At 39.0% G+C, this 69,147-nt stretch overlaps 6 protein-coding genes across 10 annotated transcripts in view; 4 read left to right on the top strand and 2 right to left on the bottom strand.

The window, feature by feature from the left end:
• The window catches only part of odad1 (outer dynein arm docking complex subunit 1), a 5,358-nt gene extending 310 nt beyond the window's left edge, over positions 1–5,048 (top strand). Inside the window, exons 1-15 of the mRNA XM_029276407.2 lie at positions 1–8; positions 443–510; positions 631–727; positions 812–1,001; positions 1,119–1,244; positions 1,366–1,479; positions 1,571–1,638; positions 1,725–1,912; positions 2,532–2,666; positions 2,874–2,956; positions 3,269–3,437; positions 3,614–3,777; positions 3,878–3,981; positions 4,098–4,188; positions 4,284–5,048. The exon at positions 1–8 is cut by the window's left edge and continues 310 nt beyond it. Of these exons, the coding sequence (XP_029132240.2) occupies positions 450–510; positions 631–727; positions 812–1,001; positions 1,119–1,244; positions 1,366–1,479; positions 1,571–1,638; positions 1,725–1,912; positions 2,532–2,666; positions 2,874–2,956; positions 3,269–3,437; positions 3,614–3,777; positions 3,878–3,981; positions 4,098–4,188; positions 4,284–4,340 (1,647 nt within the window). The 5' untranslated portion in view covers positions 1–8; positions 443–449 and the 3' untranslated portion in view covers positions 4,341–5,048. The remainder of the gene's footprint in view (positions 9–442; positions 511–630; positions 728–811; positions 1,002–1,118; positions 1,245–1,365; positions 1,480–1,570; positions 1,639–1,724; positions 1,913–2,531; positions 2,667–2,873; positions 2,957–3,268; positions 3,438–3,613; positions 3,778–3,877; positions 3,982–4,097; positions 4,189–4,283) is intronic.
• Positions 5,049–14,549: 9,501 nt separating this feature from the next.
• si:ch211-222l21.1 (parathymosin) lies at positions 14,550–17,233 on the top strand. Its single transcript, XM_020628977.3, has 5 exons — positions 14,550–14,750; positions 15,367–15,471; positions 15,913–15,976; positions 16,131–16,219; positions 16,339–17,233. The coding sequence occupies exons 1-5, from the start codon at positions 14,700–14,702 to the stop codon at positions 16,408–16,410; spliced, it is 381 nt and encodes a 126-aa protein (XP_020484633.1). The 5' UTR covers positions 14,550–14,699; the 3' UTR covers positions 16,411–17,233.
• A 319-nt stretch (positions 17,234–17,552) lies between these two features.
• slc45a1 (solute carrier family 45 member 1) lies at positions 17,553–26,054 on the bottom strand. Of its 3 annotated transcripts, none has more exons than XM_020628976.2 (10): positions 25,871–26,054; positions 24,851–25,291; positions 24,664–24,756; positions 23,573–23,797; positions 22,602–23,488; positions 22,356–22,509; positions 22,068–22,244; positions 21,719–21,924; positions 19,595–19,717; positions 17,553–18,313 (listed from the first exon to the last, which is right to left on the bottom strand). In XM_020628976.2, exons 2-10 carry the CDS (start codon positions 25,269–25,271, stop codon positions 18,221–18,223), a joined length of 2,379 nt encoding a protein of 792 aa, XP_020484632.1. In that variant the 5' UTR covers positions 25,272–25,291; positions 25,871–26,054; the 3' UTR covers positions 17,553–18,220. The 3 variants fall into 3 exon arrangements, with proteins under 3 accessions (XP_020484632.1, XP_020484631.1, XP_020484629.1); XM_020628975.2 differs by having other exon boundaries at positions 19,492–19,717; positions 25,871–26,053; XM_020628973.2 differs by having other exon boundaries at positions 17,553–19,717.
• A 1,660-nt stretch (positions 26,055–27,714) lies between these two features.
• prxl2b (peroxiredoxin like 2B) lies at positions 27,715–37,240 on the top strand. The gene is made up of 7 exons (XM_020629029.3): positions 27,715–27,898; positions 28,323–28,527; positions 29,217–29,268; positions 29,533–29,596; positions 29,715–29,790; positions 32,203–32,321; positions 36,914–37,240. Exons 1-7 carry the CDS (start codon positions 27,836–27,838, stop codon positions 36,938–36,940), a joined length of 606 nt encoding a protein of 201 aa, XP_020484685.1. The 5' UTR covers positions 27,715–27,835; the 3' UTR covers positions 36,941–37,240.
• Positions 37,241–37,863: 623 nt separating this feature from the next.
• Positions 37,864–55,307, bottom strand: mmel1 (membrane metallo-endopeptidase-like 1). Of its 2 annotated transcripts, XM_065954721.1 has the most exons (25): positions 55,117–55,307; positions 52,271–52,536; positions 51,455–51,631; positions 50,959–51,003; positions 50,584–50,643; positions 50,288–50,449; positions 50,082–50,162; positions 49,705–49,800; positions 49,032–49,150; positions 48,217–48,282; positions 47,658–47,792; positions 47,283–47,372; positions 45,744–45,880; positions 45,541–45,634; positions 45,314–45,442; positions 44,511–44,609; positions 44,286–44,369; positions 44,101–44,204; positions 43,704–43,762; positions 43,425–43,544; positions 42,993–43,126; positions 42,793–42,858; positions 42,570–42,665; positions 41,921–41,997; positions 37,864–41,108 (listed from the first exon to the last, which is right to left on the bottom strand). In XM_065954721.1, exons 3-25 carry the CDS (start codon positions 51,609–51,611, stop codon positions 41,009–41,011), a joined length of 2,310 nt encoding a protein of 769 aa, XP_065810793.1. In that variant the 5' UTR covers positions 51,612–51,631; positions 52,271–52,536; positions 55,117–55,307; the 3' UTR covers positions 37,864–41,008. The 2 variants fall into 2 exon arrangements, with proteins under 2 accessions (XP_065810793.1, XP_020484682.1); XM_020629026.3 differs by lacking the exon at positions 52,271–52,536.
• An 11,644-nt stretch (positions 55,308–66,951) lies between these two features.
• Positions 66,952–69,147, top strand: part of miip (migration and invasion inhibitory protein) — a 6,027-nt gene continuing 3,831 nt past the window's right edge. Inside the window, exons 1-3 of one of the 2 annotated variants that reach the window (XM_065954722.1) lie at positions 66,952–67,427; positions 67,464–67,666; positions 68,227–68,435. In XM_065954722.1, the coding sequence (XP_065810794.1) occupies positions 67,078–67,427; positions 67,464–67,666; positions 68,227–68,435 (762 nt within the window). In that variant the 5' untranslated portion in view covers positions 66,952–67,077. Of the gene's footprint in view, positions 67,667–68,226; positions 68,436–69,147 lie in introns of both variants that reach the window. The other variant, XM_029276394.2, reaches the window with a different exon arrangement.

Raw genomic sequence — 69,147 nt, forward strand, 5'->3', positions numbered from 1 at the left:
TTAAGCTGGTGAGTTGTTCCAATTATCAATACTATCGTAACTACATTAACCTTCAGAATGAAAGTTAAATGTGGATTCTCCAACGAAAAAAATATTGGGAGAACGTTGTTTTCTATGTTGTTCTGTAAGATGACATTTTTACTGAAACAACCGGAAAGGAAAAGGAATTACTTTAGAAGGTCATTATCAAGCAAATGATTTGGGCCTTGGAGACAAATGTGTAGTTTTTTCTTAACATAAACAACCACTTAAAAAAACGATTAAAAAAAAACAACAATCTCTTACTATTCTCAGGGTTTAAAGCTAAATATAAGACTAAAGATCAAGGCTTTATTAAACATATTGGTGAGAAGAGTTGACAAGGATATGCTGCTAATCCAAGCTCAGTTTGTATCTGTAAACAACATCTATTTTCTTGTTATTCTTGTCCATTAACGCCCAGTGGAGCCATGCCTCAAGGAAGATCTGCTGCAAGTGCACGGTCAGACACCAGTGAAATGGATATTGATGGTACAGTCTATGTTGGTTTTGATGCAATTATAAACAACAAGGTCTTGATGTGTGCTAGGTAATCTAGCCAGTCTCAAGTGTTATACAACTACAATGTCTAAATGCCAATTTTCCAAGCAGAATCTGAGATGGCCAAACTACAGAGACAGTTCAAGATTATGGAAGGAGATCGGCAAGCGTACAACCTACAGGCCAGGGAGCAGATCCGCAAGCAAGAGTGAGTTCGCACTACACCAGCATCACACAGTCATTAGTGTTCTCAATTGCCTGAATGGCTTTTTTTTATGTGGTGTGGATGAAGGCGGGAGATAAATAAGCTGCAGAAAGAGCGTGAGGAGTTGCATCGGAATCTTAATGCATGTAAGAGCTCATCCCGCCAACAACAGGACAGTGATGACACCCAGAGTCTACGAGCTCTGCTGGAGCAAAAAGACATGCTGGCCAAGGAGCTGGAGAGGGAAAAGCAAAGTCAAAAAGATATAAATAAAGAGGTGAGTTAAGTCCTTTCCCCTCTGTTTGATACTTATTCAAGTTTATCCTTGTGTTTACCTGTATTTCTTGTTACACAAACCAGTTAATTTCATGTTTTGTGAATGTAATATGGGCAGATAGCAAACATAGAGTTAAAGATGGCAGAGCTGCGAAAACAAAAGGTCAACACTAGTGATGCACAGAGGTCTGAGGTTCAACAGTCACAAAAGGCCATACGCTCTTTGGAATACAAACTGGACAGAGTGAGTGCTGAAATTCATTACAACAAAAACCACAGAAAAGACGGATTTGGAAATTAACCCATGTAAAAGTTGGACTTTGTGATTTTACATCTAAAGTTTGTGTTGTTTCTATCCTGTCCAGGCCTTAACCCGCTTCAATGAGCAGCTAAGCAACAACAGCCACCTGAGAGAGGAGTTGCAGACTCTTCAAATTGAGCGTGTCCGTTTCCAGCAACTAAAGAAGAGGCTGGAAAAGGTCAGAAGTTATGCTATAGATGTCTCTCTTTTTTGTTTTTGCAATGTTTTACAGTGGTTTTACTTGTCTGTGCATTTGCTTTTTGTTGTAGGAACTGTACGATATCCGCAAGAGGATCGGGGAAATTGTCACCATGTCCACTGCTGCTTATGATGCCAGGTCAGATTTTTGTCTGTTGTGAAGAGTGATATTCACCTTGTGGTCTTTGTTGTTGAGTATCTTAAGTACAAAGCTCTCTACTTCAGGGTGGAGGCTCAGTCTAAGATGACCATGATGAAAGAGAAGGCAGAGAAGGAGCTTACCCAGTACAATGCAGAGATGAAGGAACTGGAAAGGGTTATCGCACACGAGTGTAGCCTGAAAGAGTTTATGTCCACTAAGTGCAGCGAGAAGAGCGGACAGGATGACGGCCATGAGATGGGACACAGACAAGGTTTTTGTTTTTTGTTTTTTTACTGCTGTTGTTGCCTACTTCATTTCACAATCATGGCAAAATTGTTACCGGCCCTACCTTGGTTGATAATACATTATCTGTTAAATCTAACAAAAAATAAAAAATAAAAATCCATTATTCTTATTAATTGCTTGGAAGAATATCCTACAATATAACCCGTTGGCACAGGCTACATAAAAGTGTCCCATTATGGTGTACATGTAGCACAAAAGTGAAGGTCTTTTATTAAATGATTTTGATAAAATAACTACTGGACTTAAATTGAAGTGGTTTTGGGGATTCTGTTTTATTTTCTGCTTCTGTGGCCTGTTGCACCAGCTATGTAAATATTCGGTTTTAAACATAGAAACCCATCAGATTGTAATGGTACGGTCAGTGGGTCCTTGAACATTGAAATAGAATTCAAAAAATCATTATCACCGTGTTTGCTATCTTGTTTTGGAAACTCATAGCAATATAGACAAATGTGAAAAATATTTTTTTCAGTATAAAACTCTCAGTTTTTCAGGTATGTTAAACTAAAGAGGGATGAATGAAGAAGGAAAACCCCTGGTTCAGATGATACTGATATGATTGTTATTGTACTTGTTTGCCTCAGTGTCAGAGCTGAAGGAGCAGAGGAGGATGGACTCAGGGGAAGAGTCTCTGGACACTCTGGAGGAGGTTTTTGAGAAGATCCAGACTGTGACAGGCGAGGACAACCTGGACCTGCTGGTCACCAGGTTCATTCAGGGTGAGACTTCCAACACAAAGTGATTATTTCATACTCATCAAAATGAACATTACACACAAAAAAAATATTTTCTTATTCATTACTCAAGTGTCTGTTAAAGCATGTGAAATAAATAATAAATAATTTTAGTTATTGATTGAAAAAATGAAAAATCAGTTAAGAAGAAATCAGTGTGTATCACTTGTGTTTTTCTGTTTTTCTGTGTAGACGAAGACCGGAACTTTGCACTCTTCAATTTTGTCAATGAGCAAAACAATGAAGCTGAATCTCTGAGGGATCAAATCAGTCAGGTCATTTTGTTTTCTCTATTTAACTTTCCACACTGGACATTAAAGTCTTCCAATTGTAACTTTACACATTTGCTTTTACTCCTACTCAGTGAGAGTAGTATCTATTGATTTCTGTCAATAAGATCATAAACAATCAGTAATAAAACATTTCATGTGAAAGAGTTCACATGAATTGGGATTATGTTCAATTTGCATTATGTTCATTAGATAGAAGTGTTTTTACAGAAGTTAAAGTGAGTTAGACGCTAGTATCTATTAAGGATAAATTATCTATACACTGGTTTGTTAACACTGTAACATGTCAATCCGCAGATACAATCAGAGATCGAGCAGTATGGAGAATCAAGTTTGCAAAAGGAGCGAGATCATCGCTCTCTGCTGAGAGGCTTTGATGAGAAACAAAAGGAAATTGAATACCAAGCTGAGGACTACGAAAACCGAGCCAGCATCATAAGCAAAATCCTGGATGAGACAAAGACAGGTCTTGCTGTGATTTTGTATCAAAATACATTTTCAAGAAAATGACAAACAATAATAGACTAGTGAAAGAATTCTTTTTTTATAAATAACGTGCAAATCTACAAATACAGAAGGGATTTCATAAAAAATAAAACACTGCAGCCAATTCACTGTACTCCTGACTCTCATCCCTCACAGGAGTGAACAGCATCTTCTCTAAAACAGAGTGTGACCGCTCAGTGATCGAGGATAAACTCGGCTCCTCTGCAGGGATCAGTGAGAACAACATCATGTCCTACCTGGGTCTGGTGGAGCAGAAGACCAATGAGCTGCTCACAATACAAGCTTTCCAAAACTCTAAAGTAACACGTGCTTCTCTCCTTTCTTTACTTACATATGTTCCTGTTATTCTTTTGTTTCTGTATTCTTAAAATAATATTTATTTGTATTTGTAACTTTTAGGATCTGGAAAAGGACTACAATCCTAAAGACCTGCCCAAATTTCTTTTGGGTCAAAATCCTGAACTGCTTCAGCACAAAATTAGCATCCAACCTGCGATCAACAGGTGGGTCTTCTATCTGTTCATTTTGATAGCCATGTTTGTAACTTGAATCCATACATACAGTAAACTATTTAACCAACATGGTAATGAGGTGTTTGTGTGCTGTTCGGACTCGCTAGTTTGGATTATGATGCAGAAGACTCTCCCGTCACTGATGAGGAAGAACGGCCACTCTCACAGGGGGAACTTCGCAGAAGAATAATGAAAGGGGTAAGAGCAGTTAGTCCTACATTCAAGCCATTATTTATGGTTTACATGATGAGCAGCTTTTGAAACATAACTCTTTATCTGGATATGATTTATAGGTTCAGAAGAGAGAGAGTTCAGGTCGACAGGCAGCAACTAAAGCCTCAAAGATTTGAGGCTCCCTCGAAGACCCACTGTTGCAGAAAATTCACCTGAACCTGGTGTAGTTCATACTCACACTGAATACTCATCTGCAGCTGAAGGACCTGTTTACATCATAATATTGAGGCTATGACAGCAACCATGTTGATCAGTCATTTTTAAATTGTTCCAGCTTAAACATATGATTCATTAAAATGTTTTAATGTCAACTTTAACAAAGAATCATTGGCCTGCCCTGTGTATAACATGTTTCATTACTTTAGTTTGAACTAATTTGATTTAGAGCTATAAAATGCTTTTCTCAGACTCCAGTAACCAGCTGTCCTTTTGAAGTGTCACTTGCCATCTGGCTTTGACTCTACAATCTGCTCCGAGTACAGCCGCCCCTCGCTGCCAGCACTTCTTCACATGATACTTGCTGCTATGCTCTAAAAGGAAAGGTTGGGGGCAGCAGAACCTTTTGTAATCGTAATTGGCATGCCGAGTCCTTGATTCTGTGTTCCAAAAAAAAAAAAAGGAGGTGCTTTAGTGTTTTACTGTAACCTCAGATGTTTGGCTAATTGTTGTTGGTGTTTTTTTTTTGTTTTTTTTTAAAGATGTAGTTTTGAATCAAATGCACTTTAAGATTAATTGTCACAACATTTGTATTCATACGAACTATCCTCTAAATCAGTGGTTAAAAACTGGTCTTGCCTCAGGACCCACCACAATAAAAAAATGAGACCCAAAGTTTGGCTATTTTTCAACCAATGAGATTTGTTTGAAGAAAAATGTTGCAGTTCTTTGGACCATATGACAGAACACAAGACAGGAAACCAAACAAACATGTTTCAAAAGTGTTTTTTTTTTAGACTTTCGCAACTCCTAGACTTAATTTTGGGTCCCTGCCCACCACTGCTCTAAATGACCCGTCAAAATACGTCTCTTTTCTTGTGCTCCTCATGTAAACCCATGTCACAGTTAGAGAACAAAAAACAGGAAGGACCAAACTGCAAAACCAACAGAAAAATGCTTTATTTAAACAAAAGAGTAAAATGAAAGAAAATTACTTACTTTCTCAAAAGTACAAAGTACAACTTAAAACTCCATGAGGAGAAAGAAAAGAGCCAGAAGAAAGCACTGGAAACTCTGGAAGGTAAAGATGTATGAACTGAAAGCAGAGGGAAGCTACACAGAAACTAAATACACAGGAGCAAATCAAAACCAGGTGTGAGAAACAAGACACAGGTGAAACTAATTGGGGCAATCAAAGCAGAGGGAAAAACAGACAAAGGGAGGAAGTAAAACAAGACAAGAAACACTGGGGGAAAAAACTACAAAATAAAACAGGAAACAATTAAGACAGATAACTCAAGAACATAACAGTAACAATTCACAACAAAACCAGGCAAAGCAAACTAAACAGGAGTAAATCATGACAGTCAATCTGTTTCCTTTTTCATACTATTGCATTGATGCACATCACCATATTATATCAGCATGCACAAGTTACTACAGCAGCTTCTGTAGCTTATAAATTATAGGGATACAAACTTATTTTTAAATCAACATCCTGGAGTGAGCTTGTGTCAGGGTAAGATGGCAGACAATGCTAGAGTAGCTTCCTCTGCACAAAGGAGAACTTGAGGGAGGGGAACTTATTTTAAGAAACATATTTTTACTCAGTGAAACAATGAAAAAAGGGTGTTTCTATATTTAGGCTTTAAAGGTCACACTGATGCCATCATTATTTTTTTTTTTTAGTCTTGAGTTGTAGCCTACAAGAAAAAGGGCTGATTTAACCGAGTGTACCTGTCTTGACAAGAAAGAGACACATTTAGGTCATTATGGTAATTATGCAGCTTGAGGTGTGTTATTTTAATAAGCCTGGCTTGTAAAGGTTCTGACAGCCGCAATTTCAGGAAGCCAAATAAAACTGCTACTCTGTAAACATTTACGAGTGATCGACCAGCGGATCACTCTGCTCAGGATAATCCCCTCTGCAGTCTCAACTGTGCGGCAATGAAAACAGATTATCCGAGATAAAAGGGCGCTGTGGAAATGCAAAGGGGTGGCAGTGGAGGGAGATGAGATGGAGGAGGCTACTTTCTTTGAAATTCTACTCTCACTTAGCCCCCTCCACTCCTGACAAATTCTCTGTGCACACGGCTCTCTGCATTGCCATAGTAACCCTCCTTTTAATCACAACACAAACCTCATTTCCTACTCTTGACAAAGAGTCCTCATTGCCTGCAGAGACCGCCCGCATCAGCCATATCCAAGGCCCACCTCTTTCTGCTGGCTGCACCTACCCTTCCAACCTGGTTCTTATTTACCCCTCCTCTCCATATAAGGCCATTTCCCCCTCCTTTTGCTCAACAGCTTCCTCAATTCCAAGTCCACCTTTCGCTTTATGCTTCATAATCTCTTTCAGTATTGTCATTTAGCTTATCTCTTAATCAAAAAGTAAATAATACAAACAGTTGCTTGGAAACACCAAGCCAGCTTCCCAAGCAGAAACATTCAGGCACAGGTAGTTCTTCTACTTCTTCTTCTCTTATTGAAAGCACATGTTTGTTTGACGCCTTTTAGTCTGTCCCTCATCAAACAGTTAGGCCTTTATAATTCCCACAATGAAGGTCATGTCTTTGATCATTTTCATTAAGTTTAAGTTCAGTTGCCCCCCCAAAAAACTAATGCAAGAGTTGATTACAAGTTAGTTACAAGCACGTGTTGCAAAAGTCCTGTAGACTTTCCCACTGAAATTATCTCATGCTTCCTGTCTGCTGTCTGGTTCTGCTTTGGGGAAAACTGTGTTCGCACTTGTTCGCCTTGCTCCCTTTATCTCAACACAAGTCTGTTATCTGGAAAATACTCCCCCCCCCTCTCTCTCTCTCTTTCTCTCTCTCCCTCTGTCTCTGTCTTTCTTGTTTGTTTATTTGGGAATGGTGCCAGGTATTTCCCCATTCAGTGTGCCTGCATCCAGAATGCTCCATCCCCTTGACGAGGTGCCCTACCTCCCCCGACACTCATACCCTCCCACCCACATCCAACTTTCCCTCCCATGAGTGTTGCTAAGCAACCGCCTGCCATGAGAGCTGGTGCATTTTGCATCCAATCAAATTACTAGACATTTTTTCAAACAGGGTTGAGACCAAAAAGATTATGATTTAGTCCCTCTTTATATCAGGGTTTACACCTTGTAGCTTACTCTGGATAATTAATCTTGCAGCACACACGTGCTTTAGAACCTTTAATTATTTTCATTGCTTGGTTTAATCTCTATTTTGTTCTCGCAGTCCACCACATGGTGGCAGCAGGAGCTGTTCCTCTGTTACCACACAAGGCTGCAAGAATTTTTTTTTAGCGGCTGTTGCTAAGCAATCCTGACTCTCACTTCTTACCTGTGAAACATTTGTGATTTTTACAGATGTCCCTGACACCATTTTGTCTTTGTTTTCACCATATTGGAATGCACCATATTGCTTGTGGAAAGTAAAAAAGAATTTGTTTTCACCCATTCACTTTAACCTATAAAACCAGATTATGAATACAGTTCAGATCAATGAAGAAACAGATCATACATGTTTTTACTGGCTGAATGTTACCCGCCATGTTTGAGATCCAGAGTTAAACATTAGCCTTGAACAGCTCCGGTTAGCTTCATCTCCCTATGCAGGAGGCAGGAAATGTGCTCTGGAGTGATTAGGCCTGCAGCTCTTGTCTTCCACTTAACCAGCACTGGATCCACATATAGCACAACTTCTTGTTTTCTTTGTGCACAGACCTCTGAGATATTCCCACTAACTGCTCCAGTGTGTCAGACATGATCCAGTCGACAAAGTACCATTTACATTTTTCTTTATCATATATTTATTGACTTTTTTAACACTCTCCAGGCCCCTGTGTCCCTCCCCCCTTGGCCCCCCCTGTATGTTAGTCCCTCATCTCAGCTGTGGTTGCTGTGCAGATGGCTCTTTGTTGGTGCTTCACAATGAGTCTAAGGTCAGTGTGCCTCACGCACACTCAAACTTCTCCTCTCCAGCTGTCTTGTGGCTTTATTTGTACTTGTCTATCTAGCATGAGGGCTGCTCATGTGCACATGGTTATATTGTGCTCTTAAATTAAAGGAAGTTATAAAACCACAGATGCAGCGGAGAGATAGTCTGGACATCTAAGGCTGTAAACATGATAACTGATATCATATTGTTTTTATATCTGAGCCACACCTAAGCCTTCTTTATAATCTCAATAAGCTCTTTCACTTGTTATTTTTTTTAATTCTCTGATGTGTCAGTTGTAGAACAGCTTTGATATCTCCGAAACCAACCCCACACCAGAATATCAGATCAGCCAAATAAATAGAAATGCAAATCCACCATCTGCTCTGTGATCCCAAACCAACGCTTGTTCATCATTCAGGAGCTCATGTAATAGCTACACATAGCTTAACCCTTAATGTGGATTTTGAGCTTTCAAAGCGAAAAACAAAGAAACAACTGGTAGAGCAGTATGAAGATTTTTTCAAATTCAATTTGAAAATTGTTCTTTTAATTAATAATCTGACTGTGCTCCAAATGAAGCAGAGATTAAACACCTCAAGCTTTAACAAAAACAAAGATTCTAGTCCAGGGACATTATACATGGATTAATTGTCTAATATTGATGCCATGCACATATCTGCATGCCTTCTAATTTAAATATGTAAAAATATTCCGCAGAAACACAAAATTCAACAGCAGAGGGCCATGAGGTCTTAAGGACTGTTTTCTGCAGCAGCAGCAGCAGCAGCAGCAGCAGAGACAGAGAGAAAGAGAGAGCAGGTAGAGTGAAAGGCGGGAAACTAGAAGGAGGAGGAGCACTTCTCGCATAGGAGTAGGGATTAATGGAAATTTCCACTTTTCTCTGGCAAAGCAGAAACAAGGGTGGCGCCAAGAGGTGAAGTGTATGTAGGTAGTACAGCTGACACCCTACCTGTGCATTGCAGAGGCTTAACTTTTTGTTAATTATTAGGTCTAAAAAAAAGTCTCAGAGAACACTTTTATGTTTGACTTACCATAAAAAAATTCCATACATTGTTTTTGGCCTATTACCAATTTATCACTGACCCTTGTATTTCAGTCATGTACCATGTCTATTCCAAAATGCACACTTACAGTGCTATACATTGACAAAGACAGAGTAATACTTCTACCTATACTTCTTGTACGTATATGATTTTCTGAACGACATCTTGTAAAATCATATAGCGAACACAAACCTTTTCCCAGTTCCTGTGTGTTTATGTGGCTGTAAAAAACAGCATTATTTGTTTTCACTTTTATTATCAAACAGAACTAATGCTAGAAAGACAAGCAGATACTTGACATAGATGGGAAGAGAAGAGGGGTTGGGATTTCATATGGTCAAAATATGTGTTTAATTTATTGTAGTATTTCTTGATAGTAGGATCATATTTCTTGATATAGAATATGTTTTCCACTTCCACTCACAGTTAGACACTGTTTTGAATCAAGGATCCAACAAATGGTTTTGAGCTATTGCTGTGTAACAGTTAATACAAACCTGAATACTTCTATGCATACAGTTTGCATTTGATTACATCTAAACATTCACTGAGTCTTAAGCCATGTCAGCGTCCACAAGTGTTACATTTTGTATAGCTGGATTATGTGATATCCATGTGTCCATCCATTCAGTAACGAGTCAAAGTCGCTGTGGCAACCCAGTCAGTATCCAAGGTGACCTTTCTTTCTCAGCAGTTTCCTTCAACACCTCCAACATGAGCTGCTATACCAGCTGGGAGTTACAGTCCTTGCAGCCCCAACTTTGCTCTGGGTTTTTTTTCCATCACCTTCAGGTGAATGTATACATGCCCAGCCAAAAGGCCCAGTTTAGAGTGCAGCTTCTGAAACGGCTACTTGACTGCAGTAGATCTCTTTATTCTCATCCATCTTATAATCAATGCCTCCCACATTCATCCACCATCAGTCCCTAAAATGACTGAACAACTAGTTCTCCTTTCCACTCACCTGGATGAGATAAAACACCATTTAATGAGTCGTCCCTACACCCAGCAGCAGTTATCTCCTGCACATCCGAAACAAAGCCAGAAACAGCCGAGTCAACCCAAAACCCCAAATTACAAGAACCAACATTCCCCAGATTACTCCCGTCCTAAAATCCGTACACTGACTACCTTTAACTCACAGAATTTGTTTCTTTTATCACTTTTGTGATTGTAAATCAATGTCATTTATTATGTTTTATACCTGTGTGTAAAGACTCCTATTAACTGTGGGATTTTTGTATTCTTATAAGGTTATTGCAAGCCAAACTGTTTGACAAGGATCTCATAATGTTGGGTACGACATGCATGCACACTGTACAATGAGGTACCTGTGAATCGTAGGCTGCGAGGCAAGTCAACACAGGGTCATTAGCGTCATCAGTGTGCAGCTGAGTTGCCATGACGGTCAGCAGAAAGAAAACTTTTTAAAATCCAGTATTCTGGCTGTTTGCAACAGGCTGCTGTTAGTTTGCTTCATGTGTGAATGTATTAACTTTATTTCAGTTGTAAATAAATTCTTTGCATACTTTGCTCTGTCCATAAGAATTACCAAGCAAAACACTGTCAAACATGCAATGAACTTGCCAAGCGAACAAGAGTTGACATTCAATTTTCTAAGTACTTTAATTTGTGACTTTGCACACATTTGTTTTTGAGTCCCTAAAGAATCAAAGATTATATTTTGCCAAATTCTGTTACTTCCAAGCTGCAATCAATTGCAATATTTTTTTTTTTGGGATAGAAAGGGTACACGAAAAATGTATTAAAATTGTGTCAAATTTCATTCCACTCTAGCATAAGTCAGTGCCCCAGGTGGGCCACGCCAGTCAAAAAAAGTGTGGACACACCCCTGCTTATAAGGCTATATTTGTATCATAATGCAGATTGACATATTTAAGGGAAAAAATAATGCTGATCTTGTAAATAAAGACAGAAATCTTTCAAGGCAAGATTGATTGATGTTTCACGAAAACATAAGCGTCTGGAGTGGCTGTGGAGTGCTTTCATTGTTGTCAATAATGACTTCCCTTAATTGTGTTAATTAAAAATCAATAATATGATTGCACTTTCGCCCTCACTGTTCATTCGACTGTAGAATCTCAGTGAGAAGTCAACTTACTGTTGTCCTTTTCCTCTGCAGGATTTGTCTGAGCAGCAGAGAAAGCCAGGTGGAGCATGTAGGACACTGCTGTTCAAAACAAAAGAGCTAAGTTTGCTCCCATCGATTCCTCCAATTATCGGGACCCTTCCCCCCGCCTAATCCTGACCTCTGCTCTTTGGGCCCCACTTTGCTCTCCCCCGCCCCACCTCCAGCCCTGACATTCCTCAAGTCAGGTCAGTCCTTTGTCCTCATGAAATTAAGGTGCAATTAAGGTGCTTTACTTCCTATCCTATACCCTCTGAGCTGAGAAGTTTGAGGAAATGTTGTCCCCTAGGCTATTGCTGATGCAAATATTTAATTAACTTTTAAACACAAAGAGGCTTTTCTTTTAAACGGTAATGCTTTCTGTGGCCCTAAAACTTAGTATAAAGTATAACAAATGTTTTCCACTTTATACATGTGGAAAGTGTGGTAAACACTCCAGTTGTTGGCATCTAAGAGATTTTATTCAAAAAAGATCCCTACACAAACTCTATCCCTGTTTCAACTTTCCCCTGACTGCCCTACTTACTTTGCTACCTGCAGAATGAACAGGCAGTCCATGCATATAGTTTTCTTTCTTTGTAACAGATTGGTGGCGCATGGAAACATGTTGAGGTCGGTAAGTAAGGGGAAAAAAAGACAGGAAATGATATCACAAACACTCCCCCTCCTCTCCGATTGCTCCCATTTTCCAGTTAAAGAAACAGAGTGAGTAATGCTTTCTGCTGCTCTTTATGCTCTTCTGTTCCACCCCTGGAATAGGTTACACACACACTGACAACATAACACAGCTTTGTGGATGTCTGCTTCAATGCCCTGCAGGGCAGGCTCCACATGGTCTTCTCCTCTATTTATTAAATGGTACCACACTTTATGCAATAGCAAAATGTTCCTCATTGTTGCCTTTTTGAATTACTTTTACCACAAAACATAAAGATAAACTGCTGTTTTAACTGCTGTCATGTGACAACAGAAGCTTTGGAATATTCTGATAGGCTCTATACAAGGTAATGGTGCAACAACAGTCTTAGCTTAAATGAAAAACACCCTTGTATGGGACAGAAAATAAATCACAAAATAACCAGTTAGCACACTGGCACACAGCCCTTTGATCTCTGCATGTAATTACAGTCTTTATAATTATATTTCAGCTGAATGTGAGTTGAATGAGGAAATAGTGCCTGTAGGCTTCTTCAAATCTTTGCCTTGAATACACAGGCATGGTAGGGAGAAGATAACTGAGGCGGTTTGGGATTAACTCCCAGGACGCCCTAAAATTAGAGGATGAAGAAATACCTCATGTCTAGATATCTTCTATGGGTGTTCAGGCAAGTTCAGGGCACAAACATTATTAAGACTCTAAAGAGCATTTGAAATCCAGGTCAAAGCGGTGTCATAGTATGTAAAGTATATGCAAATGTGTGTTGTAAGCAAGTGGAAGTTACTCAGCTGCTTTGACAGTTTATAACTGCAGGTAAATGTTGTTTGAAAATGAGTTACAGCTATGTGCCGGCGGGAACAATAACAGGTGTGGCATATTAGGTTGTTTAAGGGTTAGATGTTTTTTATGCGTAGCAATAAACAAGTAGTTTACCCATAATATAATCAATATTTTGGAATGTTCTTAACAAACAGTGAGGCACTGATCATAGGCCTTAGGTTAATGCAGAGCACACAACACTGTTTCTTACCACGTCTTTTGGTTTCACAGTTGGATAAGAAAGTGGAAGGATGCAAAAAAAAGTTCACCTGAAAGAACTTCTGCAGGAGCAGAAAAAAGACAGCCAGTTTGGCATATCACACAACCCTCTTTTAACAAGACCAAAAGGCTCCCAAATGACAGGAAATACGGTCACTTTTGGAGGCATATGACATTTAAACCATTATACAGTTACACTTGGAGTATCAATTAACAATACTGTTGTTGAGGTGGCAAAATGTGGCAAATACCACCAGACACTTTTGAATGTATTGCTGTTGCATGCATTATTTTTTTTTAGCATGGTTACTTTTTTGCAGGGCAATTTAAACTCCATCTCAGTCCAGCTTTTGATCCGCCTTGGAAAATGTATTTTATAGGAAATTAAAAATCTGTTTAACCTTTAACAACAGCTGTAATTGAATGCTGTACAGGGTTTCACACAGTACAGTAGATGTACACCCCATTACTTTCATTGACTCATAACTCTCAAAGCAACACATTGATTTCTAAGTTTCTGCTGTGTGGAGATCAAATATAAAGAAAGAGACCGCTTGTTTTCCTGTTCTCCAACAAATATTATAACACAGCAAGTAATATATAACTTAGTTATTGAAATTTTCACTTTGTATACCTTAAACCAAATAATGTAGGCGTAAATCAGTTACACAAATATCAATATATTTTCAATTTGTAAAACTGATTTAAAGCTTTTGTGTGTTCAGATATAGATTTGTTCAAAATAGTTTAATTAAATGCATAGATCTGTGTGTTTAATATCAAAATAGTGCTGTTAATGGTTTGCCTCCTTTTGTGTGGAGTCTGAAGAACTTGAAAGGGTAAGCTCACCAAAGCAGGAACCCATTTCGTTACAAGTGTTAAATATAGAAAGGAGGAGTGGCTGCATGGTTTTCACATCGTCACATTTTTTTTCTTTTTGCATGTAATTTGACACCACCATCACTCCGGAGTATAGGCGCTAAGACAAAAGATACCGTCTGGGTGCACAGTTTTTAACTTTTACAACACAAATACTTAAACAATTATTTTTCATTGTACTCTAGTGAATTGTAAAAACTTCAACAGTGGGCCTCTTAAATCTATTGTTCACATTTTAGGTGACAAATCAAACACAAAACTGATGGGTAGTAGAAAAGAAAACTCTGGCGTCTACAGCGCTTTAAAACAATCGACCAATCAAAGAAGAGTTAGACAGTAGGCGGGATGTCTTGTGATGATTGACAGGATATTCCTCCAATGGAAACCCCCGGTGGTCGACATGGTCCAATCCGGTATGGCTTTGATCCGCTGTATCCAACGAGAGTAGAGTTTCACCGAGCTCGAGAGAAAAGCGGAGAAGAGTGGACATCATTTCTCTTTCAGCGTCTCTTTGGACTATCCACACGGAGGCAAAGAGCCAAGAAATAAAATCTTTTTCTGAAAGGGAATATAATTTATACTTTAACTCACCTAAATAAACCATGGCCGACACCGCTGTTGACAAGACCGCACCTGCAGAGGTTACAGCCAAGGTGGGTTTCATTCAAATTGTCTTCGGTTAAATAGTCGAGTGAAAAGATTTTGGTAACTACTTTTCTTTTATAAGTTGCACTGTTCGTGTTCATTGAGTTATCTTAACCTTCATTTTTAATTCCAACCTTAGTGATAACTATACTTCAGTTGAAATAGTAGTTCAGATAAATGGCAGAGACATTTACAATATGTTTAAATATCATTTTTTCGACAACCAAATACCACAGAGGTGACTAATTATTTTATTTCCAGCGTCGTCGTCCTGATATATTGTCTGGAAAATGTAAAAAAAATAAAAATGGATGTGATTTGGCTAAAGTATGATTTTAAAAAGTGTTGTTGAGCAGACAAAGCGGTACAGCTGGTGAAAGCTGCTGTGGGCGGGAATCCACAGCAGCTTTCACGTTACATTGACGTTTTGTTTAAAAAAAAAGAAAAGAAAAAAAAGGTTCAATGTTGCTTCCAATGAGTTATTTACATCGACTACCTTTGATTTGACTTTATCAGAGCCATGGGAAACTATTCTCTTTCAATCAAAACCAGACGTGAAAGGAGCGTGTGCCACTTCAGAATAAACTGTTGGCTGATTGAGTCACTCGGGCTTTTATTTTGTAGGAGCTGAAAGAGAAGAAAGAAGTAGAAGTGGAGGAGAAGGAGAAGGAAAAGGAGAAGGAGAAGGAGAAAAAGACCGACAACGGGGACGCACCTGCCAATGGCACAGTGAGTTGCAGACGAGGACCAGTCTCATGGCCTTTTGTCTTAACACCCCTCATCATGCAGGTGTCGCTGCGCCTGCCTCCCCCTCCTGTTCAGCTGCTCTCCACACAGCGCTTTGTTTGGGTTGTGAAATGGCACAGATGTTAGTAAGCAAGTCTGAGGACGTCTCCATTCGTTCTCTTGTTTAGCGTGGTAGCTAATCCTCTTGGGAATAGTGATGGCTTCATTCACATGCCTTTTTTTTTTTTTTTATCATCCCCTGAGGAGTCTAAACATGCAAGACTGTGGGAGGATTATGTGAAATATGCTTGGGATTTCATATTTGTTTTTGTTTGCTTTTTTCTAACTTCTTTTGCAACATTGTCCATTGCTTTTTTTTAAAATAAATTAACAATTACTGAATATGGTGTGTTATTAGACTAACATTTCCCTCTCTTCTAACAGAATGGTGCTGATCACAGTGACAAAGTAGAGAAAAATGGAGAAGAGAAACACAAGAATGGAGATGGTATGTGCACATACAGCAGTGTTGTTAGAAAAAGGGCAACTACCGTACTTTGTGAAACTGATGCTATTTCATGAGTGGCCCTTAATTTAAAATACTACCTATCTACACCAAAATGAAACTATGTTTCATCTGAAGTGACAAACTGTTCTTGCAGAGAATGCAGAGGAGGAGGAGGAGGAGGAGGCGCCCCCTGCTGAGGAGACTGATGCACAGCCAGTGAAGCGTGCAGCTGAAGAGGAGGAGGTAAGTTGTCACCAGGGCAAGATGCACAACCATTATCAACTGTTTTGAATTTGTTGACCCACCTGAAATTACATATAAGCTAACCCTTGAAATATGTCCCCTTTTTTTTTTTTTAATAGGAGAAGGTTGAGACAAAAAAGCAGAAGACAGAGAAAAATGGAGATTCAAAAGAGGCGAAGGTGGAAGCTTAAGTCTCTGCCTTGCTACCTGTTTGCAGCACTGTCCAACCAGCCTGGTCAACATCTTGTTATAGAGCTTGTGCTTTCTGTACCTTTTGAGAAAATCTTTCTTTTTGTTTGCTCCCATGTTATCACATTGCACTGGAGTCCTGAAACAGAGTGGCCTGCATCCTTTTTTTATGAAATGTTATTTATTGGTCTTTAAAATGAGCTTTTTTTTATTTGTACAAGAGGGCCACATCATGAGATCAGTTTGATTTTCAGTTCTTGAGGTTTTATATCAGTATGTTCAAAGCACAATCTCTATTGTCAGTGCTGACCAGATGATTCATTCATACGGGCAGCTGCTCACTCCCTTCAAGGCTCATGTTGACCTCTCAGATTCACTTAAGGACCAAAGATAAGTTTTAAGCAGGGGCTAATGGACAGTTGCTAGCATTATTAGTTGGGCAAAAATGATTTGTGTTAAGCTGCTACTTAATCCTTGGCTTGCCTGCCCTGTTAACATAACAGATGGTGCAAATGAATAAAGGGGCTCTGTCTTCAGCCTCCATGACAAGATAACTTGATCTTTAATGGAAGCTGTATTTTGCCACGTTAATTAACCCCTCTTAAATCTTAAAGCTTTGGTCATTTGTTCTGTATGCATTCCACGCAAGTTTGTACCATTTATACTTTGTTTTTCTTATGTTTTCAATGAGTTTCATGTTATGGCTGGGTAGCCCAGTTTTGTGTCCAAAACTGCCTTTTTCAGAAACAGAATGACATTCGGTTACTTCAGCCACTGCTTTGTATATTCTGACTAAAAAAAATAAATTGTCTTTTTACTTAAGTACATCTTTTTTGTGTATCATATCATTACTGCCTTCTAAAACCATGTTTTAATAAGCAGATGATGTCAGTTTACCCCATTTTTCTTGACATGGAAAATGGCTAGCTGAGATGCAGGAAGGAACAGGAACAATCTTATTCATTTAGTAATGGAAAAGTGAACCGAATCAATTAATGCTTGTCTCCTAGCTCCCTCCTGTGGTGAATTTGAATATTGCCTTTTCCTTTTGCTCAAGTCAACTTGGGTGGCAACTAGAGGAGTCTTAAATGGTTATTAGTATAAAAAAAAGGGAAAAAAGAATGATTGACACAGGAGTCCAAAATGGCAAAATTATCATTTTAGTTGAACGGAACCCTGAATAAAAGTAGCTTTTACAGTCACACTGCTGAAATTGAGCAATAGGTGGAAACAACACAAACCAATCTGTTTTATCTGAAGCAAGCTGCAAAAGCATGATCCATACAATACATGTTTCCTCAGAAACATTAGCATGGCATGCTCAGGTCAGTTCAGGATGCTTTAACAGTAGGTGATATTGACATTCTGCTGAGGCAGCAATTAAAACCGCCTCTGTAATGTTGGATATTCACTTTGTTGGCTAGTCAATGAAACCATCAAACAATATGTACGGAAATTAACCTCATGTTCAGGCCCAGAAGTCAGGACGTTGGCCTGTAATGAAGGCAAACAGATAAAGTATGCTGTTTGCCATGAGACAACCGATTTAAAACATATATCACATGTACTGTTCTGCTGATGAAAATGGCTTCTTCAGGATGGAAAATTAATCAGTTTTGAATGCCCTGTGAGCAACTTGGCTAACAAATGTAAGGTCATCACTATATTGACTTGATGGGCTGAGAGCATGGTGGAGGCAAAGCCTACTTCTTTAAGCATGCGCCCTAAAGATCAAAATCAGCACTCCCTGCTGGCTCTATGAACCCCCAGTCTTTTCTGTCAGTGTTGTCCACCCCCAGGGTTACCCACAGTTCACATGAGTCTTCTCCCTGTTTGCTGTTCTTCTGTTTTGTTCGGTTTCCGACTGAATGCTGATTCACACCCCAGTTTCAACTTCTCCTCTTCCTGATAATGACAAGAATCACTGTCATTATTACAATCGCATGGCCAGGAGTAGGATGACAGCTCACAGCTGTCCGTGGCTTAATGAGGGACCAGACGCAATAAGTGGCCAGTATAACTTTTTGTTTTGTTTTTTAAGTTAGCCAGTGTTGGTGTGCATGGTGTGTACAAGCATGTGTAAAGTAGAACTAGATCTATGCTAATTACTTGCTTAGTTTGCATTTTTCCCATACTTAAGATTCCCCAAGCACCAAACTGAGATAAACGGGGATAGCAGGACAGTCTTATAATTAATGGACTGTCTGGAGAGTGTGTATTCTATAAGCTTAAAAAAATGTGAGCAATATGAAGCCCTTCAAGATTGTAAGTGTGATTAAGCTTTATTCTGCTTAATGTGAATATGAAGTAGGTGTCTGCTAAATTATGTCAGAAGAGCTCTTCAGTAAATGGAGTGAGTCAGTGTGTGAGGTCAGTGGTAGCACATTCGTCTAGTCAGAAAAATCCCACCTAAGGTGTGATGCTACTATGCTAGCTCAGAGAAACAGGCAGGTAGACATTCCCTTGGCCATTAGACCGAAACAAAACATTAACACAAGGCTTTTGAGAGATTACATTGCAGCTCATGCAGACGTTAGGCAACTGACAAAAGGAAGAAAAAGAGAGGGAAAGCTGTGGTTAGCCTGCACACAGAGATCAACATTTCTAAACTAGACATCAACAAGCAAGAAAAGAAGCAAAGGATTGGACATAAGAATGGCTGAGGCGTACCTATACTCAAATAGGTCAGACAGAGTATCACACACACAAATCCATTTGTCACAGCCTGTTCATTCAAAACTTCACACACATTCGCTAAGGAAAAATGCATGGGTGACACGCGCACTCTCACACACACACTGTATGAACACACTGGTATACACATATTTGATTGGTGGCCAATGTCTGTCTGTCTGTCTGTCTAGCTCTGAGGAAAACAGTGAGGAAAAGTGTAACACAATATGTGTCATTGTGCTGTACAGTGTATTTGTCCTGTATGTTTTAAAGGGCAACACACTCAGACACTAAGCAACAGCGTGATAGCGTGTTTGCTGTTATAGTATGTGTACGGGAGGTTAGCTAAGTTCATAGGCTACTCTAAGTGTTCACTAATAGTGGCTGGGTCTCGCTTTCGGGGTGCTCACCCTCAGGGGGGGGCAGATGGTACACCACGCAGAGAGAGGAGTACACGCAGCCAACGAATGACATCAGGCTTGAAAAGTACATCACTCCCTGGGCCCCACCCACCAGTGAGGTCAGAGGTCCCATCGCCACAGAGACCAGGATCTGAGCCAGGAAGTACTGGCAGCTAAGCAGAGAGATGTCCACCCCCATCCCTCGTTTGGTCCCTTCCTCTGATGAGCCACAAAACTGAGAAAAATAATCAGATGAATCAGTTATTTGTTTAATGTATGAAAATACATACACCTTATATATAAGAAGTGGATGTAGCCTCTTGGTTTAAGATGATGACAATGCAAAATGTCTTAAACCTGCATTCGTTTTAAGAGCAAGGAGAGGGAACTGTGTTTGCAAAAATAATTCAGTGCATGATGACAGAATTACTCTTTTTTTTCTCAGCTGATTTATCGCCTCAGTACACATTTTTCTAATAACTTTATGGTCTCAATAGCAAGTTTCAAGTTATCTTCATGTCACATGGCAGCAATTTTCTTCGGATGTATACTCAGGGTGAGGAACTCAGATTCTGTGATAACGTTATTCTGCTGTGTTCCAGTTTGTGAGTCTTGAAAATGTAGAAGCTGAGAATCATTAATATCTCATTAATATCTTCTTTACTAATGCTCGAACTTAAAGAAAATGAACAGTGAAAAGTTAAACCAACACATTAGACAGCTGCTAACATTAGCATCCAACATCTTTGTATCTTACATTATGTAAGCTGTGAAGTAAAATTTAACATTTGAATCTAATGTTAGCCAAGCATTTGCACCTAGGAGAACATTTTCACACAACATTGAGAATCTAGAGGGAAATCTGGGCATATTTGAAGTTAAAACAACACAGTTGATTACCAATAAGATACAAAAAGGCAATACCTAACGTTAGCATTTAATCACTTCATACTCTACGTTAGCTTTGAAGTAAGTTTCAATCTTTTAGTGTTATATTAGCTAGGAATTTATACCTATTCTATTGCAGTGTGTTAACACTTACTAACCTCAGTATTCGCTTTGTGGCACTTCCTGGCTAACAGTATTATAATTTGTTAGGCGGCTGATAGGTAACTTTAACAGTAATTGTGCTCATTGATTATTAAGAAGGTTTGTTTTTCAGATGAAATATGGCCAGTTTCCCCACTAGATTTTCACTGTTCCTTCTTTTCAGTTGCTGATGAAATGATAACACTTTGTCGGATACTCTTGATTTATTTGATTTACGGCCTGGATCACAGCAGTTTGACATTATAACAGCATGTGAGCTTCCCCTACCTGAGGATGGCGTCAGAGGAAATTGGCTGCTGTTGAAAACATGGTAATGCAGTGTGATTACCATGGTAGAGTAAAGATAATAACAAGGCAGGGTTTGCTTTAGGGCTGTGCAGCCCATGAGTGACGTATTGCCATCACTCAAACCTGTCAACTACGACAGAGTTTAAGCTACGGGTATTTTTCCTGGTGACCAGACGTCAGTATGCAGAAATCTCAAACTCAAGGCATAAAAAAATTGTAGTTTACAAACCAATCAATGAAGACACAGTGCTACCTCCACTTCTTAAGTACAGTCTTGTGTGTAAAGGTATACTTCAACATTTTTGGTAAATGCCCAGTTTGCTTCATATATAAACTATACTGACTGTTTTCGATTACAGAGGCATCTGTCTAATCTAGCAAAAACACTTCAAAATCGGATACCCGCTAGAAAACTTACATTTGAAATCATTTTATAAATGTTTTTTGTTGAAAATCCAACTAACAGAGTTTGAGAAAGACTACAAACTTTGAAAAAACTTGCCTGCTATTCGAAGTATATTTGTTTCAACACCTCTAAAGCTCGTAAAATAGTCTGGCATATAAGCCCTTTAAAGCCACAAAGTATTTTTTTTTTTTTACTTCTCTTTACAATATGAATAAACTTGAGATAACTTGCTAATTAGTGGAATTAGGAGGTGGGGATTTTGTGGATTATGTTAACCTATGCCAGTCTCTTGGCAAAGGTATCCAGCTGTTGGCCGGGGCTTCAAATTTAGTGTGCAGACATTGGATTTGGAATCAATTCTTAATCTAACTTTTAAGAAAAAAAAATAATTTTCCAAAATGTTTCTCTATTAATTTGGGTTATTCCTGGTAAAATAGAATTTAGAAAAAAACAAGACTGCAAATATAAAAACGTGCATATCTAGGTACTCACCTGAGGGCTCTGGTAGTATTCACACAGCAGAGAGTAAGGCAGCGTGCATAGAGAGGAGAAGAGCACCCCGTAGGTGACACACAGAGAAAGTACCACATAGAGGTTGGTGGATAGTGTTGTTAGGCCTGTCCCCAAACCAAATGCCAGGTAGGCAAAAAAATACAGTGTGCGAAGAGAGAAACGCTCCTCAAGTTTCTCCAATATGGCTGGAGGAAGAGGAAGAAACCCCAAGAGAAACAAAGGAAACAGATGAGAAGCTTGCCAAAATTCAGAAGGCAAATTCTTTGTGAAATGACTCTGCCCTGACCAGAACATTTTCAAATACATTGTGATTATGATTGTAGCGTACCTGAGTAGAAAGCAGCACTAAATGCATAGATGCACATGCCCCAGCAGCCCATGCTAACACCAGCGTTGTAGCGTTCATAAGCCTCAGAGTCGTGAGGAGCCTTGGGGTCTCCTTCAAACACAACTTCCCCCATGAAGTCAGTGTAGAAGAGCAGCATTCCTTCAAAGGACAGCCAGCCTATAAAGTAACAATACGCACATCATTAACTATCAAATACATTATAATACTGTTTTAATGGTGTTGCAAGATTTTTGTCGCAGAGCAAATGTACACACGGATTAATCTCACCCAAAAAGTGATTTGTGCATAAACTCCGCAGAGAGGGCGGCATCCTGTAGATGGCTATACACAGAAGCTTTAATGACATTTGGCATTCTCCTGTCTCCACACTCTCACTCAGATCACTCTCATATCGCACCCCATTCAGCAGAATGTTTGCAACCTTCATTAGGGGGAAAAAAAGACATTGTGTTCAAACATATTGTGGTTGATACTGGTAAACACATTTAGAAATTTCCTGAAAAAGGGTCCAACCTGCTGGCTGAATGTCACTGTTCTCCTCTGTCCATCCTCAGAGGCAACAAGCTGACTTGCCATGGAATCGTCTATCAGTGCAAGGCTCTGGGGTCGCTTTAGGATACCAGAAGAAGAGCGCCGATGTGACCCTGAAAAGGATTGAACTCCAGATGTGACCTGAGATGCTTCAATGGATTGTGCATCTCCCTCAGGCAGTAGCTCTTCTGGATCTTGAGCTTCCCCTGATTGATGAGACATCACATCGGCCAGGGTCTGTCCTGCAGAATGACTCCCTGACCCCTGTGTAGACTCGTGTGGAGGAGGGGAATCACCTGGAGGCAGGGGAACAGTGGTCGAGTTGGGGGCTAGGCCCTGTGGTGTTTGTGGGCCTGTGTAGCAGTTTATGAGAACACTGTCTATATAGGAGGTTCCTAATGATGAGGCAAACTCGTTGATGCCATTGATCGAGCTGTCCCTGCTTATAAAGCTGCCATATTTTGGAGTGAGGGGGCTCAGGGGCGATATTGGGCTTGTGAGGCCAGCACAAAGGCGTGCACTGGCACTGCAAGAATGGCCCATGGGGTCAGTGTTACATGACTTTGAGAAATCATAGTTGTAAAGACCTTCCTCATCGTCATCATCAAGTCCAAAACATGGAGGAACAGGAGGAGATGGAGGAAGAGGGAGGTTGGGGCTTTTTAGATGAGCTTTGCTGGAGTTCTTGTTTGGGTGGCTCATTGGTAGGGGCCTTTCAGGGATACTGAACAGAGTCATGACTGTGGCAAATACCAAAGTGACACTCGTGAACATAAATATGACCCGCAGTTGACCTCCGACTGACTGTCCAAATTTTGTCTGGTCCCAGTTGATGCCACCTACAATATAGCCAAATCCACCTCCCAATCCTGTAGTGAAACAAACAAAAGTGCCTTTCTGAATGAGTGAAACTGTCATAAAGCTTAATTTCAGATCCGCACCTGTTCTCTTACCTGCCAACAGCGCATGTATGTTCAGCCCCCGATCTTGGTCTTCTGGGCAGCACACATCCATCATGTAGGCATGGCTTGGGTTGTCAGCTGAATCAGCACTGAAGTCCATCAGTACCACACCACAAATTGTCAGAAAAATGCCCCACCTGTGATTTGATGCTGTGTCAGCCATCGCAACTCCAATGTCCCGCCCATTCAGCACCAAGGTCAGACCAACTAAAGCTCCTTCAGAGATAAGCAGCAGAGTTTTCTAATGTTAAAACAGGAGTTAAACAGACATGCTTCTAAGTGTTAAAAAAAAACATACAGAAAATCATGAGTGCTGACAAGAGATGGACAGACTGTGAAATATACAGATATTCATAATTACAATTTAGCCTAATGCAGATTCCAATACAATGTTTTTTCATGACCTCTTTGGAATTATTTTTGTCTTCTTTTAAATTAGCTTTTTGATTGGGTGTATATGATTTTTTTTTAAGTCCATCCTCTTGAAATGTCACTGGAACATGTCTCACAAACTGCATGTTGATTATCTTTCTCACAGACCGTGTAAAGACTTCCAAACTGCAGACATTTTTCTCCTATTACACAATGAAAACAAATCAGTTTGTCCAACAAGCAACTTCTTCTGCCCAAAGAAAAACCTCTTCTCTGAGTCCGTAGTTGTGCTAACTAGCCAATATTGAATTGGCACCAAAGTTCACATCAGACTGACATCTAACATCGGTGCCACATTATAAGTTGATAGCACTATATTTGTCAACAGCTGATGTTTCAGCCGATACGAGCCAAGTTGTGGAACTATTGGCGTTGGCAAATCAAAATTAATGATTTATTCAAAAATAATAATGATCTGTTGTTGCGTATTACAGTTTACTATTATGAGATCTGTAGTATAAAAGCAATATCACACTCAAGGGTTGTGCTGTTGTACTGAATAGCAACATGGCTGTCACCCTGTGGCCTTGTGCTATCTTTGTTGCATCATGTTTGCCATTCTATTTAAATTGTCTATGGAAGTGACAGGCAGATAAAAAGTTACACCAAGTAATGTATCTAAGTACAAACTGATAGCATCCATTGCTTACCTATAGCCAAAGCTAAAATAAAGGGTCTCCTTCGCCCAAACCGGGATGTACAAGTATCACTCCACGCTCCAATGAGAGGCTGAACGAGAAATCCTGAAAGCCAAAGACAGGAGTCAACATTAATACTCAATGAAGCTAGACCTTTACACAACATTGCTACTCAAATCTTACCATACGATTCACTTACCCAGTATAGGACTTATAAACCACACCAAGCTGTAGAACTGATCAGGCAAGCCCATCTGTAGGAGCACAGGAGTAACATAAGCCGTCTCCATGGCATAGCTAAACTCAATACCAAACAGTATGCTGCCATTGAAGAGCAACTCTCCGAAGGTGCGTCTTGGGGGAAGCTCACTAAGGTCCAGCTGGTCCAGGGGACAGGGTGTATTTGGTGGGGGAGGTGGTGAAGGTCTTATTTGCTTCTGACGCTTTGGCTGTCTCTGAAAGTTGTTGGCTCGGTGACTGAGGTGCCGAATACTGGACGTTGGGAAGCTAGCAGTTTTGGGTAGTGAGTTCCTCCAGGATCTTTCCTGAGATGTAGATGACCCCTCCCCTGAACTGTAGAGAAGGGGGTCACTGGGGGTACCCATACCCGGAGATGACATCTCTCTCAAGCCAGCTTACACTGCAGAAAAAGAAAGGGTGAAACATGCTTAAACCTGTTCTTGGTAGAGTTTTTCATATATTAATTAGTGTTCCGAGATCATCTCAATGAAGCATGGTAGTCATGTGAGTAACTTAATGATTACGTTGTGTTACTAAGAGGACACTGCAGTGATCGGCAGTGATGGGCACGACGCACTGCAACCAATGCGCATGTTAGTGTTGTGCGCAAAGCCCATGTGCTCGGCGTGGCTGACTACAGCAGTGTGGGATGCGGCATCGCTCTCATGAAGGCTGTTTCCATTTTAATTTTTTATGGAGGATGCTCAAATCGGACACAATGGGGCCTCGGGAGGTGGTGATGATGGCTTTCGATATTGACAAGGACAATGTATCAATGTCGTTCAAATTTAGACGTTACATTTGCTCCTTTATGTAGCCAAATAGACAATCGATTGCTTTTGTAAAAGTCTACTCGACATATCATGCTTATTTTCGATATTTTCCCTTAATTTTTATTCTGATTTTTCAAGGTGAAGACCACACAATCGACTTAAGGCGATGAAGGCGTGCAAACTGAAACGTGAAATATGATAATTACCTTATCGCTGATGCTCGTCATTTATTTCGGCAAACTGTGACGGTAAACTGACCGAGTGTTATAATTCATTTGTATAAATATAAACGGTGAATGTATTACTCGAGTCATGATTGTTGTTTAGTTTTTCCTTTCCTGCAGTCATCCCCCCGCTCTCTCCTCCGTCCCTTCTCCTTCCCCCTCTTCTCCTACCCCCCTTCGCCTCTTCCTCCCGGTCTCTACCGTGACGTCACGCCCCACCCTGCAACATCAGCACCGCGGTCTGTTGCCTATAGGCCCACCTACATACACTGTACATCCTCTACTCCAATACAAAACAGTATTCTTGAGGTCAGAGATGCACTTAAGAGGACAATAGTCAGCCAATGGTTTGTAAAGCGACTATTAACATTGTTTAAAGCGTAGTCAGTGGCTGCACCGAACACTCTTTCAAACATCTTTTTAGAGCCCCTTAACTAAGCTGGTCAATGTAAACATTTTTTTTTGCTTTGACCACCAAAGAAGACATGTTGGATTAATTAAAAGCCTATCATATAAGAAATGAAGACATTTAAATGATGACACTGGAGACTGTAAGGTTCCAGTGTCTTGTTGCTGTATTAAAAGATGTTGGTGATGTGTGTTTTTTGCAATATACCTATAATGTCAATTCAGATCCTTTACTCAATCAGAGAAAGTGAAAACTGGTGTGCACATGGGTTATAAGCAGTTTGAGACAGCACAGTATGGACCGAGGGTCCTATTGAATCTTTTTTTCACAGCAGACTTTTAGACTTGTCACAGCAGGAAAAATGTAAACCAATATGGATGGCTCAGTTTTCCAGTGAAAACGTTTACCAGTAGATTAATACAATGTTCAAGTAGAGGTCTACAGGTATGCAATTATAGGCATATGAGAAAGTTTATTACATATACTGTACATTGGTCACACGAAAAACAGATTTATTTAAGGTAACTGCAGAAAATAGATTCATCAGATATTTTTATTCTAATAAGAATTTGAATACAACGTCGTGGAAACAACCTGTTTCTATTCATTTTCACAATCCACAGCTTTTGTGTTTCTGAAACATAATTATATCAGTTTCATGAAATGGACGCAAATGGAAATGGGCAGTCACCAATAGGCCTATGGGCTATATTATTGATCCTATATACATGATGGATAAAACATATAATGTTTCTAAATCTAAACTGCAGGAATATTGCTATTATCATGGCTTACATTTCTATTTTCTCTTCTATTTTATTTTAATTTGTAAAGCACTAACTCTGTTTTGAAAAGTACTATATTACATACAATAATAGTGTATCATTTTTTTCTTTTACTAAAGTACAATGGTTGGATACACTTCAACCCTTGCTGCCAAACAGGATAAGGAGGGTTTTCCAGGGGTTCACAGAAAACAGACAAATTGGACTAAGCAAACAGCTTGGCCTATAAGAAGCAAATCAAAGCGACCTATGAAAGCAAACAAAAGCATGGTAATAAATCGCATTACCTTTGAGCCCTGCTGTTACACAACTTGTGTAACTCTTGTGCAATGTAAAGTTTTATCAGAACTTAATATTTCCTAATCTTCAGTCCTGAGTTCTTGTTAACTATAGAAGACATTTTTAAGGTGCAGTATAAGTAAAAAAAAAATAAACTCATGAATATTGAATCAAAAACAATGGTCAATTGTTTTAGTGAGGTCATTTACTACAGTCTATGAGTAAGGTGCACGTGCTTGAAGTGGCCCTTATTTTGCAAAGCCCCGCCTCCGTTCAAAATATCGGCGCTGTGATTGGCTCATTTTCCAGCACCAACAAAACCTGAATGCTCTCCGGCGTTCAATGGGCGTATCAGGATGTACTTGTTTTGCAACTTTTAGTGCAGGCGTTACTCAAACATCATATTTGTATAAGAACATATACCGTTGAATTTAACCTTCACAGGTTAAAGTCAGTGCAGCTCCGTCGCTGAAAATGGCAAACGTCGACCTCGCCCAAGTTGGAAAGAATTTGTTGAAGAGTGGTGAAACTGGAGAGGTAACTAAAGAAATACATCTGGGTGACTGTTTACCCAGAAGTCTGGATGCATATGTTTTACCTTTCCTATCTGTGTAGTACGAATTTGGGTTGTTATTTAAGCTGCTCTGGTCTGATACTACAACCTGCTGAGAGGTAGACACATCCACCTTCAGAGTCGTGTGTTCCCTGCTGAGAGCTAAACAATCTAGGCTATTTAACCTGCAATTACATCACAGCCTTGCTTTAAGTGCTGTTAAATGAAGTCTCCAGGGTGACATAAGGACGATCCGAAGGGAATACATGTGAATATATATCATAATAATGTTGTCGTTTTTTACTATTTGATCACAGATAACATTTACATTTTGGAACAAGTCTACCTACAAGCATGTCCCATATGTTACCTGTCTTATGTTCTCATGGTGAGTGTTTCCTTTTGAAGAATGTGGAGCTGCAGTCTCTGTGGCAGGACCAGCCGGTGGTCTTGTTCTTCCTGCGCAGGTTTGGCTGTCAGGTGTGTCGGTGGACGGCATCAGAGGTCAGCAAACTGGAGCCGGAGTTGAGAGCCAGTGGTGTAGCGCTGGTAGGCGTTGGACCTGAAGAGTTTGGGTTGAAGGAGTTTAAGGAAGGAGGGCTTTTCAAAGGATGTAAGCTCTCTCTCACTCATCTAATGCAGTTATGGGTATTTTCCTTTATTTGAGTTCACTGACAGAATTCTCTGAACTGAACAATATGTACTGCTTTAACAATAATGAGCCAAATAAAGGGAAAACAGTCTTCACACAGGGCTTATTTGCAAAAGTCTTTAATCGGATAAACAAAACCTATTGTTACTCTACAGCCTTAATTGGTAATTTTTCATTATTTTTATCACAGAAAATTACCAAAGTGCTTATAAACAACAGAAGACCAGCGTTTCCCAAAGTGTGATGTGTTTAATGGACTGTGTCTCAGAAAACAAACAAACAAACAAAATAACTAATCCAGTAAAATAGATTTGAGACAGTGCAACTCAGATGCTGTCTTCTGGTCAAATAAGCCAGGTCTTGGAATAATAATATCAGAAACCTTTATTTTCTTTTTTTGTGAACTTTGGAAAGAAGTTAATTTATGTTACATCGGAAATAAAACACAAATGACAGTGCATAATCTCTGATGCACAGCCGTCAATTGTGACCTTTCACAAGGTTCTTTGTCATCCTTTTACAAGTTAAAGTGTACTACAGAACAGTACTACAGGGTGTGAACGAATCAGACATGCTTACTGAAATCATCACTGGCATTGTCTTGTCTTTTTATAAGAATGTAAATAATCCACAATCACCTTCTCTTCTAGCCCTTTATGTTGACGAACAAAAGAGAACCTACAAGGATTTGGGCTTTAAAAGGTGAGCCCAGTAAATCCAAACAAATGACTTTTTTTGCTTTAAAATGAAGATACGTTGATTAATTTATTTTTCAAGGAACTTAATCCGCAATAAATCTTAGCACTATATATGCCGCCCTTTTGTTAATAGATGAATTGTTTTCATTTAATTAATTTTAAAGCAAGTGAGGCAGAATCATATTGAAATAAATCAAGAAATCCAAAATACCTGCCTTTATATGTTATATAAATGTCTAATTGAGAAACTGTGTCTTTTCAAACCCAGGTACACAGCCATTAGTGTGGTTCCTGCTGCTATGGGGAAGAGAGTGCGAGAAGCGGCTTCAAAGGTAGACAACTTCATGATTTTTCTTTGTTTTTTTTAATGCTTTAATAAGTCATAAGAGCAGGGGGAGATGCACACTGACATCCTAAATTCTGACTTCATGTTTCCTTTACTGTTTGCAGGCCAAAGCTGCTGGCATCCAGGGAAACTTCTCAGGAGATCTGCTCCAGAGTGGAGGCATGCTCATTGTAGCTAAAGGTACGTTCGCCACACAATAGAAGATGATATTAGGATGGTTCTCTCTTTTGAAAGTGTATGTGTGAATGAAAAGAACAATAGCTTAAAACATATATACACCAGGGGGAGTCCAACATGTTAATGACCTTGCATTGGCATTAAAGGGGCTATATGTGACTTTCAAAAATACTGCGTTTGTAGCGATACCGCATGGCCGTTAGTCGAAATGCACCAGTAACCTGTTGCTTGCTCTCCCTCACGTGCTCATCATATGTGCTCGTACGTACACAAGCGAGCATCATCATCGGCCGAGAAACACTGGATATTTACCGGCATAATGTTTACAGAGGTCATACACATGTGAAAGTCTGTGAAGGAGTCTGTGTGTCTGTATTCATTCTCCATCCTACAAACGACAGCCTCGACAGGCACTGCCTGAGAGCAGGAGTGTGTGATGAGTTTGTTCTGTTGATCTCTGTAAGCGGAGCAGAGTGAGGAGGACGTTGAGAACGTGCATAAAATGTCACTTCCTGGAGCTTTTGCGGAAAATACGACCCGGGGAAACTTTTTATACAGGCAACACAGACAGACAGTGAACATCTCTTCAACTCTTTCACATCAGTTAACCATTCGCTTATTAATGGGCGATAAAAAAGGATTTATACATGTAAAAAGTTACATATAGCTCCTTTAATAAGGCAGACATTTGTCTGATCATTTGAATGGAAATAAAGTGCAGATTGCAGTTCATTCTCTAGAGGGCACTGCTGTATCACATTACTGAAGTGAAGCTTGAAGTTCACAGTAAGCTTTACAAAGTGTGCACTAAGTGACAGCATTTTGTAGTGTTTCTGACTCCTGTTACTCATACTCTATTATCTTTTCTAAAAAAACATCTTCTTGGAAATGTGTATGCACAAAGTCAAAACACACCAAATTACAGAACTAAAAACTCAATCAACATTTTTAGGAGAGCTTTCCATAGACCCTCGAGTATCATATTATTTGCACTTGCAGGTGAGGCAGAGACTCATCTAAGAGATGTAAAAATGCACAACATTTGGCCCATCCAAGAGATTTTAAGCGGAGTTGTTTTTGTGTGTGTGTGTGTGTGTGTCCAAACCTTAGAGTGAGGGAGGTTCACTCTCCGTTAGTTTGCAGGTACTGTCTTGTATGGTGTGGTTTGATTATATTGTATGTTATGGAAGGAAATCGGCTTGAGAAGGTATATTTATAACCAGTGGCGAATGTGATTCTAGAGTCTTTCGGGGCCCTAGTCAAAAATTCACAGGGGGTCCCCAACCAGCATTCATCAACATGTTATTTGTTTATTTGTTAGAATATGAGTATAAGTATACCTGAGAGCTCAGCTATTCTTCCTGGGGTCCACAGTAAAAAAACAACAGGAATATGAAGTATATATGTTATAATCTTACACCAACAAAAAACAAAACAACATTTTAGCATATTTCTATTTCTATTTCCAAAGTACACATTAGTATAATTTTCAATATGTAAATATAAAGAACATAAACAACTTTCTAATTTTAAAATACAGGTAGGAAGAACAATAAAAACCAGAACAACAAACTTAGTTAAGTTGATTCAAGTCAAAAAATCTTTGAAATGTGGGCCTTACTGAAAAGGAGCCAGTGTTCACATTATGTAAATTGTATTTATCTTCAAACAAAAAAAGTAACCCAATGCATGTATACACCTCTCTTTATTGGGCTTGATGAAACATTAAAATTCAAAAACCATACTGATATCCTCATCAGCAAACTAACTTCCCTGTTAATTATTGGAAAAGTGTAATTGCTCCCTCAGTTCTAGATTATGGTGATTTCTCGTTAGACATGCTGCTGCTTCCACCTTTAAATCCCTAGACTCAGTTTCACTTCATAAACTCAAAACCGGAGATCCCAAGAGCACTCATCATTGTATCCTGTATAAGAAAGTTGGCTGGTCTTCTCTGGCTCAAAGGCATGATCAACACTTGTTGCTTTTTATTTATAAATCCCTTACATGGCATTCACCATCTTACATAAAATCCATGCTGAACTGGACCACTGGACCCTTCCAAACACACTTCACTGACTGTCTAATGCTTCAAGTCCTGTGTATCCACCCTGATCTAAATCTGCCTTTAGGTTTTTGTGCCCCAAATACTGATTCAATATTTTATTTTACAACATGATCTTAAGAACGACGTTTCTCTTGGAGGAATCTGTCAGTTCTCAGTTAGCAGTCAAAGTCAATTATCTTTAATATTTTAATATCTTGACGTCTTTGTAAATGACGGAGACCGCAATGATTTTTTTTAGCTTAAATAAATGTTGATGATTTTTTAACCAAAGAACATTAAAAAATAAATCTGTGATTGAAATGGATAAAGTTATCAAGTTTATAACTCAATGATTCCTCTCTTTAAAGGTGGAGAAAAGGTCCTGCTACACTTTGTCCAGGATTCACCAGGAGATTACGTACCACTGAAGGATATCGCCAAGGTGTTGGGTATCGCAGCTGAAGTAAAAGAAGGACAAAGGCCAGTGGTAAGTCCCCTCAGAGAAGACAGAAACCCCTACATGTTTACCTCCTCTTCTCATCACCCTTTTCGCATTATTCCCCTTTTCCACTTAATTTTTTTATTTAATTTAATTTATTATACAGGAAAAGATTAAAAGGAACATAACAAAGGTTATAGTTAAACGGGCCTGACTCAGTTCAAACTGGTTTACAGCAGGTTCCTGTTCTGCAGCAAACAAAAACAAAGATCAAATCAGACAAAAGACACAACCAACATCAGACTAAACAGCAACACAGGTACCCTGTCACTGAACGATTTAAAGTGTTGGATCAAATAGAAGGAAAAGGTATCACTGGGTTAACTAACACACCAGGCTGATGTTCTTCCTGTAGGCTCTGATTTACGTCAGTAGCAACACACACACACACAGCCCCTTCAAAGACAATTTCACACTTATTACTCCATCTTCAGGGTCTGTTAGTGTCCATGTCACAGCCCCCAAAACACGTTTTACTCGAGCAGTGGTCTCAGTCTGTAAATAATTGTGTTTTAAAAATGCTCAGCAAACACAAACAGAAAAGGTAGGAGAGACGGTACTCAACAAATACTGTGCAATTCCCCTGAGGCAAATTTGGATTTGGGATTTACATCTATATGTATAAAGTTTGACTCACTTTGGTGTCACCTGGAAACATACTGGGAATCTTTACCAAAATGTATGAAAGACTTCAATTTAATAATAAATCAAGCTAATTCTGTATCTAGTAAATGAATAAAATATGTATAAATTAAGTAAGTGATACATGATGTCACTAACTTCTATATTTGTCAAATCAATGAAAACTACTTGTTGCTAACACAGACTTGCAAGATATTAAAGTAACCATTTCATTTATATTCATAAAATTTATACAGTATATATATATGTGTTTGTGTGGGTTTTTAAAGACTACTGTGCAGCGTTGTCATGCTGCTGATGTTATTAGTAGGGTGGTTAATTTGATTTTCCTTTATTTTAAGTTCAAGCGAGCCTTGCAAGAAAAAAAAGCAGAATTATAGAGGCAAAGCGCTGAAGGGCAAAAAAAACAAATATCAAACTGATTTGAGAATTTTTTTTTTTCTTGAGAATAAAGGATTCATTTAAAGATTCCTAGGATTTCCACAAAAAAAACATTGCTTCTAATTTAAAAGAATCATGAGTTACAGCCATGCAACTGTGGGCACATAAACTAAAAACAGCTTATAAAACGTCTTAATCATCTTAAAACTGCTGCCTAACTGCACCGTTTAAGCTCACTCATTACCATGTTATCATTTGTTTGTTTAACACTTTTAAAAACGTACCCACCTGGCTTCAGTACAAACAACTGGGATGTAACTATTGTGTTTGTTTCTAGCTGTGCTTTCCTAACTATGGAGAGACGGGGCTAGCTGTGTTCTTCTGTCAACACTCTTTATGCTAAGCTAGGCTAGCAAGCTGCTTGCTATTGTCATATATTTAACAGACAGAAAGTGTTTCTAACTTGTAATAAAATGTTAGTCAGGAACGAGAACAAGTTTCCAAGTCTTAAGACTATTCCTCAAAATGTAAAATGATTCCTTATCATTCAGAACATTCTGTGTTTTAAAGCTTAGTCGTGTGAATTAAAAAATGTTTTCTGTAAAGATTGCAAAGGGAAACAACATCTCTAAACATTAATAAATTGTTGGTGTGTTAATTTTCTTAGCTGTTCTTGAGAAGTCAGTGGAATCCCAGTTGATTATCACAGTGTTGGATTAGTTTTCATATAGGAAAGATGAGGATGTGAGGATTTGGATGTTCACTTTGAGAAGCTTTGGAGTCTTGATCATGAGGTTTAAAGTTTTTTTTTTTTAAAGATTTATTTTTGGGCTTTTCGTGCCTTTAATGCAGAGAGAGGACAGTGGATAGAGTCGGAAACCAGGGAGAAAGAGTGGGGAATGACATGCGGAAGGGGGCCACGGGTGGAAGCAAAACCGGGCCTACTGCTCGAGACGAGAGTCTCAATACATGGGACGCGCGCCCTAACCACTGCGCCACCAGCGCGCCCCAATGAGGTTTAAAGTTCTGAACTTTTTTATTACTTTGGTGTAATTGGCAGAACCTTACAGACCTCAGGCAAAATCGTCTTTTTTTTTCTCCCTCAAGAACAAGTTCGTATTTCAACAAATGGTGAATACCAAACAAATGCAAGAAGGCGAGTACAGAGCCCAGAGGGTCTCCAAACATTTACTGAGCTCTGCATGAGGAGCTTTGTAATGACACAACGTAAACACACAGTTTAAAAAGCTTTAGTATATGGATGAACCACATTGTTGATTCTGCTTGTGTGGTATCAAATTACAATTTAAAATGTGATTCCTGTTCTTAACAAAAAGCATGTTTAGAGACAAATTCCTCATGGATCATTGCCGTGATATCTAGAGCCCAGACTAGCACTGTGGGGTTTATCCTGTGATCATCAGGGCTTTCAGCATGTCCATGATATCCAGCACATGGTCTTCAACGCGTTTGCCCTGCAGCTCTGTTGCTTACGTCCGACAAAATGCACCATGTCAGAGTTATTGCATCATATACAACTTGCTTCCCCATGAACTGTCTGAAGATCAAGAGAGCTGCGTCCGAAAAACACAGTGGATCTTGTCTTCTCAAAATGTGACAGAAAACGATTACGAGTCACAAGCTATCTGCCATGTTGATCGCACATATTGATGTGGAGGAAGCCCTGAAAGGCTTGAGGCTTTGAGTGAGGTCATAAGCCGATATACTTAACAATGCAATGTCCTCTTCTTCAAACCGCTGTGGAACAGTGTTTTCTTTTGGTTTCTGTGTCTATAGGTCTTAAAATCTATTAAAAAAAAGTTTCCCCTGAAGAACAACATGTGTCTCTTCAGTCCGTTTCTAAAGCTCAATAAACCTATTTGTTCATCATGTCCTCATTCTGGACCCATTATATATATATTGGCAAAATGCAAAACAAGTTTCACCTGATGATTTCAATTAAATTCAAAACCTTTATTTTAACTCTAAAGACACTGAGGTTTCCCTCATTTACAGTGAAGTCGAGCTCACAGCATAAAAGCTGGTAGAAAATAAAAAATATATATAATAATAAGAAAAATAAAGAAAGAATCACAACAACAACAACAAAGGACATAAATGCAGAAAAAAAAAGAAGAAAATAAGCTAAAAAGAAAACAGTTACATCTCCAGAAAACAGCAAGCAACACATTGATGCACAAGGGTCCGTTCCTATGGCCTTAAAGGCTTCGTACAAGTTACAACTGAATCCTTAAGGGTTTACCTAAGCTGATTACATTGTGCAGACTTTTTTTCATTAAGCATTGTCAAAGAAAGGAATGGGCAAATATTTTCAGTATTGTACAATCTCATTCCATGCACGTGGTCCATAGATTTTAAAAAAGGTCTGTGAACTGGGGATAGATGGTTCTGTTCTGCTTCAATCCACATTCTTGCATTTTTTGGTTAAAATATTCAACAGTTGTTTTAATATGATTTGAGCTTGCAACATTTCATTCCAATAATAGTTTTAGCAATTACCTGATTAATAGATTTGTCTGACATATGCCTGTAAGCAGTGAAACATGTCTGTCTCAGTTTCTCACAGACTAAGATGTGGTTACTGTTTTGTTCCCTAAGATTTTTTTTTTGTTGAAACCCCCAAAAAATAAATTCAAATTGACCACTTTGGCTTTTTTGCAGTTGGAGAGCTAACATCAGTAACAGTAAAGGGGCATTTAATAGTCTCATTAATCACATTTACAGTAAATCAAATACAAGCGTCATGTTCTTTCGGCTTTCTGAAACATATCGTCTGTTATAGATCATACTAAGAAGCGGTTCACATAAAATCTGTCAACCTCATGGACTATCAAGTTCATGAAACCCTGCAGTGTGTGTTTTTTAGCCGTTTAAAAAGAAATCCAGGATCCATCCAGAACTTGAGGTTAAACGGCTCTGATTTGTTGCAGGTGAATTTTCTCTTTAGCCATTTACTTTAAGCAGGGCGTGAGGAGAAATTCATGTCGAGCTCAAAAGGAATAATGTTGTAACACCATCTTCCTCAAGAGAAGCATTGTTCTCCATCACTCAGCAGCCATAAAATCAACAGGACAAAGTACAGCAGATGGAAACAGTTAGTGTGTCATCATCTCTGCCCCCTGCAGATGTATTTGTTTTGAAACAGTGTTTTAGAGTTGTGATGGTTTGAAATATTTGTGTTTTGTGGCTTTTGAATCATTTCAGGGGAAGCCATTTTCTCCTCTGGAAAGTGAACTTACTCAACATTTTAAATTACACTCAGGTGCACTGGAGGCATTCACATTAACGATTAATAGCTCTTTTGAATCAATAAGGATTGAGGGAGATTAGCAGGATTCACAATGTACAGAGCAGGGAAATGTGCGTTATGTAGCTGGGTGGACAGCTTGATCGATAATCAAAGCTGCTATCTTTCCTGTCAGACGTTGTCTGTATTGGTTCACTTTTTTCAATTGACTGTCATTCATCCAAATGCATCTTTAAAAAATCCTTATTTTGTCATTACTGATGTTTAACATTTGTACTTTTTCCTACAGTGCAATGATGACATCTGTACTCGATGAAGACTGAGCTGACTATCAGACACACCGGCAGGCTGACATGGAAATGAAAGAAGCCGAGTAACACCAAGTGAACTAGCTGAACATGAATGTCTGCCAAAATTCCTAATTGCTTGAAATCCCTTTTTGACGTTTTAATATTTTATTATTTTATTAGATAATGTGAAAGCTTTAGTGACACTCCTTTATAAGATTTACCTTTTCATTAAAATACATTTTAAAATGACATCATGATCACAACAATTATAATTTTTATTCATTTGCATCTTTTGCATCACTCTATAATAAAAATATTTCTGTGTGTGTGGTTGTTATAAAGATCTTAAAAATCCAAATCAGTTTGTGAGCAGTTCAGTGCAAACAGAGGAATATGATAAATGTAAGGTCATATCATACACTTTGACACAAACTGCCCTCAGATATGTGCAAAAATATTCACAAACTACACTCCATATACCTCTCTTAAGGCTCTGTCAAAGCAGTACATGTTGTCATTGAAGTGGGTTTTTTTTAACCCCCTTCTTCATATATTCACTTTATATTCTACTCATTATTTCAGTAAAATTACAAGGGATTGTAGGCACCAGAGGAAGTGGATCAACTAAATTAGAAGAATTCATGATGTGAGAACCGTGAATTTCTGATTTAGATAATATGTAAGTTGTACCAAACCAAAATAGAATTGTAAGTGTAGCCGACAATTTAAATATAGGGATGTAATCAAAATCATAATTAAGATGGTGTAGTCCTACCTCGCGCATGCATTAATTGTTAAATATATTTTTTTCTGAACTAAAATGTGAATAAAGTAAATTATAGATATAGAAGCATTCTTATCCTCTTGTATTTTTTTGCCTTTGCAAAGATGTCAGGTTTTTATACACACATGTTCATGCAAAGGAGAGACTTGAGATGATACCAGTGGAACCAGTAGAGACAGTCACTTTAATGGCAATCTACATCGTTACATAGCAGCAGGAACATTCATAAAACATCTTTAACATCTGAATTCTTGCAAAGCAACAATGACATGTCTTAAATATTCATGTAGATAAATAAAATCCTCTGATGGGTATACACATAAACATGTTTATATAGTACAAAAATGTATTTGTTCTTGGCTTCTGAATTTCTAAACCACACAACTTCAGCCGATGTGAAGCTAGAACTAAGGCAAGATATATCAGCTCTCTTATTTAATATATAATAATGACTATTTATATGTAAATACTGCAGTATAGAACACCTAGTATCTACAATAAAACGTTCAATTTAACCTTCCCATTCTTGTTCAGCTAACAGTTTCTACTATATATATATTCTTTAAACTTGAATAAAACCGGACAAAATAAACAATAGTCCGAGCTTCAGCTGTTGCCTTTCAAACAGCAGCCTTCTCTTTGCACTGTAGCTTATGATTCCTCCTCCAGCATCTCTTTGAACCAGACATGATACATGTGCCTTCTTGTTCAAAATAAAAGGCTTTGACATTTCACGAGATACACTTGTTCTCTTTCCTGGAAAGAACAAGATTAAAGGACTGTTTCCACCGTCATGCGTGTCTTATAAATAAGAAGCTCTAAGAAAGTTAGCTAAGATTAGCACAAAGACTTTAAACAGTGGGGAAAAGCTAGTCTAGTTAAAATCTTTCCAAACAAAATCCAAAAGATGAACTTTTTCTGTGAAAACCATGAGCTAATTGTTAGTGCCGAGGATCAGGAAAACCATTGAAAACTGGTTTGATCTGCCTGACCTGATTAATCAAAACTGTTTGATCTAATAAAGGGAGGTTTAAGCCAAGGTGACGCATTTTGGTCAAAAACCAAGATGTTGATGTGGAATGATCTGAAATGTTATAGTTTCTTGTATGGTTCTCGAGATATCACTTGTTATGAATTGGCACTATACAAATAATCATTGATTGATTCTACAAGCACCAGGAATTGGAAATTGGAACAAGCTATAGCATATCCACTTGCTCCTGCATCACAGATTTTGCCGCTCTGATTGGCTGTTACATACAGTGGCATTTTGGTTTGCTGTCCTTGGAAACCACAAAATAAACTGGGAATCCAAAAGCGCTTATCCAGCCAATAAGCTCTGGTAAAATGCTGTTTAATATCTTTACACCTTTCTTTTTAAGCAGATTTAAAAAAGGAAATTAGTGTAAGTCTGAGAGGGTCAGTTTTTGTTTGACAGAGCTAACTGTTACTAACTTAATGCCAAGCTACTGTAACCACCTGTTGGTTGTAGCTTATATTTAACAGACATGAGTGTGGTATCGTTTATCTCGTCCAACTCTGCCAGAAAGCGAATCAGCGTAATGATTCCTGAAATGTCAAACTTTAGCTTTAACATGTGAGCACATTATCAACATTTACATTCTTAGAAAAACAGTGCTAAGAGTAACAGTAAATATGTGAAGACTGAGAGACGGACTGAGAGCGTAAAGCTTCAATATGTACATTCAATTCAGCAGCCTCTGTCGAAGCCCAAAAGTCGTCTTCAGGTTACCAAAGCATCCTGAATTTGATCAATGACAAGCAAACATTTAGAGGCTGTTTTTCTTTCCTTCTAAATAAAAGCTCTGTTCAGCACACAACACCGTAGCTTCCTGATGCTGCTACCTGCATCCCCTCTGCTTTGATTCTCCTGTCATTACTTGTTAATAAAGGTAGAAAATAACAGTCCTGGCCCTAGCCATCTCTTTAATGATTGTGGCTTGTGGTTTGGCTACTGGCGGTCACCATGCTTCAGCACACTGCACTTCATCCTTTCATCTTACACAGAACAGATCAATGTGAGATCAGAGGGCAAAGCACTTCATCTGCTGCTCAGCCATGTGTGAAGCTATCTGAGGAGGTTTTCTTTTCCCACCCCCTTTTCAGCATGTAATTGGCTATGCCCAGAGGGTACAAGTCTTGTAAGCACTGTGGTCAGATTGTTTGATAAAGGAAAGTACATTTGCTCAACAAATCAATCAGTATTTCAAGCTCAGTATAAACGTACAGATATGATACAAGCAGTTATAATAGATTTCAATAAATCTAGGGAGTAATGGTCTGACTACACAACACAACCATTATGAGTATCTGAGTGTAAACTCTGTACCTAAACCGGGTTGTACCCATTTAAAGTGAAACCTTTCCATCATTATCACGTCACCCTTAGGTATTTTTGACACAAGCTACGAAGCAGCAGACACACCAATAATGTTCAAAACATCTGGAAAATTATTATTATTATTATTATTATTTTACAGCAAACAGTCATGGCATACATAAACATTTCTGCAGTGAGTATTCAGCAACAACCATTTGCAGAACCTGATAAAGACAATTAGAAAAAAAGTAATGCTCGATAAAGAACTCAGTATCTTCATAAATATTACATCTTTATCCACTTTGTCAGTGAAGAAATGTCGAAAGCAGCAGCTTTAGCAGAATGCTAATTTAAGGTTAAAGCTGCAAAGATTTAACAGTCTTAAAGTCTTAAGATAATGTGTTTCATATAAGAGTGAATGAACAGAACTCTCAGAGTGTGACTAATTCTATTGAAGCATTACTTCAGCAAAGCCCACAGCTTTCATTTATTTTATTCTCTCTAGTCAAAGTTTTATTTTTGACCGTTGTTTCTTCTGAACTGGCGCGATGTCTTAAAAACGTTAAGTCAGAGAGAGGACAAATTTTTAAGAGTAAATCACAAAAATCGGCACAAAAGATTAATTTAAGGAAGGCTGGCAAAGCATTAAGGCCGTCCCTGTGAGCTCAGTTTTTATTTTAATGTAAGACATTTTATTTACCAACTCCTCACTAAGTGTGACAGCAAAGGACAGGTGACCTACTCATCCAGAGACAACACTTTAAACTTGAGAAGATGCCCAAGCAAGTTTCCTTTTGTGATTAAACATGCTGTTAGTTTTTAAACAAGGATGGCCAGGATGTCATCCATTTGAAATGCACAACATCCAATATCCAAATATATTGGAATAGGAACAATGTCTCCAACTGCAACTTGTTCTTTTGATTTGAGTTGTCCTCAATAAATAAATATCTGTGGAGTAAAAACAATCTACCAGACACGGCACTTCTGCTCGGGGTTCATAATACTCCCCTTTTGGCACTGAAAAGCTTCTGAGAACGCTTCAAAATTCTGGAGAGATCCAAGCACCCTATAAAAAAAGGGAAAAAAAAGGTGGTATGTTATAAATGCTTAGCACTTCTTAGTAAAAGTGTAGCTTCACAGTAATTAGATTAGCATAAGGAGCTGTAGTGAGTTGAGAACTTGGTGTTAGGCTTTAATCTATAGTGTGGTAAATCTGTTAATTCAAAGAGGCAAAGTGAGGCAAAGTTTTATTGAGTCTTGTTTTTTAAACCTGAGATTTTTTTTTCAGCTTTGTTTTTGGTCTGCACCAACTGCTGAGGTAATAGTAGTGGGCTAAATACAGCAAAAATAGCCTGCTGTACAAAACGGTTATTATTTCATAATATAAAATTAGCCCGTATAACTATATATATTTATTACAATGCAGTGTCTCTGTAACTTTACACTACATGCTTGGATTGAAATGCAGCCTTTATTTATTGAGATCACATGCAATATTTAGCCATTGTTGTAATATATAATATTTGCGGGGCGCTGGATAGTTTAGCGGTTATGTCGCCCCATGTACAGAGGCTATAGTCCTCATCGCAGCGGCGGGTTCTAGTCTGACATCAGCCCTTTGTTTAATGTCGTTCCCACTCCCTCCTCCCGAAGTTTCCTGTTTCTCTTCAGATGTTCTATCCAATAAAGCCAAAAATAGGCCAAAGAAACATAAAAACATAATAATATCAAAATAGTTCAACCCTGAACTCAACTTAAGAAAATAAGAAATGAATAACAACAATGGTCATTCTTGACTTCTACACTAATTGAATTCATACAACTCTATAGAATAAGTTTTGGTTCTGAGGTATATGTGAGTATGCTTCAGCTCTTTACCTGTATTCTAAAGGACTGTGTGAGTCGGTCTTGATTGACTGGCTGGCATACTCAGGCCGATAAGCACCACACCACACCTAGAAAAGAGATTCATGAGTAGAGTGTGATCAAGTTTTAAAAAGAATTCACCAAACAAAAATGAACATTTAACCGGAAACAAAATGTGTATTATAGCACAAATATACTCTCTGTTTATGCTCTATTATTACACAGTACATTTCATATCATTATTAGCTTTTATCTGTGCACGTCTGATTCAAGCTGGAAGACAATAACTAACTGGCAACCACAAAAGTCAGTTATAGAAAGAGAGTTATAGACTTGTGAAATCAGAGGTTAGACCTGTAATATTGTGGCTTCCCGTTTTCTGCTTATTCTGTAAATTCCCTGGCAGCGAATTGCTCTTTTCTTTGGCAGCTCATCTTATCCCCTTTGTGTGTTCCTGAACACTGATTTGTTCTGGGATTGGCTCAGCACCTAACCCCCCGACCCTTTCACTTTGTCCCAGTGTTTACTTCCCAACATCAACTTAAGAATGCACCTCCTGGGATTTTGCCCTTGACCGCTGATGGAGAAACCGCTGTCTGCCCCCTGTCTGCTAAAATAGGACATTTGGAAATCAAATTTTCCCCCTGTTTGTTATACTTACTTGGGCAAAGTTAAGAAAGAAAAGTTGCTTGTGATCCATATCGAGACCAGGCAGACGAGGCTCTTCCCCCTGCATCTCCACCCACTTTAGATACGCCTGTAAACACACATACACATTTAAACACAGATTTCACATGAGCAAAAAGTTTGTACAAACATTTGAAGAAAATAACTGCTGCAGAAAAGAAACACGTTGTTTTGTATTTTGGCAGCTAAAACCAAACCTTGTATGCTTGACGGACCCCTCCATTGTCTGCAATGTTCTCCCCTAAAGTGCTGATACCACTGACCTGCATTTACCCCAACAAACATAAACACACACACTCGCATGAGAATAACTCATTTGGTGGCCACTTAATACATGGTTTATATTGTCAAGGATAATAGTAAATAGAAAACAAACATGTCACTTCAGTTTGCTTACATTCTGTCCACCTGCTAGCTTCCAGTTGAAGTTGCCGTATTGTTGCACCATGCACTGTGACTGCTCTTTAAAATGCTCTGCAGAGTAATTACTCCACCAGTTTAGCATATTACCGTCCTTGTCAAAATTCCGTCCTGCAGGGAAACACAGTGTATTAAGAGATGTGGTCTGTTTACCGAACATGATGCATGTAACCTATCACAGCTGTTAAAGATAGAGTCAGTAGCTCCTTAAAAATCAAATGTAGACTTCTATTAAAGTAACGCTGCTTAATCATCACTTTGAGTCAAATTTGAATGTTGTCTTTACAAGCTGCAACAAACATTGTTACTGACTCTACCTTTAATATATTATAAAATGACAGAAGCTGATCAACTGAATTGATCAGTTCAGACTTCACAACATTTTCATGATGAATCACTCATGTCTCACCATTATCATCAAATCCATGTGTGATCTCATGGCCGATGACCATTCCTATCCCACCAAAGTTGAGGGCCTGATGCTGTTGTTTACTAAAGAAAGGTGGCTGCAGGATTCCTGCTGGAAACACTGAGGACGGACAAAAACAACAGCAGTGAAAACACCAAAAGTGCTGACGGGACTAAACAGGTTTACAATAAAGAAGGACTGTGGTTCTACATGGAAAAAAAATCTCTGATTTTTAATACAAGCTACTGACGACCTCATTGATTCTCATAAAGGTCTTACCAATCTGGTTTCTGTTGGGGGAGTAGAATGCATTCACTACAGCAGCACCAATGATCCACCTGAGGAGTGGTCAGCAAAGGGTTTAAAAAAAAGATACAACAGAGAACATATTTCCAAACCAAGGCCGCCATTTTTCAATTAAATCTTCAACAACAACTAAAACAAGAACATAAATACATCAAGTCCATGTTATTTTATCTCTCATGCAGCTATTTGTCTGAGCCCAAACTACTTACCAATCTTAAAAACAGTCAGACACATTATGTAATTACATTTTGAATAAGGGAATGCCGTTTTGTCGACCTTGATTGTGTTTGATATCATACACTTAAAATATGATTACGGCCTGAGTGTGTTGTACTAACAGCTTCAAATTACAGGTGTATCAAAAGCTTACAGGTCAGGGTCAACCGGCTCTCTGAGCTTCTTCAGGCTCTTCTGTGCTTCTGACCTGAGGTTCTCCAGGATGTTCTCGAAATAATGTTCATCACTATAATTAAGCTGGAAGGACAAACAGATCAAATCAGTAAAAAGTGAATCCATCCGTTATTAACACTTGGCCCGGAAATAGAAGTCACTTACATGAGCGTATTCTTTGTCAAGCTTCTGGTTGCTTTCCTGCAGAATGTGATCTGGATAGCCAATGTGCTCCTTGATTGCCATGGCCTACAAGAGCGACAGCATAATAAGTATAACACACTATGATCACATTAAGATTTCTCCATAGTTACAGAAATCAATTTTTTTTTTAATTTCTAGAGAGGATACACTCTTAGTCTCTTATCTTGGCTGTGTTTTTTTTTTTACCTTCTCTCTTGCCTTCTCTTTGGAGGGAGTATCCATCCAGTTTAACTCCTCAAGTGTTTCCACATACGCCTGCTGGATCTTTCTGATAAGGTCACTGACCTGTTGACAGTGCAACCACACTCTATCATGATTACGTGGCCTCAGCTAATACATGATACATGTTGTTTATAAAATAGATATTTATGGCCGATCATGAGTCCTGTATGTTGCATAAAGCACAGGATGAAGAAAAATAGATTGGAATAATTATAAATACCATGTGGCTGTTTCATTGCTCTTGTCTTTATTATGGATGCTATGTAATATTTGTCATATTACAACAGTGCATTTAATTGAACATGTCACTTGTTTTTTTTCTTGATTAAATATCACACAATGCAGTTTGGAGTCTAAAAAGTGTAACTTGTCTTAAAATGTATTTTAATGAGAACAATGTACATCATTTTATTTCTTGATAACAATGCAAAATGTGAAAGTTACAGTTTGAATTCCTTGTTGGACATAAACCCTAATCGTTACAGTAAAAGTATCTGCTTGCTTTAAAAAGAAACAGTGTTTTTGTTATGTTTGTAGGATTCACTTCGATGACTGACAAGAGCTGCATCGGTCAAAAGACTAATAACAAGACTGACTACAAATCCAGAAAGGATGCAAGTTCAACGACACACCCAAAAGTCACTCCTGTTGTGATGACTGAATATGCATTTTCTTTAAAGCATTTTGAAGACTCTTTGCAGTAACTTTTTTGCATTTGCAGCAGCTAGTTTGCTCCGTTGGCAGCCACAGTACCAAAAAGGACTCACCATTTGTTTGCCCTCTCCTGCAAAGGTCTCTTGCACATATAGCGCTCCAACAGCGTTCTCCATGCTGCTCTGAACATAACGGACACATTCCCTCCACCAAGCATCCTCCACAGTGGTCCCATAGAGAGTCTGATAACACACAGACACAGAAAGAAGCACACTGTTATTTCAGTTTCTGACAGTCTTGTGTTAATGTGTGCCGTTCTGTTGTGTCATACTCATCCCACCTTCCTGTAACGCGCTCTGGCATCTTTGAAACGACGGCTCAGGCTATTAACTCTGTCGAAGATGAGCTGCCAGGTGAGGTAGTTCTGCATAGTTCTGTAAAGATTAATGATTTTTTTGTTAGATTTTTTTTGGCTCAGTTGTACATATTCTGTTATAATAAGATTTTCATTTGCTACATTTTGCTTAGAACTCTTGGAGTGACCTGACACTGTGTCTGGAGAGAACGTCATTCATCTTCTCAAGGTAGGGAGCGCTGTAAACCACCACCTCCTCCTCCGGCTGCACCGCAATGGACACACTTGAAAGCACCCCTTGAATAAATCGTGTCCAGTTAAAACCCTGGAAAAGGGAAGAGAGAAGATGGGAACAGCAATGATCTCAAAGTCTGCTGGTTGTACGTTATGAATAGAAGTATAAACAATAAACTAAACCAAAATGGAGAAAAAGTTTCAGCAACACTTGGAAGACATTTTGAAATATTGAACTTTCAGGTAAAGCCAGTCTAGCACCTGTTACTATTACCATGTAACAAGTAAACCTGAACCCGCAAGTTATCACTTTAAAAAAAAAACTACAGACATGGCTGAGGTTAGGTAAGCACCACTGTACATGTTATTGAATCCATTGCGTACCCACATACAATAAGAAATGTGTCAGTAGCCTACCTTCATCCACTGTTACACAATGTTTGCTCACACTTGTACTAAGTTACCTGAACGAGAACTACTGTGATCAGAAGCAGAACACTGTACTTTGTTAGCTGTACGCTAATCTTAGGTTCCTACCTCATAGAGGAGTAGTTGTACATTCTGATAATATACTTGTTTGCTTTCTTCCAGAGACATGGGTTGAGCTAGCAGTCTTTTAACTTAACTTAGCTGAAGACAAAGACTGTTGTCATCTGTCTATAAGTGCATTAAAGCTGTCAGCTGTTAGTTGGATCTATTCTCAAGGTTACTGTTGTACAGTATTGAAGGAAAAGTTCATCATTAAAGGGAATACACGTATTCTTAATGCTTTCTTGTCCAAAACTATCTAGAGCCAGCCGACTTTTAGCTCAGATTAGCACAAAGAAAGAATGGAAACAGGGTGAACAGCTATCCTGATCAAAACTTAACTTCACACTTTAAACCTTATTGACGAAATAAATTTAGCTCTTTTAGGCAACTAGCTACTTATTACATTTTGTCCCCCGATAAAACATAAAAGATAAAACATGTTAATGCTATAGAAGTGGTAGCAGGTTAATCTATTTAATTTGGGACAATGTTAAGCTACCTGTTTGTAACATACATTATCACATGACATTATCATTAAAAAAAAAATAAGATTCTCTAAAAGAAAGTATAGTAAAGTATGTTTGTATCTCATTTCTTATAATTTTTCAGGTAAAGTGAACATAAATAAACATGATCCCTTGGGGGTCGACATTAAACTAAACATGCTAATGTCTGTTTTCAAGCCCTGGCTGATTGATAAGTTGTGGTTAAATTTCCCAAATTTGTTTAAATATTTGTTTATTTCACATCCGCCAGCTAATCAGAGACTAGTCGTTTCCATGGCTTACAACCCTAACACGTAGACTGCACAAAATTGCCTTGTTCAAAGGCACCTGAACTGTTTATTACTAAGTGAAAATATATTTATTCCTTTATTTAGTTATCCTACTCTGATTTCAAAGATACAGTGTCTTAGTAAAAAGCTAATGTAACACATAAGAAAGAAGTGAAATTACACTTACATTAAGGCTGTAAGTGCTCTGCAGCTCTCCCAGCGTCATCTTATTGTAGAGGATGGTGACATCTTGGCGCTCCTCTGCCGGTGAGGTAGCCTGCACAGCAACAGAAAGGGAAAGTTCTTCTACTAACTGATACTTTTTTAATCTACATTAACATTTTGCTCTTCTTTCATCATAAAAGTCTCCTTTGGCATGCTCTTGACAGGCACTAAAAATGAAAGGTTAAAAGCTTGGCTGATCCCCAACATTCAAATGAAATATGAACTGATTCTCTCATTTAATGGGAGCAGAGAGGAGGTGCTGTTTTTCATCTTGTCATCATTCATTTTCTTTATCGCTCTTTACACAGTTTTATTTCCTGTTGTGGCTGGCACTCACATTGGCGATGTCTGTCTCCAACTCCAGCACTTGCATCATTTCCTCCCACACACGGTCGTCTTCCTGAGTCAAGTTCTTGTCCTCTCGGGTTATCTTTGCGATGGAAACCATGAAATGAAGGTAGGCCTCTCGAACCTGTGATGCAATCACAAGCTGTCAAACTTGTTTCCACATCAAATTTAAGGTTATGTCAGGACAGCTGTGGTGAACGAAGTTACGGTTGTCAACACAATGAAAATAACACGAGTTACTCAAAACCAAAGTTTATTGTTCAAAATTGAAACTAATTTGGACTATTTCTTTAGTAGAAGTCGTTTTGGTGCAGCTTTTACTGTGAATCAAAGCTTGTGTGTAGCTCTTTAATGCGGTTCACATAACAAACATAATGTCTTTCACCTTCTTTGTACTGCGAAAGAGGCAAATATCTCAAACACAGATATGTCAAATAAAACCAAAGTCCTTTACAGTTTAAGATACCTTAAGAATGAAGTCAAAGATGTGTTGTTGTTTTGGAGTTTTTTGAGTGTCATATTGGTAAACCGATTATGTAAGACCTTACCTTCTTGTAATTTCCATCATTGAAGTAATAATCTCTTGATGGCATTCCGAGTCCTGGCTGGTCAGTCTTAACATAATATAAAAGGAGATCTTTAAGCTATTTGTTGTATGCATACATTTTTCTAATATTAACCCTTCAGTGTCCCAACATTTAAGCAGAATTATAACCCCCCCCCCACTAGCAAATAGGCATGGATATCAAAACAGAAATATATGTCGTCTTCCTGACTCTTGCAATTGTCCAACAAAACAACAAAATATATCTAAAATATTTATATAGCCTGTATAAATATATACAGTATAATATATATTACCTCCCCGCGTCACTACATCATGAATCCTTATGACATAAATGAGAGTAACAAGAACGGACGTTAATTAGATATCATGATGTATCATTATAATGTATCAAACGTCATAGAATCGCTGTATCTTAATATCATTGTTATCATTGTCCATGTAACGTGTGTTGTGAGTAGCCCTGTGATTTCTAAACCTACTAACAATTATTGTCTTTGTAGCCAAAGTCTGATTATCTTGTTCTTTTACGCGAGAAACATCTACTCGAGTTACCCTGAACATTACCATGCACACGAATACTTCAGTCGATATGTAGTCAAACCAATGTACACCTTCATAGGAAGTCCCAAGGATAACAACTTTGAATTAATCCCTGCTTAGAAATACACACTGTTGTTCTTTGTCTTTTCTTGGGATTTGCCTTTTATGATAAAAATGTAAAAGGAAAGCAAAGGACTGTTTAATGAAAGCAGATCTGTTACTGGTTATCTGTGCACCAATAGTCATCAATCTTACATAAATGATATGACGCCGGGAGTCACGATCGTCCGTCCACACGTACATGTCCAGCAGAACCTTCTTGTTGAAACGGCTGGTGAGAGTCGCCAGTGTGTCCTCCAGGCTCCATGCTTCCTCTGCAACATGAGGAAGAAAGTGGCACTTCATTTATACACAGTTTAGCTGTGAAGAGCTTTTCAATGTGGCAGCCAGAGAAAAAAAAAAGCAGGTCCCCTCTTTTCCCATTCTGCTAATTTTAATGGTCTCTCTGTGTAAATCTGTGTGTGCAGCTATGTGTGGTCAATTCTGTTAGAGCCACCATCCATGGTTACATTTAATTGAAGTGGCAGAAGCCAGGAGCTTTGGGAAGAGCAGAGTAGACTATTTAAAGCCTCCTCCTTCTCAGTCCTGAGTGAGGCCCTGCTCCTCTGCCCACTCATCACGCTCCCAAACTCCACACCTGACTGCTCAGCTGAAGAGCCTCAGCGGCCTCTTGATCCCGCCAACAAAGCTGGTACTCAGCATTTCCCTGACTACAAATATAGCCCACACGAGCTTTGTGTGAGCACATGTATTTGAGTGGGAATGTTTTTTTGGATTTTTTTGGTGTGTGGATGTATTGCATGTGCACACTGTACATAAAAAAAACTGTAAACATTCATCAGATTGTGGTTCAGGGATATTCATCTACCTGTGGTGGTGTTCCAGTCATCTGACGCCACGGGCCAGTCCCCGATACTGTTGATGAGCTTGAGGAGGGGCTGCGAGTCACGCTGCTCTATGAGGCCTGAAAATACCACAACACTGTAGTCTGTCTGTAATTTTTACTAGTGTGTGATTGTCAATGGCTATTTTTAAGCCTTGATGAAGCAGTGGAAGAAAAAACTATTGGCAGCTCTTTCTGTCGAGCAGAGTATCTGTAGGTTTCAAAACTCGAAAATACTTGAAAAGTCTTATAAAGATGAACAAATGCCTTAAATATTTGCCCTGACTAACAGTTTTTATCAACAACCTTGCCTTTTTTCAGAAGTGAACATCCTTTTTGACACTGCATAAAGAGATCCTTACTTTCATTCATGCAGGAGTTGTACAGGATTTTGGCCTTCTTTATGGCATCTCTGTCCTGTTGACTCTCTGTCTCAAGAACACCTGCAACAACAGACAAAAACACACACACACACACACACACACACACACAGATGTTTCCTCTCTGAATAAAACCCACGCACAGCCCCGAACTCTACCGTACACCGACCAATGAACATTGAGCTGACCTTTGAGGACAATCTCCAGTTTGTCCCTCAGAATGTCAAAGACGCTGTGACGGGAGCTCGTCTCTGGGATGACATGTCGTTCCAGCCAACCCCCGCAGGCGTACTGGTAGAAGTTGTCACAGGGCTTTGCAGACTGGTCCATGTTCTGCAGGAGTCGAGCAGCTTCAAGGTTTCAGGAGGAAAAAAATGGTGGGGGGGGGGGGGGAGGGACATCAAATGTGTTTTGCATGAATCTGGGGTTAACTTTGTTTAGAATATCACAGAGCAGGAGAGCAGAAAGAAATAGTTCCTCTAACCTGCAGTGACGCAGTCTGCAGTCGTGCACACTTCGCTTGGACTCAAGTGAAAAAACTGGCCTGGAGAAATCAATATCAACATTTACAAGAAAGCCTTTTGGACAAATGACACTCAGATAGGTTGAAATATAGATGACATCCTAAAAAAGCCTTTATCCATGGCACAGTCTCTATGAGTGTGTTAGAGAGGGACAAGTCTGTGTCAGCAGTGACTCTGTAGACTTTTGTGTGACTCCGCTGATGAGGCAGTAAAGGGAATTACAGTATTACAGGGTAACTATCAGAAGTGCAGCCTCAAATATGACACACGCCAACCCACTCATCCCACAGTTTATTCTGCGCTCAGTTTATAGGCTTAACGCGACCAAAGCTCACCTTCACTTGTTGAGCTCTGTGACACACTCATCCTGGTGGCTTGTTCTGAAATGGATGAAAGATACAGAGGGGAAAATGTCATTTAAAAGTAAGAGGTTTTATTGACCAGAAGCATCTAGGCAAGAGAAAATACATGCAGTATTGTGCTTGTGCTTTAAAAGTCCACGTAAGATTCTTACTTTCTTAAACAAACTAAAAAAGAAAAAGAAAAAGAGTCTTGAGTTCCACATAATGGTAAGGCCTCTGTGTGGGTGAAGAAAACTCCTTAAAAATCTGGAAAGTGACATAAACCTTTTTAAAAAAAAAAGTCTATTTGATTACATTTATGCATCAATTTTAAATAACTCTTGTCTGAGAGCGTCTCTAGGGTCAGGATCTTTTCCTGTGTCCACTCAGCTTGCAGTCACACAAAAAGAAGAGCAGAGAGGCACTTGTCATTGCTGCTACCATCTGTAATATGTAGATCTTTCCTCAGTGAGCCTAGCAGAGACGTTACCTTTCACCACTGACGTGTAGAGGACCACTAGCCCGGCCAAGGCACAGCTGACCAACAGCAGCAGCACAGACAGCCCAATCTCTGCAACAGTCCAACGACGCTTCCCGGGTTTACTTGATTTCTCCATGATATCCATTTGGCTTTCGGATTTGCCCATATTCCTCCTGTCTGCCGGCTCTGTGGGAAAGACTACGTGTGAGTGTGGGATGGTCCAGGCAGAGAGCTACCAGTGTGTGTATTTATGTGTGTGTGTGTGTGTGTGTGGGCTGTGCAGTGATCCATCGTTAAACTGTGCCAGCTGACCTGCAGTGAGTGAGCTTCAACTGCTGAACACCTACAGCAGCTTCACTGACAGAAGTTGTGAAACTGTGTGTCTAGTGGTATTGAAACAGTTTGTCCCTCAGCATGATATACTTTTCTACATTGTATGTTGTTTTTGTGTATGTTTGTGCAACATTACATCACATTAGTAGTGGTTACTATGCAGTCACTATATCATATTGATATGTATGTTTCAACAACCAGGGCAAGGTTGAAGGTGTAAATGGTGTATACATTTATTTATATTCTTACAATCATTATGATTTTATTTTCATTATTATCTGTCCTTTTTGTATTTTTGTATCCGTGACTTATCTACTCTTGTTCTGTCCTTTGAGCTTTTGTAACAACTGAATTCCCCCAAAGAGGGATCAATAAATTCCTTTTTTTTATCTTATCTTATCCTTGGTCCAAACAAATGGTACAACCATAATTCTAAAGGGTCCTATATGATGACTTAGAGAGGAGAAATACAAAATAATGTTTATATCATACCAAAGATGTTGCCTTTTTTTTCCAGATTTTACACTAATTTTTCACATTTCATATGCTGTTATGGATAATATCAGCTCGTTGTGTTTCCTAAAGCCCCTAAAACGAACAATCAGTGGCACCGGCGGCCTAGTGGTTGGAACGTGCGCCCCATGTGTAGAGGCTTATCCCTTGAGAGCAGGCGGACTGGGATCGAATCCAAACTGTGGCTCCATGTTGTTCCTCACTCTCTCTCTCTCACTGGTCTGACTCTATCCATTTTCCTGTCTCTAGAATAAAGGCATAAAAAAGTCAAAAAAAAAAAATCTTAAAAAAAAAAAAAAAAGAATGATCAGAGATAAAGGATAAAGGAAAAGGACAAAACATCTTCCCGTTTACAGGCTTTGATTGAATCAGACAAAAGGTCTTATCAAAGTAGAAGGAAACTCTTGTGCTTCAGCTTTTTGGAGTTTGGTGATCTCAGAGAAGGACCTTAGACGTTCAAAATATAATTCAGTGGACTGAAATGCAAAGCATTTGCACCAAAATAAATTCTCCTTAAGTTAAGTCCACTGAAAAGGTCTCACTTCTTTTTAACAGGCTATGCTAATGAGGCTGGAAACCATGGACATAGAGCACTGATGTTCGGGCCTTTATCTGACTGAAGGAATATTTTGGTTTATTTTGTGAAGGTAATTTGTTAGCTGTCTTTATAAAACAGCATTGCATTATTTATGTATTTATTGAAGTTACCAATGTATGTGGTTTTAACATTCTCCAGCAGTGCTAAAACACAACTGTGTATTTTTTGTAGTTCTTTGGCTTTGAGTGAGTTCAGCAAACAACCATGTTTTGTTTGGTCCATATGGTCCAGCCCTAACACCATCTGATGCCTAAGTTGTTAAAATGATTACTTGACAATAGTAAAGATGATTCTTGAGGGCTCGGCCCACCTGTTTTAATTACCTTAAAATATTCAACAGGTTTTATTCAGTTTACGAGTTCATTTATGACGTTATTTATCATTCAGCTCCATCTGGTCTGAATAAATTCTTGGACTGAGGGATTATTAAATGTGACATTTATTCTGGGAACAATTTGTGGAGCAGTAAAATGACCATTAAATTTACCTTCACTGACCATTGTTGGTTGAAACATCTGTCCACCCCACCACCCCTTACACACACACATGCACACACCAGGCCTCTAGCTCCACTTCCAGAGAGCTTATTTCTATGCACAATAATTATGTATGTGTGAACATAATATTGCAAATGAGCATTTGTGCAGGGGACAAAATGACAATCAGCCTTTGCTTTCAGCAAGCATTGCTTTGCATCTGCTCATTGTGCAGCACCTGTTTCACCATAACCAGCCCCATTGCCCTATCATTAGGTCTGACAGGGGCCCCGCTGTAAATCAGAGGCTCACACTGCTGTGCCCCATTAGCCCTGCCTGATGAATACTCATGGGCACATATCTGGCTCTACAGTGATGAAGAGCAGACAGGGGCTTGTTAGACCTTCACATCCTCGGCATCAGACTCGCACAGAAAGTGCCTTTGATGCTCAAACCCTGTGAAACTGCATTCAAGAAAGGCCTCACTTTATGGAAAACTGTGCAATAATGTGCATTCTGCTGTGTCAGTAAAAGATTAGTTGTCAAAGAGGAAGAGTTATTTACATCTTTAACTGTCCATGGATTGCTGTGCTGTATTTCTGGTTTGTGGGTTCTCAGAAAAGAGAGAAGGCAGCATTTAGCAGTTTCAGTTCAATTTGGTGGCAAGTTTTTTCCTATTGCATATTTTTTATACATATTTTTATAGAACAAATTTAAAACCCATGCAGATAATATCCATGGCTTTTTAAACATTTAAATACAGCAGAAATTAATTCAATAGAAATCTTATCTAATAATTTTAAGACTGAGTAATTTGTTTTTATTTTTTTAGATAAATTATGTGTACCACCCCCTAAAAGTTTCATCACATATCAGCAAACCATTCATTTTTATCATATTTTTTTAGATACATTTAAATCAATATAAAGATCAAAAACAAAGCTGATATCCTTTAGAATCAGAGTATGGAGCATGTCTATGTTGATGAAAGTTAATACTCATTATGATGGCTGTTCATGCTTTTCAGAAATCAGTGGAATTCTTAGAATATAAATAAATTACTTAGTATGTGTTCTTTTTTAGCCTTATTTGAAACATGCTATAAAAACAAGGTTTAATGTTATTATGCATAAGTATCAAACATTTTTAAAGCTAAGTAAAAAGACATCATAATTGATGTGTACAATCATCAAAGCTTCAAACTGATCTAGTTGGATTGGATGTCAGAATATTCTCCTTCAAAACAGCTTTAGAATGTCATTAAAGAATCCTTTTCCAAATATGTTCTCACCATCTCATGTTTCAGCAAGTAAATTATGCATATTTGATGCATGGTTATAAGTTTTTTAAGTGTTGACAACCTAACTGGTCAGTGTGTCAAACATAAAAATCCTTTTTTCTGAAAGTGAGACTAATCTTTACGAAATGTTTCGAGCTCTCCTTCTTTTAAGCACATTAGGATTACATGTGGTAGGGTTCAGTGAGTGGTACTGTTCGCCTGTAAACTTGTACGCGAAACAAGGATTAGACACATGCAGGTCAGACTTACAAACAATCTGCACACTTCTATTGACAGCAGAATTCAATATCCAGGAGTAAAAATGTCCAAACAGCTCCAAAATATTCATGAAGCACTTTTATAAATCTGTCCTGGGCCTCCTGACAACATGTGTGACACCTAAAGGCTGTAAATTCACTCTGGTACCTAACAGCAAACAAGAATCTCTTCTAAAAGAAGTCCACAGGCTTACCTTCTTCCTTGGTGTGTGGATGTGGTAGAAGTCCCTGAGGAGTTTCCAACCCCCCCCCCCCACACACAGCGTGCTAATATCTCACACACCCCTGCTGAGCATCCACTCAGAGCTGGTGTGAGGAGAAATGAGTCTGTGTGCTGCGGGCTGATGGAGACGTTTATCCAGCTCTGTGTGCTGCTCAGGGTATGAGTGAGGCAGCAGGGAGGGAGAGAGAGGGAGAGAGAGAGATTGAGGGAGGGGAGGTAGATGGGAGGTGTTAGTGCTGGTTTGTTTCTGATTACAGCACTATGATAAGAGAAAATGTTGGTGATGCTAGTGTCACAAGGCAGTGATTTGGGTTCTGATAAGTGTCTGAAGGGGTCAAAAGGATGTTACATAGAACATCCATTTTTATTTTTCCTCTTAAGTCTAAACAGTAGAAAATCCTGGAAAGCTTGCAGAGATAAATGACAAACCTGTTCCCAGTTTGTAAACCTTCTTAAGCGGTTTTATTTTTCATCTTCCCTGCACCAACAAAAAGGATGTATGGCCAATTATTGCTGTTGTCTTCGCTCGTTGCTACCATGACCTGGAGGACACACCTTCAGGGAGATCTCCTTTGGCCGCCGTGTGCTCGCCTGGTGGGGATCTGAACCCTGGCCTGATGTCAGATGGAAATGGCATGGCGCCCAGGCTCATTATCAGCCTTATTAACCACACTAATTAGCTGATAATAAAGAGGAGGTGGGGGCCACGTTGTGTCTGGCTGATGCTTGCAGACGCTCAGTTGCTCAGGTGTTGTTTGCTGCCCAGAGACAAGTTGAGATTAAACAAAATTTCTGCAAATTCAAAGGACAAATAAAACATGCATTTAAGATAAACTAACCCCTGTGTGGCATCAGTTAAACTTACAGAAGGGGGAATGTTGCAGAAATGTTTCTGAGTGAAGAAGCCTGCAGTCATTTATCAACAGCAAGACTGACAGAGTGCAACACGATGGGGGATTGAGGTCTGCAACTGAGTTAATCATTTATTCATAGAATTTATTTAGTAGAGAGGATGGTTCTTCTCGTTTACAGCCACTGTGGTAAGCATTTTGCATAAAGTGCAATGTCATTTATTTCCATCATATCTTGGATATTGTATTCTATGACCAGGTTACCGATATTAAAACGTAAGTTATACTTCTTTAAGATTTATAATAGGAGCAAATACACCAAAGGGTGCCCGGCCCACATGGGCTTACCAGACACTGACAAACAAGAGCTGACCCATTAGCAGAATTGACAGGTGTAAAAAACTGGTTCAGAAACAATCTTCTTCCTGACGCTCTTGTTTGCTTTTGTAGATCATATAGAGGCATCATGTAAACACTGTGTTTCATAATCAGCAAAACAACTGCTGTAATAAATACTACGCTGCAGAAACATCACTCTTTTTACATTTTCCACAGCAAGGATTCTCACTCAGTTATTCTAAGACTGTTAAAATAAAGCACAATGACATGTATTGTTCTAAAACACAATTTACAGGAAAAAAACAGCAGACAGTTAAAGAGGTATCTCTCTGTCCACAGGGGGCGCCAAAATCGACACAAACTTAAAGTTCCTCACAGGAGCTTTAACCTAAAACCTACATTTGAAAATTTGATAAAATTGATAACAGGCGTATTTTACCTATATTAAGTTTTCTGTTAAAAAAAAAGTCCAGCAATAAATCTAATCTCCACGCCAAAGCAATAGCATCACTGGATGAAATGTAAGGCAAGGCACGGCAAGTTTACTTATATAGTACATTTCAACAACAAGGCAATTCAAAGTGCTTCATATAAGACATCAAAAGCATCATGACAGAGGAAAGAAAAGAAACATTAAAATAAAAAATTTAAAAATCAATGAAATTATTAAATCTGAACATATGTTCAAATAAAAATAATTCAAATGAAATTAGTTGAAATAAATAAAGTAAAAATATAAAAAGAGTTAAAAGTTACAGTGCAGTGTTAAAATGTAAAATCTTATTAAAATTGTTTAATGAAAGGCAGCTGTAAACAGGTGTGTCTTCAACCTGGATTTAAAAGAGATAAACCAATAAAAGCATGGACAAGTTTTTCCAGGTCCTGCTGGGACATAAGTCCTCTAATTCTTGATATGTTCTTCAGGTGATAGTAGGCTGACTTTGTAATTGTCTTAATGAGGCTTTTAAATTTTTAAGTCTTACTGACTGAAGCTGATTGCTGACTCTTAGTCGCTCTTCCTTTGCTCCAAAAACAACAACCTCAGTTTTGTCTTTGTTTAGCTGGAGAAAATTTTTGCGCATCCACTCATTGATTTGCTCTATGCATTTACCCAGTGCTTTTATTGGACCATGGTTGCCTGGCGACATTGTAATATACAGTGGGTACGGAAAGTATTCAGACCCCTTTACATTTTTCACTCTTTGTTTCATTGCAGCCATTTGCTAAAATCAAAAAAGTTCATTTTATTTCTCATTAATGTACACTAAGCACCCCATCTTGACAGAAAATTTTTGCTAATTTATTAAAAAAGAAAAACTGAAATATCACATGGTCATAAGTATTCAGACCCTTTGCTGTGACACTCATATTTAACTCACATGCTGTCCATTTCTTCTGATCCTCCTTGAGATGGTTCTGCTCCTTCATTGGAGTCCAGCTGTGTTTAATTAAACTGATTGGACTTGATTAGGAAAGGCACACACCTGTCTATATAAGACCTTACAGCTCACAGTGCATGTCAGAGCAAATGAGAATCATGAGGTCGAAGGAACTGCCCAAGGAGCTCAGAGACAGAATTGTGGCAAGGCACAGATCTGGCCAAGGTTACGAAAGAATTTCTGCAGCACTCAAGGTTCCTAAGAGCACAGTGGCCTCCATAATCCTTAAATGGAAGAAGTTTGGGACGAACAGAACTCTTCCTAGACCTGGCCGTCCAGCCAAACTGAGCAATCGTGGGAGAAGAGCCTTGGTGAGAGAGGTAAAGAAGAACCCAAAGATCACTGTGGCTGAGCTCCAGAGATGCAGTAGGGAGATGGGAGAAAGTTCCATAAAGTCAACTATCACTGCAGCCCTCCAGCAGTCGGGGCTTTATGGCAGAGTGGCCCGATGGAAGCCTCTCCTCAGTGCAAGACATACGAAAGCCTGCATAGAGTTTGCCAAAAAACACATGAAGGACTCCCAGACTATGAGAAAGAAGATTCTCTGGTCTGATGAGACCAAGATTGAACTTTTTGGCTTTAATTCTAAGCGGTATGTGTGGAGAAAACCAGGCACTGCTCATCACCTGCCCAATACAATCCCAACAGTGAAACATGGTGGTGGCAGCATCAGGCTATGGGGGTGTTTTTCAGCTGCAGGGACAGGACGACTGGTTGCAATTGAAGGAAAAATGAATGCGGCCAAGTACAGAGATATCCTGGAAGAAAACCTCTTCAAGAGTGCTCAGGTCCTCAGACTGGGCTGAAGGTTCACCTTCCAACAAGACAATGACCCTAAGCACACAGCTAAAATAACAAAGGAGTGGCTTCGGAACAACTCTGTGACCATTCTTGACTGGCCCAGCCAGAGCCCTGACCTAAACCCAATTGAGCATCTCTGGAGAGACCTGAAAATGGCTGTCCACCAATGTTCATCATCCAACCTGACAGAACTGGAGAGGATCTGCAAGGAAGAATGGCAGAGGATCCCCAAATCCAGGTGTGGAAAAACTTGTTGCATCATTCCCAAGAAGACTCATGGCTGTACTAGCTCAAAAGGGTGCTTCTACTCAATACTGAGCAAAGGGTCTGAATACTTATGACCATGTGATATTTCAGTTTTTCTTTTTTAATAAATTTGCAAAAATTTCTACATTTGTTTTTTTTTCTGTCAAGGTGGGGTGCTGAGTGTACATTAATGAGAAATAAAATGAACTTTTTTGATTTTAGCAAATGGCTGCAATGAAACAAAGCATGAAAAATGTAAAGGGGTCTGAATACTTTCCGTACCCACTGTATATTTGTGTGTCGTCTGCGTAGTTATGATAATTTCTTTTATTGTTTTTTATAATCTGAGCTAGTGGGAGCATGTAGAGGTTAAACAGAAGAGGCCCCAGGATGGAACTTCACAGTTGTTGGTGTTGGTGAGGGGGTCGAAGGTGGATGGAGACCCCCTCCTCTTGGTTCTGATGTCTCTCCTCTTTAGGTGTCTCCTCAGATACTGGCAGACAAATGTAGTGTGCATCGTATTCCCATCTCTTCATGATTTTGACATACTCGTGTTTTAAAGGCTTTATATGCGATTTTTGGATCCAGCAGATGTCGCCCTTGAGCACCAGCATGAAACCAAAACAAATCGTGGTGCATTGTTGTGTTAGCATGCTAATGCTAGCGATCTTTATTATGCTCGTATCTTCACACTGCATGTAAATTTACAAATGAGCGTGATCTAGAAACACAGTTAAGCAGTGAGTACAGTATGTTATTCTTCTTTTCTCTAGTCCCTCAATTAAACAACTTTTATACGCGAGGGGAGGAGTTGGCTGTCCTGGCGATGTAAACAAACTGAAGATAGGACTCGGAAAACATCACAGACAGTGGGACTCGGGTGTTACACCCATTGTAGACAGTCATGACTCACAGTTATTTTCAGAGGATATACTGGATTTCTATTATATTCAAGTGTGAAAAATCGCATATAAAACCTTTAAGGTAAGGCCCATTCGAGTACTGACTTCAGTGACTTTAGAAGGACTACGTGTTGTTCATTCAGGCAGCAACAGAGATCTTACTCTCTGATATGAGGAAAGGCCACAAGAGGAGATGTAATCAGGCATAAAAGTGTTTCTTCTTGTCTGCCCCTCTGAACTATGATATCATCCCACGAGCATGGTGGAAGTAGGTTCACTATAACAGGAGACTCACACATCTGAACATGTGACCGGCTGCTGAAAAGAGCCATGAAATTAAAGTAAAAGTAAAATGTATGCTTCTGATTGCCCTGAAAGAAAGCTGCTTTATCTCTTGCCAAGAGGCGGGCATCTGTTCTGACTAATGTATTTCTGATAATTTAAGCTTTCATACAAAGTACATGAACATCAATGATTTGAAGGGGGGTCTCCTCCTCCCTGCATTGTCGGCTAACGTATAGCTTTTATTCATTTCCCATGATCATTATCTGACCTTAAAGACACATCTGATCTTTACTTTCCTTCTGTCTGGATCCTACATGTCATTTACTCGATTGCAGAAAATATCTCTGTTTTTTTGCAGGTAATTACAATTTAAGCAGGGAAACTAAAATTCGATTATATATGATTTATTTCGCTGTAAGGCAGTGTATGCTTGTACTCGCAGAGGCTGTAAACAAATACTGTTATGTCTCTGTGATTAGTGGATCTGAAAAACAAGCTTGAAAGCTTTTTAATTAGGCTTTTGATGATGAATGCTACTGTACGTATTTGATGGAGAAGGCTGCTCAACTTTGCTAAAAGCCTGTGGCTGAAGATGAAATGTGTGCTTAGAAACTCTCAGACAGAAAAAAAAAAAGACGAGAGAAGGTTGCTGCTGTTTTTGCAGGATGACAGTTTATGTATTTATGTAAAAAAAAACATCTCATAACTAAAAATGTTAGCGAACGACTGGTTGCATAATGTCTTATCTTCTTTACTTCCAACAGATGACATTAAACAGCATGTTCTTATTTCCCACCAGATTAATTCATCTGCATTTAACATGTAGTTTTTAATTTCTTCTTTTTTTTTGTATTTTGCCTGAAATCACTCTTTCTGAGCTCACAGCTTGACAATAGGTGTAATCACTGCTTTACACTCCCTTCTGGGTTTTAATTATGAACCATGTGAAATGTTGTCGGATTAAACCAGCCATCAGCTTAGAATGGAGCGGAATATTTCCGTTTTTTAATTACAATGCTTTTGAGTAACAAGCTTATTTATTGTGATTTTTTGATGAGGTGGTACTATCTTGCATTTGTCCTTGTCTTACAAACACTAACAATGCCACAGTCTTGGTTATGTAAGCCCGCGCTAGAGTCTGGATGAAATGGTGGCATTGATTGTTGTTTGGCGCCTTCTTACGTGACGGTGCAACTTCTATGAACACACTCTCCGTCAGTTTAGTGTCGGGGCTCAAGATGTATCGTCTTCCCTTCAGCACGAAGCAGAGCCGGTGATTAACCGGTATGTTCCCTTCTCTGCTGATTTACCGCATGTGTTTCATAGGCCTCAGAGCAGTTCACAGGTCATTAAGCACAGAAGTGACATTAAAGCCCAAATATGAGGTCTCACTGCTGACTAACTCACAGGAACTGAACCTGAAGCAAACCTCTTGGTATCTGTCCTCATCTCATAAATCAGCATCCATTAGATCACTGTTTCAAGGTTTAATGGTAGAAACGCAGATGACTGCTGCTGGGGTCACATGGGAGATTTTCACTGGTGCCTTTTCTCCTCACTCTTACTCAAGCTAAAGCAGACCCTGTCTGAGCATAATTCAATGTAAATGAGGAAAGAGTTATGTCATATTGTTAAATGTGTGCATTAGTTTCCATTTTTCATTCTGCCCATGTTTGTGACATAATGTGTTGTGTGTACTCCTCTAATTTACTTGGTGTTTTTGTATCAATGCAACAAGCATAAGGTAGATAAAACATCCTTGATTTGAGCTTGTTAAAAAGCATACCTTTGTGAACTGTTTTTGCAGTGTCACAGATACACTAAGAAGAACAAATGTATTTTCCCCTTTTATTTGTCAAACTAATAAAGAACTTAATTACATCTTTTTCAAGTTTGAAACAGCTACAGCAACAAAACTTTATGAAAAAAACGTAAAACTAACTATTAATTGCCCATAATCTGTCTCATCTAATGGGGGGAAGTCGTTACATAATGAAAAGAAAACAATCTATCTCAGAACATTGACTTAAATTAAATGTAACAACTGTTTTTTTGGTCAATCTTAGTGACCACCGAGGACAAACAGACGCATCTTATCTCCTCGCTGATCTTGTCCTGTTCGTCAGTAGCCCTGACTGGCTGACAAAAATCCCATTCTGCTGCCCTTTAGCTGTCAAATGTGTCACTCGTCCTCAGTCTTTGCTGTGGAAAATGAACAAAAAGGAGGTTTTGGAAAAAATTCTGTTAATCGCCTTGTCTGATAACAGCCTTTATAAATTAGTATATATACAGTAGAAATAATCAATCTTGTAACTAGTGGTTTCGTTTTCCCTTTGACGGTTTTAGAGAAGCATCAGTATTGATTTCAGTCTGTTTGACAGCAAGCTAAAAACTCCTCAAAGGATAATTAACTGTACAAAAGCACAATATTTACATACTTCATACACTATAAGCCTCTGGTCAAAACAAGGGTGGACATTGATGTGGGCAGATCTTTAATGCCTGCTACCACTTGTGATATTTTGATCTGTCCAGCCTTGATGACCTCGGTATTGGACATCAAAAACTTTCTTGACGTTTAATGACGCGAATCAAGACATAATTAAAATTACCCTTTTCTACAGCTTCCTTTAAAAACTCTCCTCTCATCTGGATGCCTCAACTAATAATGTTATAGAAGAGGAGCCTGCTTTGTCACATGGAGACATTTAACTCAGATCATTTTGTTTCTTGGCGGATGTTTTTAAAAGGTCATCCATGCTTTTATGTCCTTGAGAATGAACGATGACAACACACTTTACTTTGGTATCAAGAGGCCAAACGTCCAGATACTGAAAACTTCAAGAAAACTCTGCTGCCAGGCTTTCAGCTTGTTCTCAATTGAACCAATCGTTTCTCCCCTTTACTGGTGTCCTGTGAGTTGAAGAATCGATTTTACTTCTTGACTTGTCAGGCTCTTGTCTTTGATCAGCTGACTCCCTTTGATCCCGATTTAATGCTCATGGTCCTCTAGCAGGGCTCCATTAATGGTACCATTGTAAAAGGTGCGCAATGAGTGTATTCCTTCTCCCCTGTATCTTTTAATTCTTTATTCCTCCAATAACATGTTTTAAAGAAAGCCTGAATGATCTTCTACCTCTGATTAAAATGTTAGAGATTTATGTATTTTAAATCTTGTGACAGTATTACGTTCAGGTATGACAAAAGCTGCCTGGATTATTCTTTAAAGAACAATATCCTATTAAATCATCAACCCCACATGAATCAGTCCCTTTGGTCAGTGAAAGGCGAGAGGGTCTTTTTCCTCCCCACCTGTCTCTCAGGTTGTAGCAGCTCGGACAGTGATGTGGCAGCTCTAATCCTTCTTATCTTAATAGCATCCAGCGCTATCGCCAGAGCGGCAGGGACAATCGACCACTTTCCTTTCTTTATCAGCAAAAAACACCTCCCTCACCACTTTGTACAGTCACATTCTTCTTTCAGACCCCCCACCCGCTCCATCAGGCTCCTCGGCTGGTCTTTCACTCTCTGATATTACCTCATTTTATCGTCTCACAAAACTAGTGATTATTTGGAGATGACTGGTTCCAGGAAAATATCAAAAGCTCGTTGGGAGACTTTGTTGAGAAAGGACAAATGTTTTCCATGAAACCATGGGCTCGCATGCGCGCACACACAGTAAAGTAAACAGGATTTGTGTGTACCTTGGCTCGAGGTTATTTTCTTTGCCTCCTCATATTCCAACTGTGACGATGTCTACTCTGCCATAAGGGAGTTAAGAGAGACTTTTCAGATCAGATAAAAAAGCAGAGATAGAAACACGCAGTGGACCGTAGGTAATACCAAGTTTGCTTTTTTTTTTTCAGAGGCCTCACATAGAGTGATTTGTGTAACCAAAAACTCTGACTCCTCCAGACAACCGCTAAACTCCAGATAAGTGTAGAGATCAGGTCTGAGCAGGCATACATTTTAAAGTCATGTCAGACGTTATTTTTGTACTCTCTATGCAAATTGGATCTCAGTGGGCTTAACTTTGAAACAATATTTATTCAGATGGATTCTGGTTGATTAAATCTTGCAGATGGTTGACGTAAAGTAAATAAAACAAATGTCTCAGCTTAAATACAATTACACTGAGCTTCAGATTTGCAGGACTTTGACTCTCTGACAGAAAAACTTGGATACAAACACATTCACTTAGCAGACGCTTTTATCCAAAGTGACATACATCAGAGAGTAAGTACAACACTAATCCATTCATACACCGCACACATTTATGTATTTTGAAAAAAGTAGTGCATCTTAAAAACAACAATTCAGCCTTGCAAAGCCAGCATTATGTCAAAGGAAAAGAGCTGCCATGTTCAAATGGTTAAAAGGATTAATATCTTGTTTCAGAATTATAATTATTGATGATTCAATACTAACAGCTATGTTTTACCGATTACTTTATGTACTTTTTAGCAGCAGTTAATAAATGTGGGTCCTGCTCTGTGTGACTTTTCTTTCTCTGTGTTGTTCAGTCTCTTTATCATGATGAAGCTAAAACAGTTTAGCTTTACTCTAATAAAAGATATCTTAATGAACAGAATAAAAACATGTAATATTGTTGTTTTAGAGATAGGGGCTTAACCCAAAGAGATTCTGTGCTGTTTTAACTTTAAAACAGTAATGTGAATTAACACCTGTTGGATGGCTATTTGTATACTAAGTTCAAACACACAAAATATTCTCAAACATTATTCTGTTCATAAATTCTATTTTTTTCTTCAGGAGGCATTGAGAAGGCTTTCTCTTTTTTTGCAACTGAGACTGTTATAAGATGAAAGGTCCATCCTTTATTTTTATTCTTCTTTGGTTAGTCAGTGTACTTGACTCCTTTCTGAAGTTTTGAAATCAGCCAATCAACAGATTTATCATGTAACAACTAAAATATGAAACAACAAATATCAAGCGTGAGTAACTATTCTGAATGTAAAATAAACTGTGAACAGTTCAGACAATGGTGGGAACATTTGTAGGAGAAGCATGAAACAAACATTTTGAAGCAAGATGGATGATTCTTTGCAATTCAGTCTTTTTTTCCTGACTTCTTTATTCAATCTTTTCTTACTGTCTTTATCAGTGGCTGAGATGAAGTTTGAAAGGGTGATGTGATGTTCTTGTTTGATTTAATGTTCTTTTAAGCACCAATCAGAGTTTATTAATCTTAAGATGAAACTTTAATGACATTAGAGGCGGTGTGGGCTTGTGTTGTCAGATCACATTCTAATCAAACTGCAAACACACAGTCCTGATTCGGTGATGAGTTGGTGATTAAGAACAAGATTTTTTTTCTAAACTTGATGCGTCTTTCGTTTAATATTCAACCTTTGGGCTCTAGAGAGTGTGGGTACTGTATTGAAGGAGCTCGATAAAGTTCAAAATAAAATAAAAAAGTGGATTAAACTACTATGCAGCCAGAACTTTGAAAATCACCTCCTTTACCTATTAAATGATGTGTTTAGGGCTCTAAGTCTTAACTAGGTAATCGCAATTAATTCAGGTCTGAGATTAATGCAATCATTTTTTGATGATAAGTGGATAAGGTCCTTACTTGTACAACAGACCAGGCGTTTCATTTTTTCATTTCAAAAGTTATTATTATATAATAAATAAGTTTAACCTTTGGTTTCCTCCAATAATGACATCAAAATAAAGGATCTAAGGTGATAAGTTGTTGTTATATGAATAATTCTGCTTTTCGATTCTTGTTGTTGATGTGTCAGTTATCTGTGCCTAATGAACGATGATGCCTCGTGGCGGCAGGCCGTAATTGCTGCGAGCCCAGCAGTGGGGGTGTAATTAGGGAGACATGGAGGAGTGTTTGACTTCATGACTGGCACCGTTAAATGATAATAGAGTGCAACTCAACAATACCGTGGTCAACTAATCATACTGGACCGGCATTGGACGGCTCTCCATGCAAACAAGCCATGACTGGAATACTGAACAGCAGCTCACCCATGCAGTTCCACACCATTGGCTCCACAGGGGATCAGGCACATGATTACGTCTGTGACCCTGCTCCACCTGCAACACCATCATTATTGCATCCACGGATGGACAGGTTTATTGTCATCATGCCACAAAGGAGGAAGCTGCCCTTTAGGGGTGATGGGAGAAAAATAAATAAATGAGTCAACAAACTGGGTATGTTTAGAGCAGGAAGCTGCAATCAACATGACAAAAATTACTTTCACTAGGATCTACTATCAACTTCAGCATGAAAAAAAAATACACATTTGGTTATATGCATCCCTAGCTCTTCAAAAATCTAATCCAATCAAATTCAGCAGAGCAGTTCAACTATATTTATAAAGTTTATAATAACCAGTTTTAGTTCAACTTCAATTCAACTGTATGTTTATTTCTGGGGTCGTAGTTGGTGACAGTAATGCAAAAGGCAGCATCGTCTGAAATTTGAAAACGTTAAAATGTGCGTTCTTTCTAACTTGACCTTCATCTTCCCTCCTGACAGGGAGGATGTCAGATCATGAAGCTAATATTGAAACCTTTTTTACTCTATCTGCATTAGTCTTCTCATAGGGTGCAAACCTGGATAGTTTATAAACCTGAGAGACTGGCCTCATATTTAGTTGATATTTAACATTTTGCTTTAGTGTTAGGGGTTCAATCTTATATAGGCCTACATTAAAAAATATATATTAACAAATTAAAAAACCAAACAATATTAGTTCAGTGTTGGCACCCAGTCCAAAACTCAAAATCAGCTCTATCCTTACTGACCATTATCATCTGTGTCCAGTAACTTATTGGGTAAAGGGTGCCCTCTGTTGTCAACATCATGTCTTAAATAAAATGTGTGCCTGCCCCTTTAAGAAACATCTCGTCATCACGCAACGTACGACGGGTAGAACGTTCACAGCCAATCAAATCATTGTTATCGACGCGTTGTTATGGAGCTCGTGAAGTCTAGTTTGAATCGCAGAATAATCTGAAACTTCCGCTTCTTTCTTCTTTGTTAATAACATGAACTTGATCTAAACGAAGTATTCATTCTTAAAACATGTCCTTTTTAGACCGACTTGAGGCATTACGACATCGTAACAAAGACTTATTGAACCAGTTGAATGAGCAGAGAGGGAAACTGGAGCGACTGAGAGGCTGCAGTCAAAGCAGCGAGAGGGAGGACGAGCCTGAGGAGAGGAGAGAGAGAGAGCCCGAGGAGAGGAGAGAGCCCGAGGAGAGGAGAGAGAGAGAGTCTGAGGAGAGGAGAGAGAGAGAGCCCGAGGAGAGGAGAGAGAGAGAGCCCGAGGAGAGGAGAGAGAGAGAGCCTGAGGAGAGGAGAGAGAGAGAGCCCGAGGAGAGGAGAGAGCCCGAGGAGAGGAGAGAGAGAGAGCCCGAGGAGAGGAGAGAGTCTGAGGAGAGGAGAGAGAGAGAGCCCGAGGAGAGGAGAGAGTCTGAGGAGAGGAGAGAGAGAGAGCCTGAGGAGAGGAGAGAGAGAGAGCCTGAGGAGAGGAGAGAGTCTGAGGAGAGGAGAGAGAGAGAATCTGAGGAGAGGAGAGAGAGAGAGTCTGCAGAGGTCGTCATCCTGACAGATGGAGACCCCGCTCTAGCCAGGGCAGCCCTCGCCAAACCTACAGTGACATTTGCAGGTAATGAACTCTGTGTGTGTTTTTTTTTTTTTTTTTTTTTTTAATGAAGCCAAAGGCCTATCGTGCCATGCCATGATTTAAAAATCTGTGCACTGAAGTATGTAGCTTTGGAAACATAAATAATGTCACCACACAAACTCAAAGCTTGGACGCATGTCTTCAAAGTCTCTGGTTTTTACTCTGGATTTTATAATCGCCCATTATATTGAGTTTTAAAGCAAAGAAATCTAAATCCAAATTAAACCTGTGAGTTGATTTGTTTTTCTCATCTAGAGTAGTTGACAAGGAGAAGGCATTAAATCTTTTGTGTGAAATGTGTGTGCCAGAAAAATGGCACACACATCTGACACAGTTGAGCATGTATGTCAGATAATGTATGCGGTTAGAAAACCTATTTAACTCTACACACAAAAATCATGAATCTCTGACATTTGCTATTTTCATGTTGCATATATACATGTAGTTCATTTAAGCTGTGCATCCCAAGTAAGGAAGTAAGGGGGGTAAAAAATCTTATTTTTGACTGATAAATATCTTCTCTTTCTGTGTTTCCCAATAAGATGAATGTGAGAATCAAACCAGAGTCCAAGGCGATGGATCAAGACCATGTTTGACCTCCAAACACAGCAGAGAGACAGCTGACCGTAGGCCTACAACAGCATCAGACCATTTCAAAAACAGCGACAGGCCTTCTCAAGTCCACAACAGGCTGCGGGACACAAGGCCACCCAGCACCAAGTCCTGTCTAAGAAGTCAGAGTGAGGAGCAGGTAAGAAAAGGAACCAATGAAAGACTAAACAAGTTTATCGCTGATCTTGTGGAGTAATACATGAGCCCTACCCTGACCCTGTCCCCTGAATTTCAGTTATTACATAAAGTAACAGGATCAGACTGAACTGTAATCAAGATCATTTCCAGCCCTGATTGTCGTGTTAAAAGAAGAATAAAATGTTCATCAGCCAAATAAACACAACAGTTTGAACATATTTAAACTTCCACTAGGCGGTCTGCTTTTGTTCAGCACAGTTTGATACGGTAAACCCTGATCTTGCTTGCGTTTCCACAGCCAACCGTACCCTTACACATCACTAAATCACAGCGGCGCGACATAGTGTAGACAGCCAATAAATTCAACAAAGAAGACAAAAGTGGCACAGTAAACAAAGGTCAATGATTCCTAGGAAGTTCTGCATCTCAGAGGTCGTCCACCCTCTTGCCATTGGGCGATGCTACGCACTGACATTAGTCGCCAAGAAACAAAAACAGCCTTGAAATGACTCTCTCCAAACCACTGGACTTTTAAACATGGTGCGTTTTGTGTTTGTCCTTTATTACCGCTTTCACACAGGAAGTGACGAGTCTTTCAACCAATCAAAAGACTTCTGAGTGTCTAGCTCCACCCTTTAGGGATCAGATTGGTACGCTTGACACCCCAACAGAAGGGTGCCAAAAAAGTAGGACGATATGGATCGGTTATTCTT

This window comes from Labrus bergylta, chromosome 5 (genome assembly GCF_963930695.1).
Source record: "Labrus bergylta chromosome 5, fLabBer1.1, whole genome shotgun sequence".
NCBI classification, from domain to species: Eukaryota; Metazoa; Chordata; class Actinopteri; order Labriformes; family Labridae; genus Labrus; species Labrus bergylta.

What these genes read in the sequence shown, in the direction of transcription:
- si:ch211-222l21.1 (XM_020628977.3), top strand. Translation starts at nt 14,700, where the DNA reads ATGGCCGACACCGCTGTTGACAAGACCGCACCTGCAGAGGTTACAGCC. An exon ending in CTGCAGAGGTTACAGCCAAG is followed by an intron (nt 14,751 to 15,366) that starts GTGGGTTTCATT and finishes TTTATTTTGTAG; the next exon opens with GAGCTGAAAGAGAAGAAAGA. An exon ending in GAAACACAAGAATGGAGATG is followed by an intron (nt 15,977 to 16,130) that starts GTATGTGCACAT and finishes CTGTTCTTGCAG; the next exon opens with AGAATGCAGAGGAGGAGGAG.
- slc45a1 (XM_020628973.2), bottom strand. Translation starts at nt 25,271, where the DNA reads ATGTCATCTCCGGGTATGGGTACCCCCAGTGACCCCCTTCTCTACAGT. An exon ending in TATTTTAGCTTTGGCTATAG is followed by an intron (nt 23,798 to 24,663) that starts GTAAGCAATGGA and finishes TTATCTCTGAAG; the next exon opens with GAGCTTTAGTTGGTCTGACC. An exon ending in CATACATGCGCTGTTGGCAG is followed by an intron (nt 23,489 to 23,572) that starts GTAAGAGAACAG and finishes GTTTCACTACAG; the next exon opens with GATTGGGAGGTGGATTTGGC.
- prxl2b (XM_020629029.3), top strand. Translation starts at nt 27,836, where the DNA reads ATGGCAAACGTCGACCTCGCCCAAGTTGGAAAGAATTTGTTGAAGAGT. An exon ending in AGGAGGGCTTTTCAAAGGAT is followed by an intron (nt 28,528 to 29,216) that starts GTAAGCTCTCTC and finishes CTTCTCTTCTAG; the next exon opens with CCCTTTATGTTGACGAACAA. An exon ending in CATGCTCATTGTAGCTAAAG is followed by an intron (nt 29,791 to 32,202) that starts GTACGTTCGCCA and finishes CTCTCTTTAAAG; the next exon opens with GTGGAGAAAAGGTCCTGCTA.
- mmel1 (XM_020629026.3), bottom strand. Translation starts at nt 51,611, where the DNA reads ATGGGCAAATCCGAAAGCCAAATGGATATCATGGAGAAATCAAGTAAA. An exon ending in AAGAGAAGGCAAGAGAGAAG is followed by an intron (nt 44,370 to 44,510) that starts GTAAAAAAAAAA and finishes TCGCTCTTGTAG; the next exon opens with GCCATGGCAATCAAGGAGCA. An exon ending in TTGACAAAGAATACGCTCAT is followed by an intron (nt 44,205 to 44,285) that starts GTAAGTGACTTC and finishes TTGTCCTTCCAG; the next exon opens with CTTAATTATAGTGATGAACA.